Consider the following 63,353-nt stretch of genomic DNA (forward strand, 5'->3'; position numbering starts at 1 on the left):
GAGGGCCCTGGGCGGGCCCACAGGGTCGGGGGGAACGCAGATGGGTACCCAAGGGACAGGGTGTGCTTTCAGAATGCAGGCTGATGCGACGGCTTCTCTGTGGTCAGGAAAGAAACCTCCATGAGGCCGCTGCTGCTAGGGGTGCAGTAACAGCAGAGCCTGAGAGCTGGGGAAACTGAAAACAGGAAACGGCGATCGATCCAGAGCTGCAGCCACAGACCGAAGGTCTCAGCTCCTGCGACGCTGGGCCACTGAGGCCCGGAGCATGGCTGCCTCTCCCCTGGAGCCTGGCACCAGGTTACCCCCACACCCGGGGCTCCCCAACTCCCACCACACCAGGCCCACATGGTGAGGCAGGAAAGCAGTTCACCACGTCAGGAACTATTTTGAAATATCTAACCACCGGCCTCCATGCGATCCGAGGATCAGTTAATGCAGAGCTTCCATCTCCTAAGAGGGGACCAAGCTGCAACCTTCAGAAAGGCAGGCTTTCAGGGACAGTTTGAGCAACCTCAGCTCCCATAGGCCTGACGCTCGAGAACTGCCAACACTAACCAGTTAGCCCAGGCCTGCCTCTTCCTCTCCTCTTCCTCAGTTTCGGGCACCAGGCTCCTGGGCCCTGGTGTCCTGCTGGGAGGAGGGCCGAGACCTTCTGAATGTCCCAGAGCAGCTGAGTCAGAGCAGCTCTCACCACCACGGAGAGACACCCCGTGCGGCCCGCTTTGGGGGGCTTTGGAGAGGACCTGGGGCAGCCTCCACAGTGATCCCCACACTACTATTACTGTTCACCAAGCACTAACTGCACACCAGGCAGTATTTAGGTCTCTATACACTGCCTCGCTTGATGCTCAAACGATACCCTTGACTCCGCTTCACAGATGAAGACCTGACAGCGACAGGCATCCCCCAATCGGGCAGTTAACACTCATTTCGCTCTGTTCTAGGGCTGCCAGATAATATGCAAGAAAGGACCAGGAAGAAAAACTCTCAGACTTTGGAATTGATTATGGGGGTTAAATCCCTGAGTCTTCAGAGAACAGTGTCAGGACAGATAAAAGTAAAGGCAGGTCCCGTGTGTGCAAAGCTGCTCTTCAACAGCAGGGGGCGCCAATGTCTGCGAAAAGCTACTTGCAGAATCCAGACACCATGGGGAAGAACTGGAATCCATCCCTAGGGCCCCACGTGTCCCAGAAAAGAAACTCAGAACAAAACTGGCCGGTGATGCCAACAACGCAGGCCCAGATTTAGTGAGTGTTAGGTCCCGGGTGAGCCTTCTTCTCAGCTTCTCCAGAATGTCATGCAGGGAAAATCAGCCTGGCCTGTGGGGGCTCTTCCGGTTTCTCATGTGTCCCGCCGGCCCTTCGAGGTGGCCACAACCTCTGCGGTCTGTATTTCCCCAGGTCAAGCTCACCTCCGTGCTCAGAAAGGCAAATGCCCCCAGGGGAGAAAACCAACAGGGAGAGGCTGGCCTAGAAAGGATCTTCCTTCTCTAGTTCCCCTCCTACTCACTGTCTCCCCTGCTCTCAATTCTTTCGAGACTTGATTTTCACAATGCACCTAGTTTTCTCCTAGTGACTGTGTTATCACAATAGTAGTGGTGGCCTGTGGCAGCTTTCTCCAGCCTACCCAGGTCACCTCTCTCATCTCCTGCTTCCTCATCTGGGAAATGCTGATGACATTGTAAACAGTAAAATGAAAGGGAGTCTGTCCATCAGCCAACAGGTGCCCAGAGCGTGGCAGGCACTGGGCACAGCATGCTGTTTGCTCAGCCACCTAAGGGGTCTGCAGTGGGGGGGTCTGTGGATCCTGGTGAAAGCACTGGCCATGAGTCAGTGGGCTCACATTTGAATCTCAGCTCCTGGATGTGTAACTGTGGGACCTTGAATAAACTGTTTGACCTCTGCTAATCACAGTTTCCAGTCAGATGAGGAAAATGAATATCTGTCTTACAGATATCAAATGAAATACCATACATGAAGCCCTTCTCTGTGCCTGGCTCTTGGCTGGTACTCAGTGGCAACTAGTAGTACTAGTACATCTTATTTCATGTACTAGAGCAGGTAAATTAAGGCATTCTGGTATTTGGAGAGTGCCTATAAAAGAACAAATATTATAATGGATATGAGAAAGGTATAAAGTAATGACAAATATTCCTTACACTTTATATCCACTCAGTGATTTCCCCAAATGCTTGGACATTCATGATCTCTTCACAGTCTCAGCAACACAGGTGGTATATAGTGGAACAGATATCCCCATTTTAAAGATGAGGAAACTGACCTAGTGAGATTAAATGAATTAGCTACTGTCCACCTAGCTACTCGGCTGCAGAACCAGAATCAGAACTCATCTTCTGCCCCAGCCCCTTCCAGACCTGGTGTTACTCCTCTCGAGACTCCAGTTCCCCAGACACAGACTCTGATGGGCTCAGCTTGGGTCACATGCTCACTTTCTGACCAGAAGACAACACAGCTAGCCCAACGGTCTCTCAACAAGACAGCTTCTCGGGGAAGGGGTGTTCTCCAAAGGAAAACCACAAAGAAATTGGGGTGACGTTTCCAAAGAAGTGGAAAGAGATAATGAACCCCAAAAATCAGATGTCTACTACAGATTCTGAAGAAAGGCTGGAGGATCGTAAGGACAAACTGGATTTGCCTGTGGTCTTGTCTAGGAAACAAACTCAGGCAGCATCATGTCGGGGCGGGGGGAGGGGGGGCCATACAGGAAGTTTGGGAATGGGAAGTTAGAGAAAAGGGCGGCCAGATGGCACCTCCTATCAGGTCACACATCACCTAACCCTCCTGCAGGCCTCGTTCTCTGACTCATCTGTAGTATTCCGAGAGATAAGGTAACCACTAAATAAATAAGCCACCAAGCTCAGTGAGAAATGGCAGAGGAAACTGAGAAGGAATTGGTTCATCCCTCCAATAATTAATTATGTAGCAGCATTCATCCGAGGATGAAGGCGATCTCTGAAGTGTTCCCCTGCTTTGGAAGCGGGACGGAAGGGATCAGTGTTACCTATAGATGAGCTTTGTTTGCGGAACAAAAAGCCAGGGAAGCCCAGCCAGTGTTGCTCAGTGGTTGAGCGTCAATCTATGAGCCAGGAGGTCACAGTTCACATGCTTGGGTTGCGGGCTCAATCCCAAGTAGGGAGCATGCAGGAGGCAGCCGATTGACGATTCTCTCTCATCATTGATGTTTTGATCTCACTCTCCCTCTCCCTTCCTCTCTGAAATAATAAAAATGTATATATTTTTTTAAAGCCCGGGAAATAAGTCCTGGGATTGGCTGACAGAGCTGAGGGCAGGAAGCACCTGAGATGGGCCAGGGCACCTCTGCTCTCGAAGATCTAGCGTTGGAATAACATCTTGGTTTCCTTCCTGGACAGGCAAGCTTTGCTCAAAATATGCTAATTCAATGCATAATTTCTCACAGGAAGAACATTTCAAATGTGGGTCACCGTATCTTAAGAAACCCACAACGCGTCAAAGTCAGTAGACATTGCAAAAGGACTGAAGATAAAAATTGCACAAGAGTTGGACACGGGGTGAAACGGGAAGCCCCGGCTTGCCTCCGTGCTATTCTGTTTCATTGGAAGAGAGCTCAAGGCATCGGGCTGTTCTTTCTCACCACTTACCCAGGGAATTTGCTTTGCAGCCCTCGTTACCACCATTCCTGGATGAAATATCAGGCGGTTCCCTCAGCTGGTCTGGTCCCTTTCAATGAATAAGAACACCAGCCCAGGTTCATTCAAATCTCCTGATTCTCATTCCAGGTGAGACAACTCCCAGTACCTTACCTGGGCCTATCTGAGCCGGAGAAGCCTGAGGGGGGAGGGATCATGGTCAGCTCCTTCCATTTCTTTATTCTATGCTCATACTTGACCTCTCAATGGAGCACATGTCTGTGCTAATTGTTTTCTCTCAGGTATCACTTTGTGAGGTTTCTGGAACCCCCTCTCCATCTTTGTTCTCTTGATTTGGGCCCTTCCAGCCAGGCAATCCCTCAAGCTCCTGGCTTACAACAGTCCACCCCTCTGTTAGGGACACCTTTTGGACAGGGAACCTTTTAGGATCCCCCACATCCAGGTCCCTCCAAAGGACCCATGTCTGGTCCACAGGAAACCTGTGAATCGTTGTCCTGCCATTACCATGGTAGCCCTATCTGTACCTGCTGTAGACAGGGACAATGCCGGGCTTGTGGCCATACTAGTTCCTCTATTGCCCGAACTCCAAGTAACATGTCAAGCCCTCCAAGAATCTTCTTTTTTTTTTAATATATATTTTTATTGATTTCAGAGAGGATGGGAGAAAGAGACAGACAAAAACATCCATGATGAGAGAAAATCATTGAACTGCTGCTGCCTCCTGCAGGCCCCCCCACTGGGGATTGAGCCCACAACCCAGGCATGTGTCCTGACCAGCAATCGAACCGTGACCTCCTCGTTCAGAGGTCGAAATGGACCACTGAGCCTTGCCGGCCAGCCGGGCTATTCTGTAATTTTTAAAAGTCTTTCCTAATTCCGAAGTCTCAAATGGAAATCATCTATGAGACACATTTAATTTTCAGACTTAGAACTTGCACCTGAATGGCTTATGTTCCTCTCCTTCCCCCCAACCCCTGTAAAAGAGAAACCGTAAAGGAGTAGGTTCTTCCCACAGGGTCCTATGGAAACAGATGAGCCTTTGAATGTGCTCCCCTCTCCTGCTTCAGAGTGCCTTCCCTTGCCCCGTACGTGTCTGCACAGGCAGGTGTACACTCCTTCCTCTCGCCAGCAAACACCAGAAGTTGAAAAGTGTTGAAAGGAAGCTACTGCTGCCCAAATGCTGCTGGGAAAACAGTGACTGAAGAGAGCGAGCCCAACGACCTGTGACCATGGAGATGGTTTGTCATCAGCAAACCGAGGCCCTCGCCGAGCTTCCTTCCTCCTCTGGGCATCCAAGAAATGGTTGGTTTAGAGAGCCTGAGCCCACAGACTGTTTTCCAGCAACAACTGCATAGCAACAGGATTAACGTGCTGTACACTCAGCAGTCAACAACTGCCCATGTCCCGCTTATCAAAGCCGGAGTTATGATAGCAGGACACGAGGCTGCTTTTTCCACCACGGGGCAGTCTCGATATCCTGAACTACTTTCCCCACTGAAACTGAAACACTGGATAAAATTTATAAGCATCTTCTTAAAAAAAAAAAAAAAAAACACTGCTCAGCTAACACACAGAGGCCAAGATGAAGTGAACGCAGCAACTGTGGGGCGCAAGCAGGTGCCTAAGAGCCTCTTTGCCTTGAGCTATGGTTTCAACAGCTGCAAGGACTTGGGCCCATTAGGTCAAGCCTGAAATCGCACGAAGGCAGAGCGTCTTGGGAGACTGCAGCCCAGCCTGGCGCCCCTGGCAAGGGCCACGCCCTCCAGGTAAGAGTGGACAGGAAATAAACCCTCATGCGGAAGAGGACAACAAGGAAGTGGGCATGTTTTTGCCCGTGGTGTTTGGGTAACGGGAAATCTTCCCTGGAAACTTGTGGCTACAAGCCAGCCTTAGAATGGGTCTGAATTAATTCTCCGCGGTAGTGCCTCCGAGATGATTTTAAAAAGCCAAGAAAATTCTCTCTGGAGGAATAAAACCTCAACTGAGGACTCAAAGAAATGCCACAATTTTCCAAGGGGTAAAAAAGGAGCTCAGGGGAGAGGGGGAGGGAGAGAGAGAGAGAGAGAGAGAGAGAGAGAGAGAGAGAGAGAGAGAGAGAGAGAGATCACACAATACACAAGTAAACGAGACACTCAAATCAACAGGCAGAAAAGTCCACAGGCAGCCAAACAGGTCACAGCGAGTTCAAATACTGGCATTAGGAGATATAGGGGGGGGGGGATTTTTTTTTCTACAACTTCTGCCCATTTTCTCCTGCCTCCAAACGTAAACCCCCACCGTGTTCTGACTCTGGGCCCCTTTCTATTTCCTCAGAAACTCTGCTCTTGCTTTCCTTCTTTTTCAGCCTCTTTTTCTCCGTGGGCACCTTCCCCAGGACTAGGAACACGTCCAAACCTTTCCCATGAAAGGAAGAAAAGACAGAAAAAAGGGAAAACTTGCTTCCCCCTCGTCTTGCTTCACCACTTGTGCAGCTAAGCTTCTTTAACTTTTTTCCCCAACAAACGTGTAGATTTATTTTAGCTAAGCTTCTTTAAAAACATTTTTTTTATTTTTTTTTTTACTGCGTTTAGACAGGGAGAGGAAGAGAGAGAGAGAAGCATCAATGGTGAGAGGGAACCATTGATGGCGGCCACGTGCCCTGACCGGGCATACCAACCGGGACCTCCTGGTTCACCGGTTGATGCTCAGCCCCTGAGCCAGGCCGCTGGGCTTCCGTGAGCTTCTTTAAAGCCTCTGTCCCCCCCCCCTTTGGCCCCCCATTACCCCTACTCCGCCTCGGCTTCTCACACCCCTCCGCCTCCTGACACTGCCCTGCCCAGGTGGTCGGTGTCGCAAAGCACCACAGAGGCTCACACTCACTGAGCCACCATCTCACCTGTTGCCACCGAGGGATTCGCGCTGTGGCCATCCACTCCCTCCGTTTAGGAACTGACCCCTCCTTCGGCCGCCGTGACACCAGCTTCTGTGAATTTCCCTGGCCTCCCGGTCCTTCCTCCCAGTCTCCCGAGAGTGTATACCTCGTCAGGCCGCTTCTTAAACTGTTGCGGTTCTAACGTTTCTGCGCCCAACCCTCTCACCTTCCCTCTGACGGCAACACAAGTTTGCTGCCACCAATCGCAGGTTGACAGGTGACCCCACTCTCAGGTGCGGGAAAGGAGAAACTTTATTCAGGTGAACAATTTGCAAACCTGAGAAACGTGGGCGGAAACCCAGCGTGCGCTCACGGGAAACAAAGCACCTGCCGCGTTTTTATAAAGTTCCCGCCCTGGTTCCTGATTGGTCCATTTTTATGCAAATAAGAAATCCAAATTTACACTTTCTGATTGGTCCAAAATGCAGTGTCCTGATTGGTTGCCTTTGTGTAATCGTATTGGTCATTATGAGGTGCTCTGATTGGTCAGTAAATATGCAAATTAGGATATTCCTGCACAGTTCCAATTGGGTGGGGCGGGTCTCAGTCCATTGGTGGAAATACAGTGTGTGTGTGTGTGTGTGTGTGTGTGTATGTGTGTGAGTGTGAGTGTGTGTGTGTGTGAAGTTTTCTCACAATTAATATTAAGGGAATTTATTTATTCATTCAGGGATACACAAACTAGAAGGAAAAACCCCAATCTCACCAACCTCATTAAGAGATGCATTTCCAGTAATATTTTAGTTTTCTGTTTAATGAGTATTTATTTAAATTATATTTGTTATTTTAATCAAGTGTGTACTAAGAATAATTTTAATTATAACAGTCTAGAAGAAATTAATTAACACAGAGCCTTATGGTCTCAGGAGGAGAATTTTAATTTATTTTAATAAACATAGTAATATTTGTTCAGACAAGTATAAAAGGACATTCAAGAAAAATCTTTCAAGTGTAAAGATGCATTACTTTAGGATTACATTTCATGGAAAAAGGTTAGTGGAAGTACAAGTCCAAGAAGAAAAGGAAAGATGTGAAAATTTCACCCTGTTAAAAAGAATCTTGTCCAGGTATTTTTTTAAATGGGTGATGGTAGATAACAGATCACGCTGGCACTTCGTTTCTATTTGATACATTAAAATGAGTGATGTGACCATCTTCTTTTAAAATGTCAATATTTAAAAGACATCAGAAATGGCATCTTTTGCAAATACTCAAACTTATAATAAAGAAATTGATATGTCAAGTTAAAATATGTGAAGATAAATACTGTACATTCCATTTATATGACATTTTAGAACAGGCAAAATTAATCTGTAGTGAAAAAAATTAGAACAGTGGTTGCCTTTAGGAGGAGTAGGGGTCTAGATTGACTGGTAAAGGGTACAATGAAACTTTTTGGGTGATAATAATGTTTTAAACCTTAATAGGGTTTGGGATTAGAAAATCAAAGCATTTATTTAAAAAAAATCCTCAAACAGCACACTTAAAATGTGTACATTTTATTGAAGTAAATTTTATCTCGGAAAAAAAAGAAAACCGCCCTAACCGGTTAGGCTCAGCGGATAGAGCGTTGGCCTGCGGACTGAAGGGTCGCAGGTTTGATTCCGGTCCAGGGCATGTACCTTGGCTGTGGGCACATCCCCAGTAGGGGGTGTGCAGGAGGCACCTCATCGATGTTTCTTACTCTCTATCCTTCTCCCTTCCTCTCTGTAAAAAATCAATAAAATTTTTTTTTTTAAAAAAGAAAACCTGTAAACAAATATTTGAACTCTACTTAATTTTATGCATGCTGAAAAGTTTAGGGGTAAAACATATTAATGTCTAAAATTTATTTGGAAATGCATTAAAAATAGATTGACAAATGGACAAATGTAGAGATAAGTAATGTAACTAAAGCAAAATGCTTATAGTAGAATTTGGGTGATGAGTATATGGTGTTCACTGCTTAATTATTTCAGCTTTTCTGTAAGTTTAAAAATATTCACAATAAAATATTGGGCGGGGGGCAAGAGGGGCCTGTTTTTCATAAGGATAATATACTTTTTCAAAACTCTTGTAAGGAATGTGTGGGCAAAAGTTTAAAGACCATTGGTTTCTATTATCTCCATTTGCTAATGAATCTTTAACCTAAACTTACAGTCCAAACCTCTCTCCAGAATCCCAATCATCTTCCCATCTGTCTCCTGGACCCTTCCATCTGGATTTCCCATCAGATCTAAAACTCAACAGATCTAAATATAAATTAAGTGTCTTCCTGTGTCAGTTAGAAATATCATCAGCTACAAGTAAGAATACCAGAGTCGAACAAAACAAGGGTTCTTTTCCTACAGAATAAGAAACCTGGAGGTAGGTGGATCTTGTTATTAGTTCAGCAGTTAGTTCAACAATCTCCTGGCTAGCAGGTCTGCAATTCCCTTGGCCTTTGCCCATAGTCACAAAATGTTCTATAGCTCCAGGCATCGTGTCTGACTTCAAGATGGGGGGAAACAGGGAAGGAGCAAAGCCAGTAACAATTGAACCTTTTATTCAGACACTTCCAGGTTTTCCAGAAGCCTCCCAGCAGAGCTCCACACAATCCCATTAATCCAGTGGTTCTCAACCTTCCTAATGCCCTGACCCTTTAATACAGTTCCTCATGTTGTGGTGACCCCCAACCATAAAATTATTTTCGTTGCTACTTCATAACTGTAATTTTGCTACTGTTATGAATCGTCATGTAAATATCTGATATGCAGGATGTACTTTCATTGTTACAAATTGAACATAATGAAAGCATAGTGATTAATCACAAAAACAATATGCAATTATATATTCAATATGTGTTTTCCGATGGTCTTAGGTGACCCCTGTGAAAGGGTCGTTCGACCCCCAAAGGGGTCGCGACCCACAGGTTGAGCAAACCACTGCATTAATCAATGTCGTGTCATATGGTGACCCCTAGGTGCAAAGGAGATCAGAAAGCACTTAGCTTTCCTATCCTCTACATTGGAGGTAGGATTGGGGGACAGGCGAGCCCATCTACAGTATTTGGAACAGTCTCCCCCAAACCTGCTCCATCTTCTGTATTCCATATCTCTGTTAATGGTTCCATGGTCTGCCTCATTATCCAAGTAAGAAACCCGGGGGACATCCCTTCCTCTCTTTCCCCATCTATTCCTCATCTCCACTCTATCTTGATCTTTCATCAGTCTTTTAGCTTTCACATCTCAGCCTCCTTCCTACACCCACTGCCACTGTCTTGGTTCAGGTTCTCATTTCTACCTAAACTGCTGGAATTAGTCTCAAGACTTAACTTTGAACCACCCGGGGCCCCAGCTTGACCGTTCTAAAAATAGAAATCTAACCATCTTCTCCCCTGCTGAGAGCTTGCCAGTGGCTTTGTATAACATCTAGTTCAAAAGCTAACTTCCTTAGTATGTCATTTAATATAATTCCCTGCTTTCATAATAATGTGCTCTTGGAAATGTGTTATCAGTTAGGATAACTAGTTCTGTCAAGGGTCAGCTCCCCCAAGACACAACTTTGTGCATGGGAGTGGGGTGGGGGAGAAACTGGGGAAGCTCTACTCCAAATCTGTTATGCTGGGCAGGCCACCATCTATCTCTAATGCATGTGTGCTAAAACTGTAGTATGAAAGAACAACAGATTTATATGTTATAATAGGTGTTCTGTTCCCAGAGAGTGTAGAATCTGTAAATGGATTTTGTCCTAGAGACCTAAAATTCAACAATATATTTGAAATATAGTACCATTGTTGTTCATTCAGCTCAGAGATTTATTGAATGCCTACTATGTACTAGACACTACTCTTACATTTCGTTTTTCCCTTTATAATAGAACAGATGACAGATGTAGAACAATACGTATTTGATTGAAGCTAAAGATTTAGCCTCTTTCTGCATACCCAATGCCTTTTATCTCTGTCTCTATTTCACTATTTGAAACCTATGCTTATTACCAGAATCGGCACTTTCATTTTTCTGTCTTCTACTCATTTTTCATAAGTAAAATTCACTTTGGATGCTCAAACAAAATGTCCAAAGACACAGATGTAGGCAAAGATGGCAACATGGTAGAAAGTGATTTGTCGACAGATACAATATAGCAATGGCCAACCCTAATATAGCACTTACTCTGAGCCAGGCCAATATTAACTCATTAATCTCCACAACTCTACCAGGTTTGTACTATTCTCTCCATGTTGCAGATGAGGAAACTGGGGCCTGAAGATAGTTTTGTGCTTTTGCCAATTGGCTGAGAGTTGTGCCCTAGCATCTTCCTGGCTCACCTCCTTCTCTGCTCCACTTGGGCTGTCTACAGCTCTTGGTTCCCCAGGCGGCCGGCCGTGTTTTATCGGCCGGCCCGGTGCCATTTGCACGTGCTGCCCTATCAGCCTGGACTGCTCCTCCCCTCTGCTCAGACTCACTCTTCCGGACCAGAGCAGGCCCGCTCTCCGCAGCTAAACCTTCCCTGCCCGGTGCACTGAGACCAGCGCCTGGCTTGCCCTCCTCGCCCTGCACTAATGATTTGCTTACAGATCTGTCTCCACCACCGGACACGGTGCTACCAGGCCACGCTGTCTCCGCAGCGTCGAGTGCCCGGGCTTGCGGCTAGGCTGCCTGGCCTGTTATAGGCACTTAAAGTTTTGCTGAATTAATGCATAGGCTCCCTGGAGTTTACGCGTTCGCCTCGCCCCCACACTGTCTGGCACCGCATATCGTAGACACTTAGTCAAGCAGGCAGGGTGGGAGCCTCATTTCCCCACCAGCAGCCTAACTTAATAAAACAAAGCAAAACAAACCCTCCCCCCTTAACTCCATCTCCACCTCACAGTTAATCCCCGAGGGTTTGGGCCGGTTTCCAAGCCCTCCCATTGGTTGAATCCGGCCGGACCCGGGGAGTCTGACGCCCCCTCCGCAGGCCAGGCTGAGCAGGGAGGGGAGCAGCCACCCGGGCGGGACAGCCGCATCCCGCGCCTTCCCCGGCTTCTTGCCTATTAAGGTAAGAGTCCTCGGGGGCGCGGGAGGGACCGTGGGAGAGTCCCCAGGAAACGGCCTCCGCGGCCAGTGTGCGCGTCCGGCGCCAGAGAACCGCAGCCCGCAGCCGGGGTGCCCGGGACAGGTCCTGCCAGCGTCAGGGCGGCCTCGGGTCGCACTGATCTCTCTACCCTAGGCCACCCCCCCCCCCCCAGGTTTCCATGGCCACCGGGACGCGTCCTGATCCTCAACCATCACTGCAGCCTCAAATGCGTCTCTGCGCAGGGCGCTGAGGAAGTGGGTCTCGGGTCCCCAGTGGACGCTCCTTCCTGGCAGATGCTCAGAAAACCACATGGCGGGGCGCCCGCGGGGCACGTCGCCCGGCACCGGGAGGGTAGGAGGCGGTCCCTCGTTCCGGGGAGAGCGGGGAGGTGCCCTTACTGGCCGCACGGTGCCCCCTCCCCTCGCCTGCCTCACAGCTGGGGTCCTCCCGGGCCCTCTCGCGCCCCCTGCCGGGCTCCCGCCCCGCCCTCTGCAGGCCCGCCCCCTGTAGACCCGCCCCTCCGCCCCAGGCCCCGCCCCCGCCCCGCGGGCCCCGCCCCCAGCCCCCGTAGCCCCGCCTCCTCCCGCCGGCTCCCGCTGCTCCGGGCGCTCCATCGCCGGCCTGGGGACTTGGGATCCCGCCGCCCGGCCGCAGCATGGGGCGCTTCCGCGGGGGCCTGCGCTGCATCAAGTACCTGCTGCTCGGCTTCAACCTGCTCTTCTGGGTGAGGCCCTGAGCCGAGGGGCCGGGCAGGGGCGGGCCGGGCAGGGGCGCGGGGCCGGGGTCCCTGGAGGATGGATCGCTGCGGGCGTCCGAGCCGGGCTCCGGGGGAAAGCGGGGTGTTCCGCACGGCAGAGATGAGAAAAAGGCAGGCGGCGAGGGAGGGGCGGGATGGAGAAGGACGGAACGGAAAGAGAGAGATTGGGCAACGAGAAATGGTGAGAAGGGGAGACACCGTCGGCTCTTCCCTTTGAGGAACCTCTCCGCCGGGGTGTCCCTCTCGCAGCTGAGGACTCCAGGTGCGGGGACGCTCGCTCTCCTCACCTCCTGGGGGCTCCCTCCCGCCGTGCCCACGCCCCCCTGCTCGCGCTCCTTCCCCCTGCAGACTGGGCTCGGCCAGGGCGTTGGGGGGGGGGGGCTTACATGGGGGGCTGCCGGGGGTGGTACCCCATCTGAGTGTGTGGTCTCACCACCTGGCCTGATGGTTTTGGCAGGAAATTGGGGGTAGGAGAGAAAAGGGTTTGGGGAAGGGGGAGAGGGTGGTCCTTTCCCTGAGCATTAGGGAGGGGTCCGGCTGGATGAGAGGAGGTGGTGATGCTCTTCTGTGCAGGGGAGCAGCGGAAGGGAGGGCCGCAGCATCTCCCCCAACCCCCAACCCGCAGCCTCTGCTACATACTAACGCTCCCAGGGATGATCTCATTCAACTTTGCATTGAATGAGCTACATGCCCGGGATTCGTGGTCCACAGAGAGATCGGGCCATGACCCCTGTCGCCTATATTATTGGAGCAAGACTAGGGCTAGGCCATCCCTAGATCCCTGGCTACCCTATCTCAGGCCCTAAGGGACTGGGGGGCAAGGTCTGAACATTGTCTGCTCCGCACATTCCCTCTCGGGCGTCCTGAAGAGAAGGTCAGCCAGGATAACTGCTCGGATAGACCCAGACGGAAAACACAGATCGTGCTTTGGGTGAAGAAGTTCTTAGGGGCAGGAGGGAGCAGCAGGGCCTGGGTGCTTTGAAACAACGGGGATGGGGGAGGTGAGGGAGGTGGGGGAGGTTCTAACTGCTCTGGGGAGGTTGTCTGCCCGTGCCTGCAGCTAATCAATTATTGAATGATGGGCTCTGCTGGTGTCTGCCAACCCATTAGCCCAGAAGCCTGGGTGACTCCAGCTGCTCAAGCTCTCCGAGGCCATGTAGCCATCCTCAGCACCCTTCATCAGGCAAGGTGTGAAGGAGGTAGCCCCAAGACAGCCCCTGAGCTTTCAAAAGACACATGGCTTTTGTACACCTGGGCGTCTGCACCCAGCGTACGACAGGGGAAGGGGTAGTATTTCTACAGGCCCTTTTGCTGTGCTTTTGAATAGTATGGCTTAATTTCCAAAGCTGTTCATGATCAATGTCGTGCTTCAGTGACATCCTTCACTCTCACTGCTTACAAATCGGAAAGGAGCTGTACGTGAGCCTGAGAAAGAAGGCTTCGGCTGGGTCCGGTGCCGGTTCAGTGCTCGATGTTGTGCCAGCCTTCCCAGCGATGAGAGGAAGCATTCTTGATTTTCTTTTTAGTGTGTCAGGGGCAGTACTGTGCACGTGGCATCATTATTACCTTTAATCCTCACAACAGTCCTCATGTGCTTACTGTTGTGTCCCCAGTTTTACAGATGAGGAAACAGAGGTTCAGATAGGTTGGCTTGCCCGAGGTCACACAGCCAGTGAGTGGTGACTCAAACTCAGCCTACGTGCTGCTCAGCCCTGTGGTGCATTACACTCCTAACCTGTGGTTCTCCCAGTGGTTCCTGCACCAGCCCAGCAGCAGCAGCTCCTGGGAACTTGTCGGAAATGCACATTCTCAACCCAGTCCCGGCTGCTGAATCAGAAACTTTCGGGGAGGGACTCCGCAAGCTCTTTTAACAAGCCCTCCAGATCATTCTGATTCGTGCTCAAGTTTGAGAGCCACTCCGTTAAATAATCCTTAAACAAGCATTATAAAGATAATTTATACATGTATACATAGATATGTAACTTATCTGTAATAATAAAAGCATGATATGCTAATTAGACCGGATGTCCTTCTGGACGTCCTTCCAGACAGCCTTCCAGATGAAGCCAAGGCTGCGAGGGAAGCCGGTGCTGGCAGCCGGGGAAAGGAAGGCCTACTCTTGCACGAATTTCGTGCATCAGACCTCTAGTAAATATATATAATTTATAAATATGAAACACTGTTCTCTAACCTGCCAATCTAGTTGAGGACGTGAGACCGATGCCTATAGAACAACAACGAACAAAACGGACAGGATAAAGCCAAGTGAGTAATGTCCCACTTCTGACGGGAAGGCCATAAGGAGGGGAAGTAGGAAGACAGCGATGACTGAGGGCCTGGTGGGGTCAGATACCACCTTTCACGCCTGTGATCCAGGGGAGGAGATCAGCACAAGGTCCACAGCAATAGTGAGGAGTCAGCACAGTTCCCCCGAAGAAGGGGGATGTCTAAGCTGAACCAAAGGGCTGGAGGGATGGAGGTGGGCAAGGATGAGGGGGTGACACTGCCTCCAGCTGAGGAACGGAGTGAGGGAGGGTGTGACCACCATCTGGCGAGGGGATCAGGCTTGAGTGCCGAGACCCCAGGCACCCCAGGCAGGGTGCGTTTGAGCAGTGCCTTCTGACTTCCAGCCCTGTCTCCTCATCTGCTCCGTTAGGGGAACGGAGTTGCTGAGAGGACTGAAAGGGAATGGGGACCGTATCTGAGCTCACCTTCCTCAGAGTCTGGCACAAAGTAAGAGCTCAAAACTGTGATTACTGAGTGCCTGGCACACAGAAGCGTCAGTGGAAGTTGGCTCTCTTTCCCTCCCCCCTCTGTGTGGGAGAAGAGGGTATGCTTGCCAAGTGACTTGCAGCTCGTCTTCGCTTTAGGATAACCACTCATCTTCAGTCTGTACTCTGGACTTTCCCCACTGGAACTGAGAGCGGAGATTTTTTTTTTTTCTTTCTGTTCTGTTCACGGCTGTATCTCCATGTCTAGAAAAGTCCCCCGCACACAGGAGGCACTCAGTAAATGTCTGCAGCATGCATACATGAGTTGCAGGTTAGAGAGCTTGGTACAAGTGGACTTCCCAGTTGGCGCGGTAATGGATTCTCGGCTTTATCTGAAGGACGGAGGCCCTGTCTCCCTGCTTATTACCTATTGGTTTGTTCTCTGCTTGCACAGATTGAGCCCAGGAGGGGAAAATGGGGCCTTCCTGTCTCCTAATTCCATGGGGCAGAAGGGGTGGGGTGCGGACTGAGGGTCCTGGAACAGCAGCTGCCACAGGCAGCCTTCCCAGGTCACAGGCAGCCTCCTACATCTGTACTTGCACAACCAGAGGCAAACGGGCGAACTGGGACAAGTACGTAATGATTTAGGGAAAGGGATTATTTGGGATAAACTGTCTAGATATCTCCCTCCATGGTCACTGAGGGGACCTGATTCCAGAGAAGCCCCACCCCAGTTTCTGAAGTTGTTTTTTCCTGGTTAGAGGGGTTTGTGGGAGGTTTGGGGAAGGGGCGGAGGGTGGGGGGCGGGCGGACAGCTTTCCTGGAAGGAGAGGCTTCAGCTGGGACTCAGGGTCATGTGTGCACACACCCTTGGATGCTGTGCGCCTGCCCTTCTGAGGCATAAGGTCCCCGGTGACAGCACTCCTTTCCTGCCAGGAACTCACCGGGAGGCGGCACCGAGGCCCGGGGCGGGGTCTGCTTTGCGGATCTGAAATTTAACCAATCCTCTGCACCCTCCTCAGGCAGGTTGGTTGAAGTTTCCTTAGGCAGTGCTCCTGATTTTATAAGCATTCAACTAGACCCGGCCAGGGCTGGCCCAGCACTCCTGGCTCAGGGCCACTGCCTGTAATCACCATTGGATTAAAAAAAGAAAAAAGCCGAAACCGGTTTGGCTCAGTGGATAGAGCATCGGCCTGCGGACTGAAAGGTCCCAGGTTCGATTCCGGTCAAGGGCATGTACCTGGGTTGCGGGCATATCCCCAGTAGGAGATGTGCGGGAGGCAGCTGATCGATGTTTCTCTCTCATCGATGTTTCTAACTCTCTATCTCTCTCCCTTCCTCTCTGTAAAAAATCAATAAAATATATTTAAAAAAAAAATCTCAATGAAAAGAAAAAAGAAAAAAGTAAAGCCTAGCCATGAACCCCACTAAATTAATTTCTGTTATCATGGCTGGTGTCTAACATTAAAGAAACCCTTTGCAATACCTGTCAGGTCGAAATTTGGACACTCTAATCAAATTGCATAGCATAGTTCCATGCCCTTCCCTGAAATCGCCTTTATTTTTTCCCCCGTTGCATAGCAATGTAAGTAACACACCACAGCCCAGCCAGCCACACACGGTGGTTTAGAGAGAAACGTGGGCATGTTTATTCCTTCGTTTGTTGTTGTACGCTTAGCGTCTTCCTATCATTGTGCTTTCGAGCTGCTCAGGGTTACCCACCAACAGGAAGCGGGACTGTTCATTGTTGAAAGGCAGATGCCATATAAGGCTTGTGTGAAGTCGCTTTCTTTCCTTCTTACCATGATGGATGCAGCTCTGGGGTTTCGCTGGGTGATGCCTGACAGGTGCTGTTAGGAGAGACGTGTCACGTGGCCTCGGGAGTGGAAAATGTTTGAATAGACGGCAGCTTACAGGGGTTGCCTCCTCCTCTTCCCCAAACGTCTTTCAAACTATAACTTCAGCGCTCCGGCCTGTTGAGAAAGACTGCTTTAAAAAAAAAAATACCTGGGGAAAGTATTCTTTGGGGTCCACCTAACAGCTAGGCCATCCCAGGAGGCAGACAGGAATTTCCTGGGCCTTGTTGCGGGATAGTCTTTATTTCTGGTTTTTGTCAAGGTGGGAAGAGAGTGGGCTGGTGGCTTTACATTTTGGATATTTAATCCTCACAGTGACCCTCAGCTGTCACCCCCAGTTTACATGTGACAAAACAGGGAGGCTTGCGGACTGAAGGGTCCGGGGTTCGATTCCGGTCAAGGGCATGTACCTTGGTTGCGGGCACATCCCCAGGAGGGGGTGTGTGAGAGGCAGCTGATTGATGTTTCTAACTCTCTATCCCTCTCCTTTCCTCTCTGTCAAAAATCAATAAAATATATTTAAAAAAACAAACAAACAAACAGACAGGGAGGCTTGCTCAGGGACTCGGAACCAGCCAGGACGGAGCTGGGCTTGTGTGTGTGGCCCAGACTCAGTGGTGTGACCACTCCAAGGCTGCCGACTCAGGGGAGAGAAGCTCGAAGCCGTGATGAGCACGCGCATCCAGACCTGCACTGTCCAATGTGGTGACTACGCTCCTAATCACACGAGGCTAGCAAACTCAATTAGTATGCAAAGGCATCTAATATGCAGCTCCTAAGCCGCACTAGCCACATTCCAATGCTCAGTAGCCATCGATGGCTAGTGGCTGCAGTACTGGACAGCACCGAGAGAGAACACGTGCGCCTATATCACTGGAGAAAGTTCTAGCGGATAGCCCTTGCCTACATAGAGTTATTCTTTCTCTCATAAATTATTTTCCCCGTTTTTCTTTTATTGGGTCTTGTAAACACTAAAACCAAAGAGAGAGAGGAAACCGTCCCTGGAGGGGGCACTGGCACAGCGAGGAGGTTTAGAAAACGCAGGGATTTCCGTGTGTCGTGGAAAGAGTGTAGAGCGAACCTCGGAATTAGTAGAGGAAGGCAGCGGAGGGCCAGGTCGTTGGTGCCTTGGGAGTGGCGTTTCGTCTCTTGAGTCAGGTTACGTTTCGGTTTGAATGTAACATTAGCAAGCCTACCAGCATAATAACACCAAGCGCTGGGCGCTCACCGCTCTACGTCTGTAACGTGAACTCATTGAATCTCGTGGGGAGGCACTATTATCACCTGCACTTTGCAGTCGAGGAAGCTGAGGGTGAGAGAGGTTAAGTGACTTGCCCAAGATCACAGACTAGTACATGGCAGAGCCCGATTGGGACGCAGGAGGCCGTGGGGCCCCCGTGTTCATCCCTCCGGCTGCTCAACACCACAGCTCGGTGCACGCGCGTGTTTTTGTTAAGATCCTGTGTAAGGGCGTCGCTATTCAGTGTGAACACTCAGAAGAGGTAACATTTCTAGAAGAGCAGTTGGCAAATGTTCCAAAGAGTGTGCCAAGCCCTCCCCTCCCCATGATGGTGGGGATTGGGAAGGAGTCAGCTGATAAGCTGGAGAGTCGGGCAGGGCTGGCCAAGTCCCGCTGTGGGCAGGGGCAGGGGCCTTGGAAGCTGCTGCCACTCACCCAGGAAGCCCCTTGCTCTCCCTGTGCACCCTCCAATCTGTCCTGTCCCCTGTAAATGCCCGGCCCTCCCTGCCTTCATGCCCACAGTGGTTTCTGGTAAAATTGCTGTTAAGAACAATCTCTTTGGAACACCAAACTAGCCTTTCATGATTTCTACTGGATTCCATCCAAGCTAACATTTTAATAAATAAAGTGGTGTGGCTTCTCCGAGTCTAACCTGAGTTCTGCTGAAACATTTGATTCTCCCATTGTCTCTCTGTAACAACTAAAATTGGGTGATGATCTCTGTCATTGACTGATATTTAAGAATCCTGTTTATCTGCTCAAGAGTAGTTCTTGCAGGCTTTTTCTTTAATCCTTACCCAAGGATATGTTTTACTGCCGAGAGAGAGAGAGAGAGAGAGAGAGAGAGAGAGAGAGAGAGAGAGAAATATCTGTGTCAAAGAGAAACATCAATCAGCTGCCTCCTTTACGCTCCCCAACTGGGGATCGAACCCGCAACCTAGGTATGTGCCCTTATTGGGAATCGAACCAGCAACCTCTTGGTGTACAAGATGACACTCCAAACAACTCAGCCACCTGGCCAGGGCTCTCAAGCTATCATGAAAGATATTAGGCTATTAAGTAAATATTGTCTAACGTCCTGTCTTTGTTGGCATAAAGCTCGATAGAGATGAGATGTCGCAGTAGTCAGTGTAGCCCTCAGGTAACTGTTCACTCAGTGGCTGAGCCTGGGACAAGAGCCAGCTGGACGCTGCAAGGAAGAAGTCCAGAGAACACAGAAGACCATTGTTGTCCCCCGAGAGCTCATCTCCTGGGTGAGGGAAGGCAGACGTCACGTGTAAGCCACTTGGGTGACCTGGCGGGTTAGATTTTAGTTCTCTGTGTATTTGATGTTCACTTGATAAAGCCATCTGCTCCCTGGAACCCCTAGCCAGTGGTTTGTGACATTTATTTTGCTGTTGAAAGGAAACTGTGCAGCTATCATCTTTCTCCCAATCCTTGCTGGCCCCTCCTCCCCTCCTCCTCCCTCTATTTCTCTAGGGAAAGCACATTACTGGTATGTGTAACCATGGAATAAATACAACACACTTTCCCCTGTTTATATTTATCAGCCTCATCATTCACAAGCTTTTCATCAGGTTAGTTTCCTGCCCTGCGCGTGGTATCCCCCCAGCACCTCTCTACTGTCTCCTGGCAATGCCACTTGATCCACGCAGGTTACTTCATAACAACCTAAACAGGAGAAGGTATGTTTAGCACAAACACATAACCCGAAGTTCTCTCCAAGATGCATAAAACTCCCGATGTGGTCGTGGTTTGGAGTGCGGAACCCTTCCATCAGTGCACAGAATTAAGCACGGATTGATTTAAAAATAGATCCTTACCTGAAGGAGGTCTTTCAGGAATTCCTTAGCATGCGCCGTTCCTAGGAAATTATGAGGAGGAAAGTCCTAGGGGAAATCAGAACCACGGGTATCTTACGATTAGCCATCTCCTCACCCCTGCCAGGGTCCTGCCCCCAGTTCCACCTCACCTGGTCCTGACGTTGAGACAAGGGCAGCCAGGGTCCTCGGGGGTGCTTGTGCACGATGTCCTGTGGCATTGGGCTCCTGTGTTTCTTGACAAAATCCTCAATTCTGAGAACGTGCCATCTGAATCCTTGCCTTGGCTTTCACTGGGATGAAAGCGTTGGGAGCTGGCTTTCCTCGTGGAGAAAATTAGCATCGTCTTCCAGAGCACATGCGCCTCTGCCGTCCGCCTGCTGAAGGGCGAGACCACTGCCCTGTGTGTCAGGCTGGTGTGCAGACACGTCGGGAAGCGTGAGTGCTCGTCGCGTGACTCCATCCGGGGTGAGAACTGCCAAGAGCACATATCAGCTTAAAAGCCTTTAATGGCAGCTGTAGGGTTGAAGTGTCGTTTCCAACTCTGTGTGACTTCATCCCAAAGAAGAGAAATGCAAATGGGTTGGGTCATGTATATACATGGTGTTCACCCTGCAGAAGCCAGACTCCGGTATGGCCTTTGTCCACTCTTCCATCTGAGTGGAGTATGCGTGTTGTTATAACCGTGTTAAGTGCTCATACGCTCCTGCCTGTAAAAGGCATGTATAGAGTTACTCTGTGTGTCCATATATGATGCGGAGCACACATCCCCCAGGTTTGGGAAACACAGAACTGACACGCGTGCTCTAGTTTTGTCTTGTTTTTCTATGGAAGGTGTTTGCTGTGTATATTCCAGTGTGTTCACACTGCCTTCCGAGGTGTCTGCACAGTGTTGGTGCAAATGAATTTGAAAACAGTAGTTGGCCAGGTATTCCCTTGAAGGGCTGTGAGGGAGGTCCTGTCAGCCTGCCAGAGCTTTCCCTGCGGCTCCTCACCGCGTCTGGCCTCAGGCGACCCTCCTAATGGTTCCCACAAAGGGAGTGGCTCCCGTCTCCCCTCCAGGCTCAGCCATGGGCTCTCCAAGCTGGCAGCAAGCTAAGCAGAAGCCATGAGCCAAGGTTGCCCCAACTCGCCCCTGAAGTCCCAGGCTCTAACCTCCCCCAGACTCTTCCCTCCCCAACACAGCGTTCCAGGTAAGGAAGCGAAGTCCTTACTCACACTGGCCACTCCTCCCTCCAGCCCTTCCCTGCTCAGGGACTTCTAAGTCTTTCTTCAAAATGTAAATCAAAACGGAATGGCTTGCGCGGAGCACTGGTTGTCCCTGGACGGTGCGAGCTCACTGCCTGCGTGTACTGCATTGGTTAGTTTATGCGGTTACCTTCCCTGTTAGGGTGAGTCCTGTCCTTTTCATCGCTTCCCTAATGCCTAGCACCGTCCCTGGCCAGGACCACAGCTGATCCCCTAAAAGACGGGGAGGAAGTGGGAGGAGATGTGGCTGGGGACAAGAGAAGGAAAGGGACCAAAGGAGGTCGCCCCGTGTTCCTTATTTGTTCTGACAGTGGCTGGGGTGCAGTGTTGTGGCTGAGACTGAAAGGAAAGGAAGTATGGGTGGGGGCTGGGGCTTTGTTCTAGGAAGGTTAAAACGCAGAATTCCAGGGGGGCTGCAGGCTTCTGGCACGTCACTCAGTGAACCTTCTCTTCCAGGATGGGGGACCCACAGAGCGATGGGCCTCCATGACAGTGGCCTCGCTCACTGTGTTCCTGGCTGGGCTAGACTTGGTGTGATTTTTTTTTTTCAAGCAATTTCTAGTAGAGCTACCCAAGCCCAGCGCACACAGTCACTCAAGAGCCTTACAGGAACGGGGAGCTTAAAAGGACCCTTTTGGCGACATGGTCTCTGTCGATGCCGCTTTCCAGAGCAGTGATCGCTGTCCTGAGCAGCCTGGGGCCTGGCCGTCCTCCCCAATGTCCCTGCCGGCGAGCAGTGGCGGGCGGGAGGGAGGATTCCCTCCACACAGTGATGACATTCAGCTAAGCCACAGTTTCCTTGACTCAGGAGGAAACCCGTGTGGTTTGGGGTTTGGGGGGGCGTGGATGAGCAAAGTGCAGATATTTTCTCATTGTCCCGTGGCTTTAAATTGCAACCTCTCTTTTAATTTTCCATTATGCATCAAACACATCTGTGCCAGTCGCGGACAAATGCATTCCATCTGGAGGGATGATCCAGACAGCCATAAATTAGAGTCTGTGTAACGAAGTTGCCAAAAATGTGGCCGCGGGGTAGGGTGTCCCTGGGACCAGTCCCCTCCCCCACAGTCTGCTGGGTGGCTGCAGGCCTTGGCCGGACGCCTCTGTCAATAGATTTCACTTTGTGTTTGGAAACTCTTTCCATCAAGTCGCCACGGAGGCGGGCAGGCAGGGGTGTCTCCGAGGCTCTGCTGGGCACATCCGCCCCTCGGCCTCGGGTGCTCCTGGAGGAGGAGGCTTTCCCAAGGGCATCGCTCTCTCTCCCGCACCTGAAACAGCAATAACCTTGAAGCTGGTTTCCTCCCAAACTAAAGCGCGACCCAAGGGAAACTCTCCCCACTTCGTCTTGATCGAGCAAACTACCATATTATACTTTTAAAAACCACTACATTTTAAAACGTAGAAGCGTACTAGGTGCTTACTGCAGAAGACTTAGAAAATAGAGCGAAAAGAAAAGGTCACCTGCAACCCCACCCCTCAGAGATAGAGATTATTAATGTTTTAGCATGACTTCTTCCAATATTTTTCCGTGCGATGTTACCCTTTTTGAAAATAAAACTAAAATCCTTTCAAGCTGGTGGAGCCCAGTGCCTGGGTCTGCCCTCACATTATCCAATTAGTGCTTAACTCAGCGCTGGAAACTCTTAGAGACTCCAGCTGGCCGAGCCGCCCTCTAACTCCAACTCCTCCTCGCTGAAGTCACGCCACGCTTCTGAGGACCCGGCCACCGAGGGAGCTGGCCCAGAGGGGACAGAGGCCGCAGGAAAGATCCTCAGATTAAACCCAGCCAGCTGGCCCCAAGGGCCGGTGCCGGTCTTACAAATAGCCCCCTGGATAGAAGGAGCCCGTGGACAAAGGGCCCTGCGGGCCCCTGACTTTGATATTTTTCCTTATTAAACCTCGACCTCGCTGACCACGATCTTCTGTCTCCCTGTGGGGAGGGACAGCCTCCAGCAGCCTCTACCCTGTTCCCAGGTGAGAGGCCAGGGCAGCCCAATGCTAACTGGAGGGGTTGGCAGAACCAGGGGCTACTTTTACATCTCAGCACCCTTGCCCCCGGTGCCTTGAGTCCCAAAGGTGCCCAGTGAACGTCTGTGGATGCATTGATCCAATGAAATTCCAGCTGGGTGTGTGTGGACAAGGGGGTGCGGGGCTGGAGCCTGCCGGGGCATTGGGGACCGTCCTGTGGAGGCAAGACAGGACCCCCGGCTTCGGTGGGGAGCCTCACGAGGCCCTCAGAGTGGCCACAGGGAGCAGGCGATGACCCTGCCAGCTGCCAGCCTGCCCGCCGCTGCCCGCGCCAGCCACTCAGCCTCTCCATGAGCCGCAGGACACACAGACCATGCTTTTTCAGAAAATTATTTTTTCCTTTCTCACTTTCCATGGAAACTCAAAATAGCAACCAAAAAAAAAAAAACGGTCAGGCTCCCTCCCCGCCTGCAGGGCAGTGACCGTGACCGAGGAGGCCCCAGGGGAGGGGAGGGGGGTTCAGATGCCTCTGAACCAGCTCTCTCAGTGGGGACTGCGCACCCATGGGGAGGGGGCAGGTCGGAGGTGGTGTGTTTGCTTCCAAATTAGAGAAGCGTGTTTCCCCCGGGTCTTGGAGTGCATCCTGCTCTTGGTGACCCAGGTCTGAAACACGGCCCCCTCTCTGGGTGGCGCTGGTCAGGAGGTCCAGAGTGCCCTTAGGGACAGGGGGGCAGGCACCGGTGCCTTCCAGGGGGCCGGTACTGGAAAGTTCTTGCTGAGCCGCCTCCAGGGGGCCCAGGGCTGGGTATGCCCATGACCCCAGGCAGCCTGCAGAATGGGGGAAACTCCAGTTCCAGAGCCACATCAGGGACCCGGGGGCTCTAAGCACTTCATGTCACCTCCTCTGTGAAATGTGAAGGATGTGGCCTTCCAGCCCCCAGCACCCTGGGCCACCGCTCGCTCCTGGGTGCACGCGCTTCCCTCGCCTTCTTTATAAAGCTCTCCTGCTTGCTTTCCAGCTGGCGGGGTCGGCCGTCATCGCCTTTGGACTCTGGTTTCGGTTCGGAGGCACCATGAAGGATTTCTCGTCAGGGGACAAGTCCCCAGAGTACTTCTACGTGGGTGAGTGACGTGCTTCCCTAAGCTTTAGCCAGGGCAGCCCCAGAGGCCGAGGGAGACCGTCCTGGACTCCTGGGGAGGGGAAGGGACAGAGGGAAAGAGAAAGGAGAAGCCACGCCCTGAAGACTGCACCTGGGCCTGCGGTGGGCAGTGCGGTCACAGGGTTCACCCCTCTGCTCTCCAAGACCCAGGAAGACCAGTGGGAGGACTGGCCCAGGGTACTTCTCTCAGCCACTTCAGGAAAAGAAGCCCAGAATGAAACTACACTTCATTTCCAAAGAATTTGGAACTCCCTCCTGCCCAGTGAAGTGGGTATCCGCGCTCCATTCCTCACTCAGCCATCTGCAGGGATGGGCCCTGCAGGGTCAGGGTTCTACTTCGTGGTCTTGTATTCTAAATGGTCTATGAGGAAAACAGAACTCAGCATGAAGAGACAGCTTTGGACAGGGTTTGGAGGTGCTAATGTCAGTCCCTCTGTGACTAGGGACTGCAGAGAATGGGGGTGGGGGGGGTAGGCAGGAGAGAGGATAGGAGAGGGAGGGTAGGGGAGAGAGGGCAGGGCTGTCCTGGGAAGGAGGCCTCAGTGGGAGAGGAGCAACCGCTCAGCTCCCTGCAGCTGTAGGAACAGGGTCAGGGGCATGGGGTAGGGTGTGCCTCCCATTCAGAAGCAACGTGCTAAGTGGGCTGAGCTGAGCCTTCCCCTGGGTTTAGAGTCTCTCTCTCTCTCTCTCTCTCTCTCTCTCTCTCTCTCTCTCTCTCTCTCTCTCTCTCTCTCCTTCCTGGACTCTAGGTTTCACACACCGAGACCATTGTCGGTGCAGGTGATGGCCCTATGCCGCCGCCCCTTTAAGCTCCACGCCAGCGCGGAGTGCACTCGATGGCACGTGGTGCCCCTGTGCTTGGGTGAGGCCGGTTTCTGCAGAGACCGTGTGCCCCAAACCCCAAGAAGAGCAGGGCTGCTTCCAGGGAGGGACCACGTCCAGGCCCCTCGCAGAGCCAGGGACGTCCTCACGAAGGGCCACTCCCAACTGTGTTCCCCCCTCTTCCGTTGCCCTTCTCACCCCACCCCTCCTCTGAGGAGAGCAGCCAGGCTCATGAGGGCACGCCTAAGGGAAAGTAACAGCAAACCTACTAAAAGATGGGCAGCGATAAGGAATCCCACGCCTCATCAAGTCTTAGATGCAGCCTTTTTGTAAACACCCAATTATTTTCAGTTCCACTAAGAAAAGAAGAAACGCTGCCATTGTGACTAACAGGCCATGAAACATGCATCCTAATTTCAGAAAGGTTAAAATGTAAAATGGATGGAATGTGGGGAAAGAAACGGGGGTGGGGGAGGACATTCCAGATTTAGCTCAGCGTTCAACACAGTCATCAAGGACACAGGTATTTCTCATGTCTCTACTCGCCACCCTCGGGACCTCACAGGTCCCCTCGGATTGTAAGACAGCTGCCGTGGCGCCAAGCATCGGATCCTCATACAGCAGCATCCAAAGGAGAGAAAAGGAAGTTTCACCTCATGCGGCCCTTCTCAGGAATGAATCAAACCTTTGTCAGGCGTCCCCAGCAGGCTTCTCCCTGCAGCCTGGGCCAGAACGGCACGGTGTGTTCATGCCTAAACCGTCATGGCCAAGAAGAGAATGAATGACGAATCAGAGTCCCCCTGGGCCTGGAAAGGGGCCCGGGCTCCCCAGAGGGCCTCTGACACTTACACTAAATCCGAGTTCTGTTACAAGGAAGAAGCGGAGGAATCTGCCATCTGGCTTAACACGGAAACGCTCCTCTTTTCCACCCACACGGTTTCCAGGTGGTACCCACGCTTCCATCCGAAAGCTAGCCTGCACCTTTAGCATACTCTCTCTCCCCGGAGGAAGTCCTGGCTCTGAAGCCCTCAGAAGCGTCCCCTCGCCCAGAGCAGACCCCAACCCCCAGATGAAGCTCCACCTGCACCACCTCCAGGGACACACGGGCAGGCAGGGGAGGGGAGAAGGGATGCAGTTCCCTCATTTTCTGATATTCCAGGACCCGCTCATTTCATAACTTGTCCTGCGATTTCTAACTCCATTTTAGCATAAACGTAACTCAGTGCCCGCTGGATTGACCACAGCGAGGTGCAGTCCACTTTTCAGGGGATTCCTGCCTCTCCAGACGTATGTGACATATACAGTGACCAGACAAGACTCTCTAACAGGTGTGAAGTGCCAGTGGGCGATTCAGAGGCTACCACTGAATTAAGCCCGAGAGAGAACGCTGCAGCTGGCGGGATGAGCCTCGGGGTAGAGGGGCGCTTGACCCGGGCCCTGGAGGACGAATAGGCTCCAGGGAGCCTGAGTTCGGGAGAGCCCGATTCAGGACGCTGAGTCAGCATCACAAATAAATGGCAGGCAGCCGCCACCCTTTCCCTCCTGGCTGGCAGTTCTGGCTGATCGTTCAGGATACACTTATAGGGGAGTCTTCTTAACCTAGCTCCTCCCAACCGTTCACAATAGTTGCTTAGGGGGACATCATTTTCCCTCCCTGCTCTGAATTCAGTTACTTGATGTTCTAACATGAGGTCAGTCCCAATAAAACAGTGGGAGTCCTTTGCTCCTAAAATCCAGGCATGTTGGCATTCGGGGTATTAGCATTCAGCCTGTCTGCTCTTCACGTGCTATTGGGTTTGCACCGCAGCCCTGTTCATCTCAGAGTCCTCAGGTGTGACTGCCAGGACTTTCCATCCAGGTAGATGGGGAGGAGTCCCCTCAGTCAGAACCCACACCTGGGTAGCATCTACCAGTTCAGCTGCAGTCATACACTCTCCTTCGGGTTGTTTGAATAACTAACCACCTAACACCAGTCACCACACCACCATGTTGGAGGTTGAAAGATGTCATCACTGTTAGGTGATTTCTGAGCTTGACCTGGAAATTTCAGCCACAGTAAAGAAAACGCTATTTTTGTTATTATTTTTTTTTTTTATTTTTTTATTTTTTTTTTTTTTTATTTTTGTTATTATTATGTTTTGTTAATCCTCACCCAATGAAAAAATATCCATTGATTTTTAGAGTGGGAGAGAGGGGGGGGGAGAGAGAGAGAGAGAGAGAGAGAGAGAGAGAAACGTCAATGTGGAGAGAGACACATCAATTGGTTGCCTTCCACACCTGCCCAGGACAGGACTGGGGATCGAGCCCACAACCCAGGTACATGCCCTTGACTGGGAATAGAGCCCTCGACCCCTCAGTGTGAAGGCCGATGCTCTAACCACTGAGTCACTGGCTAGGGCAAGAACAGCCTTTTTAAAAGGCCACAAAGACCTAAGTGATTTGAAAAAATGTAAAAGAATTCATCTCTCTTTCAACGATGATAAAATCTGGCTGTTAAAATGTCTCCGTGGTTATTTTAAATTTGGGATTTCATATGGTATTTGGTTTTAGGCAAACATGGTTATGCATTCAAGCAGGGGTGCCTCTATTCTTTCTGTCTTCTGTAGGCTCCTCTGTTTGGAAAAAATGGAACCTATCCATGGGGACACCAGCCAGCATCTAGAATCCTGGGCTCTGTGGTCACACAAAAAAGTGTGAGGACACTGGACTTGCCCCATGTAACTTGCATCTATTTGAAAAGACTCTCAGATGTGACAGTTTAACTATAATAGGAACTACTGTGTGACGGAATGCCAGCGAAGTTGTGTTTGCAGAGGGTACACCAGGTCACTCCAGGCTGGCGAGGCAGGAAGGAACGGAATTATGTTTAAAAAAACAGGCTGTCATCAAGGGAGAGGATGAAGCATGAGGACTGCAGAGGTATTGAGGCAAGAGGACAAGACATGTCTGCGGGACAGCGATTAGCCAGCCCTGCTGGGCAGGGGAGTCTCAGTGGAGTGTAGAGGGCCGGGCATGGTGGGAGGTAAAATTACAGATGTTGGGGAGGCACAGAGGGCAAGTATAGAGGGCTGTGAGTGTTTGGGTTAGTTAATCTGGTAGGGAGTAGAAGACTAATTTAGGGCTCGGGGGAGGTCTGACCACACTGCAATTTTAAAGAGATTCTTTGGGCAGCAATGGAATGAGGAGAGTCACAGGACTGAAAAGAACAAGCTAGATTGAGTAGAAAGGGTATGGGGGGCATAAATGGTGATGGAAGGAGACTTGACTTGAGGTGGTGAACACACAATACAATATACAGATGATGTGTTATAGAATTGTATACCTGAAACCTATAAAGTTTATGAACCAGTGTCACCCCAATAAACTCAATAAAGAACATACTAGATTATTGATACAGTCAGACATAAGGGCATAACCCATGATGCTTGCAGTAGGAACTGTGAAGAAAGGAACAGAAAACAATAAACATTATCAAACATTACTAAGCATTATTAAACAACTAGAGGCCTGGTGCACGACATTTGTGCACTGGGGGTGGGGGGAGGGGTTCCTAAGCCCAGCCTGAGCCCTCTCACAGTCGGGGACCCCTTGGGGGATGTCCGCCTGCTGGCTTAGGCCCACTCCCTGTGGCAGTAGGACATCCCCTGAGGGGTCCTTAGCGCTGCCGTGGAGGCGGGAGATGCTACCACCACTGCTGCTACACTCGCCAGCCGTGAGCCTGGCTTCTGGCTGAGTGGTGTTCCCCCTGAGGGAGCACACTGACCACCAGGGGGCAGCTCCTGCATTGAGCGTCTGCCCCCTGGTGTCAGTGCGCATCACAGTGACCAGTCATTCGGTCGATTTACATATTATTGCATAGGCTATTATCAAGCATCATTAAATTCAGGGACAGAAGGAATCAAAAGAACAAATGATACCAGTAATGGAAACAAGACCAGGAGTAATAGTCATGATTTTTACGTGGGAACCTGGATTACAGAACTAAGGGGTCCTACTTAGTCAGAGAGGGTGGGTGTGTGAAGGGGGGGAGGGAGAATCTACCTCAGTCCAGGGAGCAGCCTTGGTCTCTCTGCTCCAGAAACAAAGAGCCAGTAGCTCCCAGGTGTAGATGTGGGGCCAACACAAGAAAACCTTTCTCATGCAGCCGAGCAGACTTCCTCAGGTGAGAGTGAACTCACCTCCACAGTGGTATTTAATACACACTCCCGTGGCTAAATCGGAATGGGGTGTGTATTCATTCAACGAGCTCTATGCAAACATTCTCATCGTTTTTTCTAACCTAAAGCAATGCGGCTGTTCGAGATGCAAGACACGGCATATCTTTAGGGACATATCTTTAAGGACTCTTTTCATTGCAAATCCCAGAAACAACGCAAACCATCTTGAGCAAAGCAGAAATGTCTTGGCTCACATAACAGAAGTCCGGGATTAGCATGGTCTCGGGGCCACGAGTGATGTAACTGAATCCAGTCTGTAGCCAGCTCTTAGCCATGCTTTCCTTCGGCGCCATCTGGGCAGATTTCCTCCCACAGGCAACAAAGGGGCTGCCCGCAGCTCCAGGTACATCTTCCAAGCAACTCTGGCAATGGAAAGCCAACCAAAGTCCTGAGCCCCCCTCTCCTTGGCAGTCTTGGGCCCTGAGCCCCTTCCCAAGCCAGACGTTGTGGCCAGCTGGTCGGGATGGGCTGTTGGCGGAAGCCTGGGCTTCTCACCTGCCTGGGAGCTGAGGCATCCGCCCTCTCCGACCTCAGAGTCAAGGAGGTTGGGTTCTCTGATGGAGAAGATGAGGAAGTGAATTCTGGGGGGAAACAGCAGTCCACACTGCAGGGCCAGAATCCCTCTTGCTTATTGTTGGTGGCTGGGGCAGGCAGTGGGTTTGCCTACCCCCGGTTCTCCCTCGTCAGCCATACCTCCTCTCCGCACGTCAGCCCCTGAGTGGCTGGTGGTGGTGAAGACACCTGTGGTCAGTGCTCGGGGCTCAGGGAGCTGGGTTATCGTAGAATCCTAGCACCAGCAGAACCAGGAAACGAAGGACCAGCCGGGGAAGCAGCAGGGGCTGGCAGTAGCCATGGTTCTCCAGCTCTTCCTAGGGGGCTCAGCCCACAGCCAGGTCTGCTGACACCCAGGCCTGCACTCATTCCTGTGAAATCAGGGACCTTTTCTCCGCTTCAAATACTCCTTATAATGTAAAGCCACTGAGCAATATACATGTTCATAGAAATCATTATGTCTTTCCTCAATAAATAATTTCCAAACAGGAAAGATTCCTGTTCTCTAACAATAAAACGAGAAGAAAAATATGCCAGGATACCATTTAAGGACTTGCAGAGCCAAGCGTGTGAGGTTATCGGGCTTTTAAAAGACGCAGGCCCAGTTTTTGGAAAACCGCTTCATGTCACAGGGTACTGGTCTGTGTATTTTCTTTTCAGAAGAGGTTCCAGAACAACCAACCCACTGAGCTCTTATCCCCCCTCTGTTGAGGAGTGTTTGGGACGGGCTTGGCACAGTCAAGTGGCTCTTAAAGAAATAGGGCCTCACAGCCTCGAGTCCCTCTAGAGAAACCTCGAGAAGACACGTGGCCTGGCTCCCTGCTTCTGGGCGGGTGACTGCCACACATTGTAGGAGAAACCCTCCCATCTTTGGGGGGATGCTTTTCTTCCTGGGATCCTTGGTCCTTCCTCCCTAGTGATGGAGAGAAGGTCCTTTCTTGGGATAAAGATCTGGACAAGCTCTCGCTGCCAGGATCCAGCCTGAGGGGAGTGCACCAGGGCCATGAGGGAGTGAGGTAGACTGCCGCCTGCTGCCTCTTCTCAAGGACCTGTGAGTCCAGGCCCAGGCCTGGCAGCCAATCCCCGGTGCCTGTATCCACCAGTGCCAACGTGGAGAAGGAACCTGGCAAACGTGGAGTTGGCGGCAGGAACGGTTGGAATGACCTGGTGTTTCCTAGACCCTCTCCATTTCTTCTTTTTTGTCTCTCAGTGAACTCGCCTTCCAAATCCCACCAGCTGCCCTCTGGCTTGCTGTTAGTTTGTGTCTGGGGCGGCCTCTTGGGGGGACAGACCCCTCAGGCCCCAGGATTCTCCTGGGAGCAGTCCCCGCGGCCTGAAGGCTGCAGAGACTGTGGGCTCGAGCACATGCAGTCATGTCTGAGCCGAGGACGCTCGCAGGTTGGCTGCACGGAGGGGTTGCCCACAGACAGCAGCCGCTGGGCTCTCCAGGATCCTGGCCGACTGGGGCTGCGCTCCCTGTCGAATTCCGTCGTGGAGCCCGGCTGGGATTGCGGCAGGTTGTGTACAGACTGTGTTCCAGGCTGCCTGCTGAGGGGCTGGCTTGCCTTTTAAACACTGACTCACACTGGTCGGGTTTTTTTTCACTTCTGGGTTCTCAGTTGTACCCGAGAGTCATGGTAGCTGCATAACAGAGATGGCTGTAGCTGGCGTGGCTGAGACAATTTCTCCAAAGCATCTTTAGAAGATAGAGTGGATCGTTATGGCCATATCGCAGATAACAAAACTGAGGAACAAGAGGCTTTACCGAAAGCCAGTTGGCAGCCCTGGATCTCTGGCTCCCAGCTCTGTACTTTTCCAGGAAAACCCACAAGTAATCTAGAACAGCTCTCCGCCCCTCCTCCCCACTGCTTTCCCAAGCAAGAAGAAAAAGAACCCTCCTGCACTTACACATTGCAAAATTAATGGATTTCGAGCTAAGAGAGCCCCGTTCTGAGTTCCTATTGGAAGGAGTTCGGGTGTGCACTTTGGAGCTGAGCCCTGGCTCAGGCCAGGTTTGCCCCTCACTAGCTGTGCACTCTGAGGAACATCACTTACCTTCTCTGAGTCTCAGATTCCTCAGCTGTGCAATATAAATCCTTCATAGGGCCGTGTGAGTAGATGATTTAACAGATTTAATACCTGATGTGTCATAGCCCTGAATAAATATTTGCTGTGGTTATTTGTGGAATGAGGGCAGGCTGCAGAGAGAGCCAGCCTGCGGACGCATAAGAGAACACGAGACGAAAGGATGAAGGAGGGGTGAGACACCAGGTAGTCAGAACAGGAGAGTGGCTGATGTCACTGCTTGTCTTCTCAAGCAGCGGCTCCTGTTGGCTGCACTGTCCAGGCCCAGGCTCTGGGAAGTGGGTTGAATGAGTCTGTGACTGATACGTTAGAACAGTGCTCAGTAACTGACGGCTGCTGTTCCTTAGAGAGAACCCAAGACCTCACCTTCCCCATGAACTAAGTCCCATCCAATATTCCAGACACACCTATAATTATGTGCGTCCAGGGCAAGCTGGGAGAGAGGGAGGGAGAGTTGCAGAGGCATAGAAAAATATTTTTAGATGAAAAATAGTCATTAGCCGGCTATGAAAACCATCTGCTGCCACAAAGCCACCCTAATTAATGACCGTGCCACGCACCATCCAGTCCCTGAAGGGGGCATTGTAAAGCCAGCGGACGGACGCAGACAGGGCTTTGAGGAGGGCGCTGTGTCTCCTCTCCGTGTTAACTGAAGAGTCTGAGACCTAAGAAACAAGTGAGGGTGTGGTCAGGGCATTTCTGGCAGCCTGTCACCTGGGGATCATGCATCTGGAGGCCCAGCTGTGATAAAAATGCAATTTCAAAGTGGTTTCCCTTCTTTCCAAGTCCAGGGGAATAGGCCTCGGGAAGCCTGGGGAATTGGGAAATAGGTCAGACACTTGTCACACAGGCTGCTGCGGGAGGGAGAGGGCTCTGCAGAAACCATCTTGGAATTAAAATGTGACAATTAATGTATTCATTCAACAGCTATTTTTGGAGCCAGATCAGAAGAGAAGAAGGTAGCCTGGGAAGCCACAGTGGTGTGCTGAGTATTAACAACTAGATCAGCAGGCCCAAGGGACCTTGCCACTTGTTGAGTTTCTCCTGATCTTCCCTTCAGCTCCAACAACCAGGGCTCATTGGCGCTGGGCTGAGTCAGGGGCCAATACACACAGAGGTTTGCTAAGGAGAGGCCTCAGGGGCTGGGGCTGCTGGGGCAGCATCAGGGCGTTTTGCTGTGAGCTCTGGGACTCTGACAGCCTAACATATGAGTCCAAATAATATTGTACAAATAAGCACATTTTCTCAGGGAGCTCATGATTTCAGAAGGGCAAGGACTCTGCCCGAGGGACCAGCGAGCTTGTTGCCAGTGGGGGCAGCTCTGTCCTCCTCAGGCCCTGGGGCCTCTGTCTGCTGCACTGGGGCCTTTTCTCAGGGAATGCAGCCATGTCCTCAGCCACTTGACCTTGGGAGAGCCCAGCCCTGTGTGGCTGCTTGGACATCTGCTGGGATGTTTTTCCAGCGTGTGTCTCTAAAGTCACGATGAGCGAAGGCAGACAGCCAGTACAGGACTCCAGATCTGGTTTGCTCTCTCTTACTCTTCACACCCAACAACACGGACTGAGATTTCTGCCATGTACTAGGCATAGTCTAGGTCAGATGAATAAGGTTTAACATCTACAGAGAAAGACACATATGAGAATCTGCAAATGCACAAAATGGAAAAGAGCAGGTGGGGTTAGAGCCCAGTGAATTCCCATGTGGCTGGAGTGCAAGATGGATAAGGATCAGGGGGTGGGGGGCCCAGGCTGTGGCCCCAAGCAGAACCTGTGGACTGTGTCTTGCAGTGGGGAGGCAATGAACGGTTGTAAGCAGGAAACGGATACAATGAGGTGGTCCGCCCATGAGACACTCTGTGAGGAAACTGACTTGGCGGTGTGGTGGCTGCCCTGCGCCTGTGTGGGTGGGGTAGGAACCTCCTCCAGCCTGCGTGTCCTGCCTGGAGCCCTCTTGCTCCCCTGACCCCCATGAGTAAAAGAGAAATGTAACACTTGCCTTACCTATGGGGGTGTTTTGAGGAGTCAATGAGATGATAGGAACAAAAACACTTTGAAACTTAAATTTTTAAAAACAATAAGGTGTTTAGGCAGTGGGACCAACAATAGTATTACTAGTATTTAAATATGGAATCAGTTCTCTCGTTAGCACATCCATTCCCCATGCAATCACTCCTTTAGAGGGAAGGAGAGAGGAGGAAGTGGCAGAGCTCCTAGGACTGCAGAGCAAAGGGCTTCCCTGGCCCAGAAAAGGGCCCGAGAACAGTGCGGGCCTGGCAGGAAGCAGAGCAGCCATCGCGTCGGGGAACAGATCGGTCAGTGCCCACAAACACCGTCAGCACCCAGAGGGGCCCCCGGAGGGACCCTGCAGGCCAGGCTCAGGGTTTCCCCATGGGTGTGGCACCCAGCTCCCCACCCTTGCTATGAATAGGAGTGGTTTCCAGGTGACTCATATGAGTAAAATGCAAAAAAATAACATAGTGGTGATCGGCATTTTTCTAAGCGAGTCAAGTGCCAGGCCTGGTATTGTGTTCTAACTTATCTCAGGATCAGAGGAGGAAATAAGAAAAGACTTGGCTTCGTTTCTCTCAGAACAAGAACATCTCTGCCCTTTTCTTCCCCTGTGAGAACAACTGTTCCTGTGGCCCGACTTCGGTAGTAAGTGGAATTCCCGCCGAATTAAGGCTGCTATTATGCTGCAGAGGCAGGGTAGGAAAATGGCCATGAGATGGATATTTTTATCCCGGCTCGATGATCTCAGGCAAATTGCTTAACCTTTTGGAGCCCAGTTCCTCTGTCTAAAAAAAAAAAAAAAAAATGGAGATAATAATGGTATCTGCTTCGTGAAGATTAAATGAATAAATCAGTGCCTGGAGAAAATGAGCCCTGAATAAAGGTAGCTGGTGTTATATTAATAGCAGCATTATTTGCTGTACTGGTATGTTACCTTCTCACCTCCTCAGTGGTTGTTCTTGTAACACAACCTCCCATAGGTCCAGTGGATATGGTGTTGCCCTCCAAAGTTTAAAATTCACACAAAACCTATTGCCTGATCGCTGTGTCCTCCCTCCTCTCCTTAACCAAAGCCCCCTCTTGTGTCCCATCCTCTGCCTGCTTCCCCATCTGTGCCTGGGCAGATCTCAGCCCCCTTTCCCTCCCAGACACCGTGTCCTCATGGCCTCTCAGGAGATGGAGACAGCCATTAATTCCAGAGTCCCGTGAGCAGCAAAGGGCTCCTAGGGTGCTGTGGGTGAGGTCCCCGCTCTGGTACTGACTCCTGACGGCTTCTGACTCAACGTCATCAATTTCACACCAATGGTAGCAACACCCACTCCCCAGGGCTGATGGGAATCTGGAAGATGAGGTGCCTGGCATATAGGAGGCCTGTGGGATGACTGAGAGCAGGGGGAGTGGAGATGGGACAGACCAGCCAGCTTCCACTCCTTGCTGAGCGGGTCCCCTCACTTTGGTAAGCTCGGCTGTCTTTGCTCATGGGGGACAATAGGAGCCCTACCTCTCAAGATCCTTGTGCCGCTTAAATCAGGTGAGTGAAGACTCAGCAAGCTTTCCACAAGTGTCACCCACTGTATTATTAACAACCAGTGTCCTGCCCTGCAGCCACTGGAGCAGTGGTGGCAGGACCGTGCAGGGAGCACGTGCTAGGATCAGCGTCCTGTCCACCCTCTTTCCACAGGGCTCTACGTGCTGGTGGGAGCAGGGGCCCTGATGATGGCCGTGGGCTTCTTCGGGTGCTGTGGAGCCATGCGAGAGTCACAGTGTGTGCTCGGATCTGTAAGTGGGCGCCAGGGGGGGGAGGGAAGGGAATTGATCTGCAGGGACCCCCACGTCTGGCCTCCAAGCCAGCTCTTTCCCTGACCCACTGAGACCTTGGCAATCACCCCTCTCCCTGAGTCTCGTTCCTCTATCGCTTGCATAAGAACAATATTATCTTTGTCCTGTCCTCAAGTGGAAAGTCTGGGGCGGGGTGGGGGGGGGGGGGTGGGGAGGATGAGGTCATTAGTGTAAAGATGTTTGGGGAGGAAAAGTGTCTAGTAATTAAAAGGGGCAATTATGATTGTTCTTTAAAAAAATACTGTTTCATAGCAAGTGAGGCAGCTAACAGGTTCCAATAGCCAGGGAAGGGCTGTTATCTACAGGAAAAGCATTGCCATTTGAGAGCAATACCTTCACCAGACACCCCTCTTGTGGCTCATTTTAACAAGCAGCCTGTGTCTTTTAAAACATGGAGTAATTGCTGTTAACTGCTACACAGCCAATGCCAGCGTGACCTAAGAGAAGCAGGGAGAAGGGAGAAGCCGGGCAGGAAGAGAAGTGTTTCTATTTCTCCACAAGGCGTCAGACACAGCAGGTGTATTAGGCTGCTTGTCCTTGCTCATTGCAGTCGTTGATTTTTGCGATGTAAAATGTCTAACTCATTTCCTTAACCTCCATTCTCTCTCTTTCCCCTGCCAAGCATCTCTCTCTCTTGTTCATCACTGAGCTTAGTTAGGTCCAAGCAGACCCAATAGGCTGGAACAGAAATCTGCCCAGGGCACCTCCACCTCCACCACCACCCCCTCAAAAAAGCTTCCAGACTGCAGTCTCAGGTCACACCTTCCCCAAAGCCAGGCCCCACCAGTCCCTCTCTACTGCCTCTCTTATGTTTTTACAGAACCTCTTTTGTCAACCGAGTGCTCACTGAACACAGGTGGTGGGATTTCTATATCGCTATCTGAAATTATCTTACTCAACTTTTATTGCTTTACTCATTTATCATCTCTTCTCCTTCCTAATATGAGGTCCATGACAGCAGAGGCATGAGGATCTTAGTTATGCACCACTGCACACCCAGCACCAAGGACAGTGCCTGGACAGAATAAATGCTCAATAAACAATTGCTACATGAATGAAAGAATGAATGAATGAACAAATGAATGAACTACAAGGGCACTGCGGAGCAAATGCTTCTTGCTATATCAATTCAAAGTAATAACTTTGCCTAATGGTTTTCAAGTGGAACTAGAATCAAAGAGGCTAGATACATTGAAAAGTTACTGAATTAGTGAAGTTAGTATCTTCTCTTTGCAGTTTTTCACCTGCCTGCTGGTGATATTTGCTGCTGAAGTAACCACTGGAGTGTTTGCTTTCATAGGCAAGGATATAGTAAGTAAAACCGACTTACAGTTTCTTTTCATAATGGTTAAAGTGTTCTTGTTATGGAAAAGGAAATGAGGACAGTGATACCCACAGTGATATTACAAAACCAAATAATCCCCACAAATACTGTTTACGCAGAACTCTTTAACCTGGAAGTATTGTTTGGAACTGAGCATATGAGTATGCGACACATATGTGCACACATTTTTGGGGGGAGATAGGTCATAACTTTCATTAGATTTATAAAGGGGTCTATGATTTTTTTAAAGGATCCATAGTATAAGATTATCCTGTTTGAAATGGAATAGTGGTCGGATTGCAGACATGAGGGAGAGGGTTCGGCGAGAATGTGCATTCTCATCCCTTGTGACCATCTTTGTCCTTAGGGCTTGGCCTGGACAGGGGCCAGGACACCCTCAAAAACTAACGCTGACCTGTGTGAGCCAGTGAAGCCAGTTTATTTAGATTTGTGCTCAGACTGTAGGTGTCCAGAATGGCCATCGGGAGAACCCACAGAGGAAGTGGCCTTTTAGGAGATTAAAACACACTGTGGTAAAGAGAGGAGTGAAAAGGGACAGGAACAAGAATGGAATCTTAAGTTTACTATATTTCACATAAACTCACAGGCTGTCACTATGGTGTTTATGAAATTATTTTAGATTTTAAAAAATGGTAAACATGTATAATAAATAAAATCACCTTGTTTGGCATTTTCCTAAGGTAGCTGGTTATGTTAATAGGTAAAGGAATTGGTCTTACGATTCTTTGAGATTTCTGTGGATTTGGGATCCCAGGCCTTCATACTAGAAAAATTGTTCTCTGAATTTTGTGTGATATTTGAATGCTGACAGGTTTCCCTGGTCATAAACCTTTGAAACCGTGTCATGAAAAGATTTGAGTACTTTTACCAGTGGGGTACCAAGCAGCATAGGTCCTGACCTGGCCATGCATCACAATCACCTGGGCGGCCTGGAAGGCTGGCATCCAGTTGATGCTGATGTCCATTCAGGTTCGAGACCCTCCACTGTAAGAAATCTTTCTAGTCTATGAAAATTATTCTTGATTAGTCTATCCTTCCATCTTCAAAAGTTGCTTAGAAACTCCAGAACCTATCATCTGTTCCATATATGCAGAATTATCTTAAAAATACAGGTAAACATATGGAAAGGTCGTATTTTTGAAGGGCAAGGAAGAGGGGGTATTCCTTGATGAAAGGAGAACGTTTGAAACTTCCCACTCACCATCCCCTCGGTTTTCCTGGCATTTTTCAGGCTATCCGACATGTTCAGACCATGTATGAAGAGGCTTATAACGATTACCTTAAAGACAGGGGAAGGGGAAACGGGACTCTCATTACCTTCCACTCAGCAGTAAGTAACTTTACTTCTTCCTTAAAATCGCATCTTCTAAAGATGACGCACAAGCCAGGTTCTCTCTGATCATCTGGATTAAAAATAAGATGCATGTGATATTGCATATGTTTTATAAATTACATGTTATAATATATATGTATATATATGTGTACATGTATTTCTATGTGCAAATATATATACATATACTAATAGTGTAAGTTTACTGTTGGAAAACATCCATAAAGAATTTTCCTATATCTAGAGTTTCTTACTAAATATTTCCTCATGCTATTTTCCCAACCTAAAGAGATGTTCAGGAATTCATATCATAGTATATATATTATTTGCATATTTATTCATTATTTGCCATGATACTTAAGCAAGCAGCTTTAATTCACAAAGAATGGCAAATATAATAGCAAAAAATTATATTTTTTATGTTTTCCAGAGTTGTAAATTTTATTTGGCTTTTATATAGTGGGTTCTACTATATAATTAGGTTGTATAGGCCTAATTTTTAAAACACTTAGAAAGAAATAAAACTTTATTTTTGGTAAATTTCAATCAATAAATAAACAAGAGTAAATCCAATGAGGCCAAGTGCAGTAGCAACACTGTATTTCTGCCCTCATGGGAGCCAAGTTCACATGCATAGAATCCAGTAGAGCAGCGGTTCTCAACCTGTGGGTCGTGACCCCTTTGGCGATCAAATGACCCTTTCACAGGGGTCACCTAAGACCATCCTGCATATCAGATATTTACATTACGATTCATAACAGTAGCAACATGACAGTTATGAAGTAGCAACGAAAATAATTTTATGGTTGGGTCACAACATGAGGAACTGTATTTAAAGGGCCAGATGGTTGAGAACCACTGCAGTAGAGGAAGAGGCCCAACACAGAGTTCATGAGAGGAAGTCAGGACATGTGCCCCAAAGAGACAAAAGAGCACAAATAAGAATGCCCAGAAAGCAGCCCAAATACACATCAGCTTCTCTCCAAGGGTGGCATTGTGGTGTAACAGAGACAACCATGACCTTCAGGTCAGAAAAGGTCATTCTTAGCTGCAGCTCTGCTTTTGGACAGCTCTGTGACCTGGAGCAAGTTCCTTGCCTCCCTGATGCTCGGCTCCCTCGTTTGTAAACTAAAGGGGCACCTGACACAGAAGGCTCCTTTTCTTTTGGGAAGACCTGCCTCCATGCCCAGCTCGGGGCTACATGCCGTCATGAGGGGAGGCTCACAGGGTCCTGTGGACCTAACCACTGTGACACAGAGACGGAGCGATGCCTCTGAGCCAGGTGTTTTCAGGTAGCCCAGTTCTTGTCTGTCACGGCAATGACCTGGAAGGTGCCCAGATTTATCCTGTTCAGCCTCCCCTCCCCCAGGACCTGCCTGCACACAGGTTCCTTTGTCTTTGAAGGGCCAGCCCCAGGGCAGGACACCTGTGTGCTGGCCAGTCCAAGCCCTGATCTTTTAGCCCCTGGAGTTTACTGTGGCCACTCTTCTGCTCCATCCCAGACTGTCCCCAGTGAAGGAGCCCTTCCCGAAGCTCATAAAACTTCAGCTACCCGGCAGGTTAAATTACCCCCAAGCTGAGAGAAAAAAATCTGAAGGCCCACCTCCTGTCTAAAAAACAGCAGTTCACACAGACACTGAAATTAACTTCGTGCCCTGTTTGGGTTGTCTTGAGTCACTTCCCATCATAAAACTCAGCCACCTTTAGAGAAGTCACTTTCTTGTCCTGCCTGCACAATTATGGGGCTCCACTCTTTCCAGGGTGCGGTGACGGGGCCTCGTCGCTGCTGTGCTGCTGCCGCACCCGGTCCAATGGCGCCCAGAGTGCAGCTGCTGCTCCCTGTCCCGGTCCTAAAGCTCTTTTCTGACTCTAGTTTCAGTGCTGCGGAAAAGAAAGTTCTGAACAGGTCCAACCCACATGCCCAAAGGAGCTTCTGGGACACAAGGTAAGCGTGTCCAGCAGGGTCCTCTCCTGCCTGGAGTGTAAGATGGCCCCTGCCTCTGGGTGGAGACTCATTCTCGGAGGCCCTCTCCCTGTGCCTTCCGGGCTTGGCTTTATTCTTTGTAATGTAAGGGGAGCAGTGCTGAGTCCCCGTCTCCCGGGACCCTGGGGAATGATGCAGATTCTCTGGCATTAATTAAGCTCACCAGGGCCCTAGCCAGTTTGGCTCAGTGGATGGAGTGTTGGCCCGTGGACTGAAGGGTCCCAAGTTTGATTCCTGTCAAGGGCACGTACCTCGGTTGTAGCCTCAATCCCCAGCCCTGAGCATGTGCAGGAGGCAACCAAATTGATGTGTCTCTCACATCGATGTTTCTCTCTCTGTGTCTCTCTCCCTCCTTCCCACTCTCTCTAAAAATCAATGGAAAAATATCCTCGGGTGAAGATTAACAACAACAAAAAATTCAGCTCACCAGGGCCAGAGGTACACACCCAAGGTGCTACCCTCGCCTCTCCATGGGAGGCCCAGCGCTGATATATGCTTCACTGTTAAGTGCTGTGTGTCAGAACTATGCCAGGTTCTGAAAACTCTTTGAAAAACACGTGGTCCCTTTCACGCCGTACATGCTACCTGCCCTTCAATCACTTAGTAGCCCTCTCAGTTATCAGATCGACCGTCACAGTGTCACAGTGCTTGTGTTCCAGTCACCCTTATTTTACTCAATACTGGCCCCAAATGGCAAGAGTAGTGATGCTGGCAATTCAGATATGCCAAAGAGAAACTGTAAAGTGCTTCCTCTCAGTGCAAAGGAATGTATGTGTAGGGAAAACATAGTATATACAGGGTTTGGTACTGTCTGTGGTTTCGGGCTTCCACTGGGGTCTTGGGATGTATCCCCCATGGGTAAGGGGGGACTACTGTACCATCAGTTGTTATTCCTGACTCTTTTTTTCCACAACAGAACTGCATTGATGAAATTGAGACCATAATCAGTGTTAAGCTCCAGCTCATCGGAATTGTCGGTATTGGAATTGCAGGTCTCACGGTGAGAAAGTGCCAGAACATACCTTCTTGCCCTCTAAGAAGCCTTGTACCTTTGCATCTTATTTCTCTTCAAGTGTGATGGCAGTATCTTAGGAGAGATGTCTTCTAAAAGACAAAGACATTTGTTGACAGGATATCTATGAACAAAGCTAATTAAATACATTAAAACTAAGTTCTCTAAAATATGATACAAATACCATAACCTAATGTTGACCTTGAGTTTATCATTGTAATAACTTCCAATTTTAAAGCCACCATGCCTAAATTAGACAAGTGATTTTTAATTCTGGGTCTTTTCCTACTATTAGAAATTTACAATAGCATCAGGTCAACTGCTCTCATCTGTGATTCACAGAGTCAGCCCAGTGTAATGATCAACAGTGTGAGCTTTGGCATCACATTGTCTGGCTTCAGCTCCTAGATTCACTACCTATAAGCCCTTGGGAATCACGGGAAAGTTGCTTAATTTCTCTAGGCCTCAATTCCCTCACCTGAAAAGGAGGATTTTAATTTTCTGATCTCATAAGATTGTTGTGAGGTTTAAGTGGGATAATACATATAGAGTGTTATGAGAAATTAATTCATATAGTGTCTGGAACATAGCACTCAATAATTGTTGGCTCTTTATACAGCCTGTGTGTTCCCAAACCCAGAATCCAGGCGAAGGAACAGCATTATGTGCAAGTGTGGGGCACAGTGCCTCCAGGCACCTGCAGTGGCTCGGTACTTCTAAAGCACAAAAGAGGAGTGTGCAAGGATCGATAGGGACAGAAGGGTATTGTAGGAGTAGCAAGCAAGAGATGATAAGGAGAGGGTCTGAGGGTCTACATAATTGAAGTCTTTGTGTGTCATTTTCAGAGATTGGGTAGAAGGAGGGGAGACACCAGGGTTAGAAGGACCTGTGATGATAAAGTTGAAGGGAAGCAAGACTGGAGTCAGGTGGGGCCAGTAAAGAGGTGATTTCCATTGTCCAGGGGTCTCGTGCTAATAGCTAATGCTAAGGTAGTACTCACCCTCTAACCCTCTATTACAAAGAAATCAATGAATTGACAGTTCTCAGGGGACACACAAGCATCTTTCCTCTTTTCTGCATTTAGAGTGGGGCAGTGGGTGGATATACTATGCTGAGGACTATCAGTCCAGGAACACCTCTTCAGCCTCTCCCACCTGCTCTGGGGCTAGCCTGATTACCATTCTGAGGCGGAATATTTGAAAACATTCTGTATAATAGAAGTATCAGGTAGACCCTCCTCACAATTCTACAATCTCGATGAATCAGCATCTATGAGTCACCCCTGACTCATGACAGTGGCAGGATGAGGCTGGTAAAGTTTCTTTCTAGGGGTATCTCTTTAGAGTACAGCCCACGTGAGGTAGGGGTTGCGTCCAACCTTACAACCATATTCCAGGGGGAATGCCCTCTGTTGGCCATCTTGAATCAATACCCTGAGTCTCCTTTAATATTTTCTTCCTAAGGTAAGAGTTGCACAGTGTAGTCAGTTAACCAAATGTCCATTAGGTGTCTCCCCTGCCACACACTGGAACCGAGTTCTGTCAGCCAGAAGCTTGGAGCCCTGCCTGAGCTTGGAGGCCATTCCCTTACTTAAGTCTACTCCCGCCCTTCTGAAATAACTGATAAACACGTCTTCTTTAACTTAACATTTACAGATCCTAGTCTGATGTAGGTCAGGATTGAGGAGAGAACCAGAGAGTTGTGGTACTGGTTTCTTTAAACAAACACTGACAGTAGTTTATAAACATTGTACACACGGAGCACATTCCTCAGGCTCTGCAGAATTGTAGGCGAAATGATTGAGAACAAGGGGATCTTTTGGCATCCTTCTATTCAAACTGTATACGTGGCTACTGGTCTTGCCAAGTAATTGGCTTCTCCAAGAAGTATCCAAGATGTAGAAGACATCAGTAATACCATACTGAAACACCTCAAACCATAGCTCAAACAACTTAGTTTATGATTTGGTAAAACAATTGGGTTAAATAGTGAAGCATCATTTATACTTAAAAATGAATTGGAAATGAAGAGACGGTCCACTTTTTAATATGCTGTCACTGGTACAAAAATGTGAAGCATTTTCAACAATAGAAAACTATTTAGACCACAAGCATATTTAAACATCGAGTGATTATAAACACTTCTCAAAGTAAATATATAAGAGATTAACCTGAAATATAAAATTCCCAAACCAGTAGTGTATTATTAGTCTTTTACAATTAAAAACTGTCCTAGAGGCTAGAAATAGAGCCCTTTTCTTAAAGCAGAGTCTTGCTATATTTTTAACAACAATAAAATAGGAATGCATTTTAAGCATAGTTAATATGGACGTCTTTAACCAGTAGTCATAATTAAGTAAATACCATTTATAACCAGTAATTATTGGTTATATTATGTTAACTTGAGTTGGACGCACAGTTTGCTGACCTTTGCATCAATCTGTATCATTTGAAAGTCACTAATAAGTGCTTTCTCCTGTTTTAGATCTTCGGCATGATATTCAGCATGGTCCTTTGTTGCGCGATACGAAACTCACGAGATGTGATATGAAGCTACTTCTACGTGAAAATTTCAATCTAGAGCTTTCATATAGATGTCACAGGAGCTGTCTCCTGGCTCGTTTTTAATATTCAAAGGACATTAGGATCTAAAATAATTTGCTGTCGATTGTACATTTGCACATGTATGTATGCTTGGCTCGTACTGATTTACCCCTCGAGTGAATGCCTATGTATGTTGACTGAGAGCATGTTCGTGTGTGACCTATGTGCTTCCGGTATATGCATTATACAGAATGAAGTCAGTTTGCTGGGAATTCCTGATTCTTGTTATATAGTGAAAGGAATAACCTGTTTATTTCTCAGAAAAAGGTCAAAAGCTTTGAGAAACTTAAACACTTGGCTATGCATAAAAAAGTAATAATGGATCGGTTTCTCAGAGTCTAGCCACAGAAAGTTAGGTACAGAGAATCCAGGGATTTCTAGTTAACAGAAGCAATAAGCTATGGGAATGGAGAGATCACAGTGTCGTGCTAAAATTGACTATGTCTGGGGAGAGTGTAAGGGTTCCTGGGATTTTTTTACATACATTCTCTCCCCTGAATACAGTAAACCACAGTTTTAGAACTAAATACATCTGTAAAACTAAATATAGCATGGAAAATCTAATTTGAATAAGTCATACTTTCCTAGTATTTAAAAACCTCCCTCTGGAAAGAGTGGTCACACAGACAATCATGTGTCCTATAAAAGCAAGTGTTTTAAGGACTAAAAAAAAAACAAAAAACTTTTAACTACTTTTTAAGAAAATATTTTTGTCCTCCTATAAAGATGTTTAAATATCGCTTTATTACTTTTTTTCTGACGCTGCTTTGAACTACTGCAACCCTCACATCCACAAAAAAGCTTTTATCTCCAGCTTGTATTTCTCCATATGCAAGGCTAGGAAGACTAAAGTAAGAGACCTGGCAATTGGACATTGTGGGAAAGAGAACTTTTACTGGCACTGTATCTTTAAAATACCTCATAACTTGAGTTTACATATTTTCCTATTTTTCTTATTTATTCATCTAGAGAATTCTTCATAGATTAAGAACTACAGTTTTCACCATTTAAAATGAATAAAACAAAATCCTAAGTCACATATTATATCATGAGTGTCCTTGGCCAATCCAACATAAACAAAGAAAAGAATCTTCTCCCGGTTGTGTGCACACAACAGAGACAACCTAAGGAAACAAAAACATGTCCACACACAGCAGAAATCTGGTTAGTCCAATGCACATCCCCCATAAAAATAAAATTCTCATGTTCTTCTATGGTCTTGATGCTTCATTTTAAGAACATAAACCCAAATTTAGGATCTAAATTGATATATTTGTCCATTTTTAATAACTTGGTACATTTAGTAAATAAATCCTAGAGTTGTTGTTTTTTAATTTTTGCATTTTTCAAAGCCACCCAAAAGTGAAAGTACTGGGGACTTTGGAAATGCCTGAGTAAGGTTGTGCTCGTGTGAGAAAGCAAGTCTTTGGGTGTGCTCTTCCAGGAAACTTTTACAAATCATTTTAATGAGAAGGCTTAACCGTCTGAAATCATCTCACTCCCATAGAGAACCACATTTCCTCTCTTCCATACTTAGCACTGCTACTAGGCTTTTCTAGAAAAGAGTCAGATTGGAAACGAGCTAAAAATTGAATTGCGCATAGTTACTTTATTGTTTCCCGCTACCAAAATATTATTTAAGAAAATCAATTCATGAAATAACGGTTTGAATCCCAGTCACTGAGAAATACAACTTTCTTGGTGGAGAACAAACAGTCCATCTCTCTTAGTGGCTTCAGTTCATCCATCTGCTTGAACAGGCCCAAGTGCACACTCAGGTTTCTTCCAGCTCAGACTCAGCTTGGATTCAACAAAAGGAAGTTTCATTGTATATCTGAATAACCAACCTTCAAAAAGACCACACCGGATAAGAGTAATGTGCCATATATGATTAATGTGCCATAAATGATTAATATGTATCTCTTGAATATATATATATGTAACTTGAATATAAGTATGCATGTGTATATATGTGCATGCATATACACATATGTGTACATATATGGGCACACACGCATACATATATAAAAGTTTGGTTATGTCTGTTTACCTGAACTAATCTGAGGTCAGGCCCAAACATATTCTTAAGCGCCTGGTGCCAAAGCACTGAATTAAAACTTCTTGAAATATTTTAAGTTGTCTCAAATTAAATTTTCTATGTACTAGAATTGCTTGTTTGGTTTATCTTAAAATCCTATTATATCTCTATACACACCTTCACACAACTTATCCAAAGGTCCAACTACCAATCCACTCAAACAATATGATGAACAAAGGAAATAGTGGTAACCCTCAAAAATGGTATCTATTGGGAGCTGGACTTAAAAGCAACACCCCAAGGACTTTCGTTGCATATAGTTATATTTCAATTAATATTGTTTCACCCAATTTATACCTTTTCCCCAGAATAGCTCCTTTGTTGTCCATGGTTTAATCTGCAAAATTGCACACTTGTTACAGGGTCCAACGTGGTCCCCCATGCAGTCATCAATGGTAGTTGCTCTCCTTTCCCTGCGAAGAACACTAATAGGTTTGCTTGGTGAGAATGAGGCTTGTGGGAAGATGGCAGTGAAGGAGACAACATATTTTCTTTTTTTTCTTTTTTTTTTCTTTTTTTAAATATATTTTATTGATTTTTTTTACAGAGAGGAAGGGAGAGAGATAGAAAGTTAGAAACATCGATGAGAGAGAAACATCGATCAGCCGCCTCCCGCACATCTCCCACCGGGGATGTGCCCGCAACCAAGGTACATGCCCTTGACCGGAATTGAACCCGGGACCCTTCAGTCCACAGGCCTACGCTCTATCCACTGAGCCAAACCAGTTTCGGCAAGACAACATATTTTCCCTTCTGAAGTAGATTTAGCAAAGATTAAAAGAGGCATCCTCTGTATTGTGGGTAAAACGTGGTTTCCATGGCTCCAAGGACAGCAATTGGAAATTCAGGAGGTACACCCCAACTTTCCTGATTCACGGCTCCTTTGACATCTGCTTTGATCACCAGCCCCTCATTTTCAGCAACCCCATTTTCCCCCTCCCTAGGAGGAAGCACTTATGGGCCCTGGAAGCTAGCCAATTAATGACATCATCTTAGTTTAGACTCATCAAAAGCGAATTTGTGTTAATGTATATTTTAAGAAAGACAAAGGTTTTCTATTTTCTTTCAACATGACTCATTATCTTTTCCTATAAAATATAGCTGTAAGGTATCATATGTAGGTATCCTTTCAGAGGTAAAAAGACTACACCAATGCAAAATGCATCATTTTATTGATGTCCTCATTCTAACAATGAAAGCTAAATGCATTCTAAGAATCCACTATTCAGATGACTATGTCCTTGGTACATGGAAGCATGAAGATTAGAAGTAATATACCCAGAATGTTGCAAAGCATGCCCAGTCAGTGTGGCTCAGTGGTTGAGCATTGACCTATGAACAAGGAGGTCATGGTTTGATTCCCAGTCAGGGCATATGCCCAAGGTATGGGCTTGATCCCCAGTAGGGGGTGTGCAGGAGGCAGCTGATCAATGATTCTCTCTCATCATTGATGTTTCTCTCCCTCTTCCTTCCTTGCTCTGAAATCAATAAAAACATTTTCTAAAATCAAACAAAATGTGGCAAAGCAAAATCAGTGCTGATTTCATAATGTTTTTAGCTAATGCGCCAGAAACCCTTCCAAAGCTTTGGTAGTTTTTTCCTATATAATTTCTGTTGGCTTTACTTATATTAAATAAAAGATTTAAATTGAAATAAGTAGCCAACAAAGTGCTTCGTATACCTGGCAATTAATGAATATTACTTATTATTTTAATTTAATTATGTTGTCAGGGAGAGTTTTGTTAAATATAAATCAAACATACATAATCATGTGTAACTGAAGATACTTCTACAAATACATATTTGAACACATTCATTTGCTTAATTAATGAATAGCTTTCGATATATTTCTCAATTCTATTTTAATTCAAAGGTTTGGTATTAATAGCCCCACCCCAAGTTCCTGGGCCTGCTCTGCCTTCTAAGATGCAACCCACTCTAATGTTAGAATTCTTTTCCTTTACTTTGTTTTTGGGCTACTATTTTGTACATTTGGAAAAAAAACTATAGCAACACTGATATGCTGAGATGAACAAGACAATCTCTACCCTCAAGAAGCTGAGAGTGGGAAAGAGCTGGCAAGTTTCCTTCTCATAAGGTAAGTGCTTTGATGATCATTAACCCAAAGTCGACCCACTCAACCTTGGGGAGGATGGTCATGGGAGAGAGGTTTCCTAAATTTTGAGGTCTCTAAACTGAGCCCGGAAGAACTCAAAGAGACATGGATGCTAAGGAAGGCAAACATGTCAGGAGGGAGGAAAGCAACAGAAGAAGTGACACAGGGTCGTTTTCAAAGATAAATACGAATTAACTGGATACAAGAGTAGGTAAGAACCAACATTGAACAATAGGGCTAGAGAAGAAGCTACCTCAATAAAAGAAATGTTATTGCACTTAGACTTGCTGCTCAAAAAAGAGAGAGAGGCAATTTCTATGTAAAAGAGAACTTTTATTACTTGAATTTCCTGTTATCAAGAAGCATATGCTGTTACCTGTCAGTATGTCCATCCTGGTACATTCTCTTACTCCTGAAGAGGTTGGCCATTAGAAAAGCAGATTGCTGTTGCACTCATCCCAAATCCATTTAGTTGTGAAAGAACTCTTTATATTTCATAGTCCAATGAGGAATAAGAGGGATTTTTTTTAAAGCACTGATCTCAAAGTTCCTCTGCCAAGAATTGATTCCTTTAAACTTTAGGTTGAATTTTAAGACCACTTCAAAAGATATTCCAGAGTTTCCATCTTTCTCTCATTACATAAGCAATGATCCTTCACTTTCCCATTTCTAAGCTCTCTCTTCATTCTGTCTCTTAAACCCAAAGAACACCAATACCCTCCCAAACAGCATTTCCATATGTCCAAGTTTCTGGATCCAGTTGAAGCAAATTGTTGGTCATTCCAAACCCTAAGCTCTCTCCTAAGGATTCTTTATCTTGGACAACTCCGCTTTCAAGTACAGTTTAACATAATTTGTATGTGCATCTATCACAGATGGATTGTGCCTTTCATGGAAGGGAATAAGGTGTCTCTGATGTGCCTCGAGGTCTGTGGCCCATAATGGCACAGGCCCATCATAGAAACCCGCTATGATGTCTAGCCTCCTCCCTTTGGATTGAGGAAGCCCATTTAAGTAGAGTCTTCTGAGCTGGACTATTTACAAGCAGCCTCCCTACACCTCCCAGTCTTTCCACAGTTAAGTTCTTGGAAAATATTTTTCAGATTCCATGAAAATCATATGTGATTAGTGCCAATTGGGTTTGAACATTGGGTTTTTTACTCATTAATCAAATATCTGTATTTGATAGACAGTTTCCAGAGGGAATGTTATATAATTCTGCAGCTTTAAGTGTCTATGCTATCAAGTGACACAAGAACCCAAAGCTCTGAAATCTTATTTGGAGACCATGCTAATATCAACTTCAGATATTAAGGTAAAAATAATTCATAAATTCCTGACTCTGTATATAAGTGTACACGCATTCCCTCCTCCATTGGAAGAGCATGGGCTTGGTACTAATCCACCTACACCACCACACCGCCTCCACGGGCACTGTCAGCATGTAGGTATTTGCAAGATACCCAGCTGAATGCAACCAGTGACTGTGGAATATAGCAAAGCCAACTGGCCCTGCTAACAACTGATTTTCACCCTGATGTAGTAGCAGTTTGGATGGAGAGAAATTGGCAGGTACGGGATAAATCATCTTTTTGAGGTCAAGTCTGCAGGGCACTAGATCTGCCTCACTTCATGCATCTAATTAAAATCAAACCCTCACGAAATAGTACCTACAGAAGGAAAAGAAAAATAAGCAGCCCCTTACCAAGTACATTTGCCAGAAAACAGTGTTTCAATCGTGATCAATATTTAGGTTAAAATTTAGGATGATTCTACTCTATTAAAATCTCTTAGCAATTTCCCCCAGTCCCTAAAATCTTTCATAATCATAATAGGTTTTCATGACATCAAAAGCCAAAACAGTACAAGTTGCTTTTGGTATAAATGTTAGAAACTGTCTCTTATTACTTGAAAGACTACAAAGGATTTAGATGTTCACATGTAAAATGATCGTGGCCTCTTTTCCAGGCTTTCGGGGTGTAACTTTCATAAGTCAGTTAGGCCACAGAGAAATTAAATTAAATTACAGAGAAGAGTTCTGCAAATAGAATGCACTGTTAATGCGTTTTGGTGACGTTTTATCCTGTGCATTTGAATGAGTAGGATAAAGTACCATATTGCAGATTTCACATATTCCTCACGCTCCACCTCCATTCCAGTCCTTTGGAAGTTGATATTAGCATGGTCTCCAAATATTAATCTGGGGCTTTCGGTTCTCATGTCACTTGATAACGTGGACACTTAAAGCTGCAGGATTATAACATCCCCTCTGATAACTGTATATCAAATACAGGTACTTGATTAATGAGTAAAGAATCTAATGTTCAAACCTAACTAGCACCTAATGCCATGTGTTCCTTCAGCTTCCCACATTACCCATTCCTTATAACTGTAGCATTCCCACATTCATTTTCTGTGTCAAGACAAAATTCATGGCCCTCTGTTAAAAGAGCTTGCTCAAGGTTGGCTTTCATTAGTATTTCATGTCCCTGTTCTCCATTTACCCTGCACTCCACCCTTCCATGTGGAAATCATCCTTCAGTCACCTTTTCTTCTAACGCCCCTCAGGTCTCTCATGCATGCATAAGTACAGGTATGGACAAACCAGCACTCAACATATACACAATGTATTGTGAAATATATTGATATAGCTTTATTACAGGAAAACACATTTAACTGCATTGCAAGTTACAGTCTATTGAAGTTAGATAGAAACTCCCACCAAATAGGACTGCTGAGGTTTGGTACAGTAGTTTGTCTTGATGATCTCATGTACACAGTCACTATAGTCAGTATTGCACTTGCCACACTTACAGCTTACAGCTATAGGGAAGGAGAAATAAGGACTAACATGGCGTGGGCATCCTGGTATCTCTACAGTCTTGTATATGAAGTCTCCATATGTGCAAACATCCTGGGACAGAGCATATTTGGGAAGAAACTGCTTGCCATTGATATCCTGAGGAGAGAACAGAAAAAGGAGCATAGTATAATAGCACTTTAAGATGCATATAGTCAATGGCAACAAATAAAAATCAACTCACTTATGTTTCTTTGTCACTAATAGGACTGGGGGAGGATTCCTCAGTCCCATTCCCCAAACCCCACTCAACACATCCTCACTGAATCCCAAAGAGACAAATGTGGCACACACACCCTTTTATCCTTAATCATGGAAACAAGATAAGGCTTAAACAAAGTTTGGAAGTAAAGTGGTATAAAATTATCTATACTCACTGTGTTGAGTATAAACATATGGTAACCTATGCCCTCAACCTCTAAGGAGCCAATTACCATTAGATTTGGGAAATGAGGTTGTGATTTATCTCATTTCCTTTCTGCATAGATATGGACAAAGTCTAGGTTTACCTAATGTACAGCTAAAAGAAGTAAGATGAACTACATACCCGTGTCATACAATATCCGGCACAGATGGTGGTGTTGATGGTTAGGCAATAATCACACTCTTTCCTTTCAACATGCATCATATACTCAGTTGGAATACAAAAAGACGTTGCTTGCCCACACAGAAGGCCAAAAAGCATGGATATCAGGAAGATAGCAGTCATGCTAAATTGAAAATAAAATTAAAGAATCTATTAGGTGTATCCTTTAGGATATTCAGAAGAGACATTTGGAAAGAGCCAAAAATATGTATATTTTAATACTATGCCTATATTGTCCTAGGATCTATATTAGGTGTTTTTACATAATAAATACCCACAGTAATTTTTCTTTATACACTGAAATGTGGCTCTGATTCACATACCCCACAGTGAATGGCAAGCCTGAAGAACCACAGCAGGAAAGTGGCAGAGACACATGTGCCAACTAAGTGTACAACAATTCATTCAATGAAAACAATCCAAATACCTGCCTCTATGACTGGAATAAGTGAATGAACAGTTAGGTTTCAGTAAGGGCTTTCCCAGAACTCTAGTTTTCAAAAAAACTTTGGTTAAAAGGCCAACAAATGGGTCATAATTAGAAAGGGCAAAGAAACCAAGAAAATGCATAATCAAACATTAGTACCATCTCAATACAAATAATATTGCATATAATTTTACCCATTGCCTGCCAAGGAAGACAAGATGAAGCGGAAGACAAGATGAAGCTACAGAAAATCCAGAAAACTTTAACATAAAATTAGGAGCTAACCCAGAAATCTAGATACTCTCTTTCTCCATCCTTAGGATATTCCTCTAATGTTGAAAAAAGTAGACTTGGACATGTAAAAAATTATGTTACCCAGAAGATGTATGAAATTCATCATCTTAAAAAGAGTTCAGATGCAGCCCTGGCCGGATGGCTCAGTTGGTTGGAGCATCATCCCATTCACCAAAAGGTTACTGGTTTGATTGCCGGTCAGGCCTCATGCGCAGGTTGTCGTCTCAGTCCTCAGTAGGAGACACGCAGGAGACAGCCAATCAATGTTTCATTCTCACATTGGTGCTTCTCTCTCTCCCTCTCCCTTCCTCTTTTTCTAAAAATCAAGAAAAATATATTTTGGGGGAAAAAATTCAGATGCAAAAATTATAGGTTGATACAGTAGTGAGAATAACAATCAAGGTGGCAGATACATTGTGGGCTAGCCGGGAGAGTCAAATATGTTTGGCTGCATAGAAGATACCAGAGGGTCCATGTGCCTCAGTCAGAAGAAGAACAAGTATCTCAAGAGAACCTGTCCGCTGAAAGAATTTGTTCAATATCAATTGGCATCATAATGAGCTGGATAATGTTGGCATAATTATTTTAGTTCTGCTACTGAGAGCAGGTAATCCAGACTTTTGAATGTAAATTGATCACTTCAGAGATTAAGAAGATTGTTTTACCTTACAAATATAGTACAGTTAGCTAGGTATATTTGCAGTTTTTCCTTCTTAAGTATTACTGTGAGAAAAGAAAATATTCATCTTAGTGAAGCAGTTATCTTTAAACACAAACTTGTTTGCTTTTTCTATTAAATATGGTATAATTCAGTAAACATTTTATTCTATCAAAAATGTGTCAAGATTTTCTCATATCTTTCCATTATATCCCAATACTATCTGTAAGCTGTATATACTAAAATTTCCATCAATTGAAATCTTAGAGATTCAGCCACAGTTAACCAGAATTCATCTTTAATTAACTTTTTAAGAGAAAACTAAAACCCCCTTCAACAAACTACCAGGGATAAACATTTCTGCACTCCTACTCCCAGAATGAGAATTGCAGAAAAATTAGATAAGCATATATTGAGCATGTGAACCAGGCACTGAGAGATACAAAATGCGTAATCTACCTATGGTCCTTGACCTCAGGGTTGACAGTCTAATAATGGAGGAGATAAGTATGAACAAACACTAATAATAAAAATACATATTGTTCTAAGTGCTCTGAAAGAGTCCAAATTATGACTCTGAAACCCCCAAATGATATAGACAAGGAAGTAAGCTAACCCATTAAGAAGGGTTTTCTAGTGAATCCTTTTATTTATTTTTTTCAATCTTTAATTTCTTTATTGATTAAGGTATTACATATGTGTCTAGTGAACTCTTTTAAATAAAATGCTGCATATTCAAGCTTTCCTTGGAGGTTTGTTGGTATTTCAATTAGGGACAGAAAATATAAGAACTCGTTGCTCATGGAATCTGGTTTTCTCAAATGCTTCACAAATGTGAGCTCCCTCGATGGTAGAATTGGTTCCCTTATTTTAGAGCCACAGACTTGGAGGATCCTCTGCAGAATCTTAAAAATATCAACTGAGAACATTATATAAAATACTCACCTGTCCTGATCATATGGTTCTTGCCTGACTAGCCAGCCAGCCAGCTACTGGATTTTTGCCATAGGAAATCATTAACTTCACGTTTTAACTTTTAGCTCTCTGATGCTATGTAAAATAGATGTGTGGCAACCTAGTGGTGAGAATATTGGTCCTGGATTAAGGAACACAATTGTATTTTAAGAATTCCCATGAATCTATGAGAAATTGACTTAAATATTTAGTTGATCTGGGCCTTATTTCCCCAACTGCAAAACAGAAAGAAAAAAAAAGTACACCTGACCTTTTTTAAAATTGTAGAATAAACAAAAACTATTTTGGAACTTTTACCCATTGTCATTCATTCTGAACACTAGACATTTTTTCAAAGTTACTCTTATAAATATAAAACCCTAAACTAACAAAAGGAAATGTTAAAAGCACTGAATTATCAGCAAAGTATCTGTGTAACTTTGTGGATGTAAAGAAAGTAAAAATTATCCTTTTTCCTTAACTGCAAATAAAATTCTACCTAAATAAAACCTTTCTAAGCCTCAGTTTCTTTATCTAGAAAAGCAAAGCTTACAACCAGAAGATGATCAGGAAGTTCTTTTCAGCACAAAGAGTGTGTGATTCTATGTGATAAATTAGTGTCAGACTCCTGGTCTAAGAGTTAGTGACCTAGAATTCTGCTTCCAAATTTCATTGTAATGTGTGTCACCGAGCAATTTAATAACTTTGTGCCCCTCATTTCTCCATATGCTTTATCCTAATCTCAGAAAAAAATAACAATACATATGATGAATTTGGAATGCTACAGAAGACTATATAAATATATACATAAATATACATATATATATACATATATGCCACAATTTCTCTTTTATCACCAGATTCTTATCCTGGCAACTTAATTGCCTCTTTTAACATTATCACAAATTATTTATTGGGCAGCTAAACATAAGGCATGATTTTAAGCCCTAACTAATAAGATATGCTTTTTCAGTGGCATACCCATATATGTTTATACTTCCAATGTTTTCCTTATTCTAATGTATCTTCTTTCTTTTGCCCCTTATTCCACTTTTTCTTTCCCTCACTACCTTCATTCTCAATAAGTACATTTCTCTCTGCTCTGCTAATTTCCTCCACCAATTTTTTTCTCTCCAAATCCCTTACTACATTATGAAAAGAATCAATTGCCCACCCTATAAACAATCCAGGAACTTTACTAAAGCAACGTATTAGTCTAGAGAGTAAAATGTACTATAAGGCAGGTGTGTGCACGGGACACTATCCAAGGTGGTGTAGCTATTAAATAACTGAAATAAGACACAGTAAATTACACCTACAGATATTCAAAATTGAATTCACTCTTAAGTTTTCCCAGAAGTATATCATCAAAGATAACCATTACTAATTGACATAATTTAATAACATGCTATACAATTGATAAAATTATTTCAATTGAAATGTAAATAGGAAGAGAAAGCCATGAACATCAATCAGGGAATTAACCTCTTCGAGTTAATAGAATTTTTTCCTCATTTTTATATATGTAGCTCACTCAACATTAAACTATTTTGGAGCAATAATTAAAATTCTTAGAGCCAATCCAAAATTATCACTCAACATTTGCCATTTTTTAGTAAGTGCTAAAATGGTGAAAGTGGAAAAAGAACATTTCATTTTGCAAAGCCTTCTCAGTGTAGACACCTACCTTACTTTGTTTTGCATTGGTGAGCTGATGATGCTGTAGTGACTCAGACCAAAACCTCTTGGTTCATTTTATACCCTTTGGGATAAGTCCTCTCTGATCTTCTTGTTTATATAATTGCGTTTGAATTACTGCTTCCTTATCTGAAAAACATCTATTGAAAATTCATACTGAACCCCAAATAAAATGTGTTTAGATAAACAGGGCTTCCTCTGGAAACTGACATTATTGCTGCATAAATTTCCCTTTCTCCTATTTCAAAATAAAATTACCCTTTAAAATACATCCTTTATTAATATTTACTAATATAACAAAGGATACACACAGAAGGAGAAAAAAACCTTAACATCATCTAAGTAAGATATGGAAATGAAAATTTATTTAGGGCTTGAGTGCCCCAAATTTCACGTAAGTGTTCATTTAGATGTAAATAAAATTACTGCTTATCTACAAAGCAAAGACAACTTTTTATAGAAATCCAGGACAATTGGCACACGTTTCTGAGTAAAACAAAAATAATAAGTTTACGTGTGACACAAACTGAAAGTAAAAAGATGGAAAAAGATATTTCATGCAAATGTTAACAAAAAAGAGTTGGGGTGGCAATACTTATAGCAGACAAAATAGACTTTAAAACAAAGACTTACAAGAAACAAAGGACATTATCCTATATAATAAAACCCTAATATGCAAATAGACTGATTGGTGGAATAACCAGTCGCTATGATGTGCACTGACCACCAGGGGGCAGACGATCAATGCAGGAGCTGCCCCCTAGTGGTCAGTGCATTCCCACAGGGGGAGCACCACTCAGCCAGAAGCCAGGCTGATGGCTGGCAAGTGCAACCACAGTGGCGGGAGCCTCTCCCACCTTTGCTGCAGGCTGGAAGTAAGGAGCCAAGGGTCCCAGACTGCAAGAGGGTGCACGCTGGGCTGAGGGAACATTCCCCCCCTCCCCTGCAACCCAGTGCTCAAAATTTCATGCACCAGGCCTCTAGTATAATGATAAAGGGATCAATCCAAGAGGATATAGCCCTTGTAAATATTTCTGCACTCAGCATAAATATATAAAGCAAATCTTGATGGACATAAAGGGAGAGATTGAGAGTAACACAGTCAGAGTAGGGAATTTTAACATCCCATTGACATCAATGGATAGATCTTCCAAACAGAAAATCAACAAGGAAACAGCAGCCTTAAATGACACACTAGATCTGATTAATTTCACTGATGTCTTCAGAGCAAATATACATTCTTCCCAAGTACACATGGAACATTTTCCAGGATGGACCACATGTTAGGACACAAAACAAGTCTCAACAAATTTAAGAAGATTAAAATCAGATCAAGCATGCCTGGCTGGTGTGGCTCAGTGGTGGAGCATCCACCTATGAACCAGGAGGTCATGATTTGATTCCCGGTCCAGGCTGCAGGCTCGATCCCCAGTGTGGGGCGTACAGAAGGCAGCCCATCAATGATTTTCTCTTATCTATGTTTCTATCTTTCTCTCCCTCTCCCTTCCTCCCTGAAATCAATAAAAATATTTTTTAAAAGAAATCACATCAAGCATATTCTCTGACCACGGCAGAAATAATCAATTACAAAAAAAACTAAAAAATACACACACATGGAAGTTAAATAACATGATACTAAAGAAGAATGGGTTAACAGTGTTATAAAGGAATAAATGAAAAGATACTTTGAGACAAATAAAAATGAAAACACAACAACCCAAAATCTTTGGGACACAGCAAAAGCAGTCCTAAAAAGGAAATTCATAAAATTTACATGTGAAATAACAATCATTTAAGTAAAGACCAAATATGATAGGATATAAAACTGGTCTGAGGTCAAATCCTGGCTCTTGCATTTAATAGCTATATGACATTGGCATGCTTGAGCTCTCTTTACTTCAGTTTCTTCATTTATTTATTGTTTATGTAGAGCACTTAACACCATGTCTGGCATATAGTAAGTCTTCAATAACTGATAGCTAATTTATAATAATTCAACATTTATTTACTTAGCAAATATTTAGTCACAGTGCCTCGTACATAGTGGACAGTCACTATATTTGTTGAATGTATAAATGGCTAAGGAAGTGCATGAATAATTATTAAATTTTTAAAACCACATTTTTCCATCTCCATAGCTATAATTCAAGTTTACCTCCTCAATCCATTTGCCTCACTGTAATAAAAATAAACCTAAAGTTCAACAAGAATTTCCCATTATACTCAGAAAAAAAGTCAAAACTTCTTAGTATCATTTATAGTCCTTTATATCCCTAATTTCATCTTTCCCCAGCTCCCACCCCTCCCCTTAACTTCTCCATCCTTTCTCCACTTTTTATGTTCTTCAGCCTAACTGAACTGAGTTCCTCAAATTAGTCAGACACTCTCTTCCCTCTAAGTCTTTTCATATGCCAATCCCTGTGTAACATCTGCCTGCCCGCCCCCCACTCCATGCTTCATCTCCCCTAACTCCTACTCATCCTTCATGACTTAACTGAGAAAGCACCCTTTCTGCAAAGCCTTCTCCAAGTCGCCCAGGCCTCACTCGTGGTTAGTTGTTTAATAGAATTAGGGAAAATATATAGAACATCTAGCACATGGCAGATGATCAATAAATCATAGATGTTATTATAGATTATTGACAACCCCATAAGTCTTCACTTGTCCTCATCTTTATAACTAATGAAAGTTAATGAAAAACATGAGGCCTGGTATAGGCAAGTCTACCTAGAGGGGGAATGAAGAGGTTAGGGCAGAATCTGGAAGACATACCAGGAGTAGCCACTTCAGGGGCCCCCAAATCTTGGGAATGTGAGCTAATATGTAGTAAGAGAAGAAATCTAAAAAGAGTAAAGTGAAAATGAGGATGCCAAACTTAACCTGTTTCATGTGATTTCACACAAGATGATAAAAGTACAGAAACTGTGGGAATGTTAGATGCTTGTTTCTAATGGAAGTAGTGCCTCTGCTGTATAAAGTATTGATTCATGTACTCAGTTTCTTGCAGATTTATGTACATATCCCTGGGAAATATATATACACATAATAGGTAACTGACATACTCTTGGCTTACTACTAAAAGAATTATAAAAAATATCATGCATTTGGGTAATAATTTTCTTTTCAAAGGGGCTCTAATATATATGATCTCATACTGTTAAGAGAATCCAGGCAGATTGAACTTTCATTTCCAGACTGGATTTACTCTCCCATCTCAAATAACTATAAACAGGACAAAATACATGAAACAATGGTTCTACACACATGAAAGGTTAGGCAAGATAGGAAAGTGATCCCAAAGAGACAGAAAACAGGCAAAGGAACTACAGCTTTCTGCTGGAAGAAAGTTTGTCGTGCAAGGATGGGTATCAAAGGCAGAGGCAAGAAGTGTTCCCCAAACTGAGGAGATGGGCTTGGGAGTCCATGGAGTTCAAGGCACTTGGGGTTCACAGGGAAACATATTACAGAGGAGAGAAACCCAGAGAGAGAGAATTCTGGAGATCTGCAGATAATCTCTCTTTGAATATTCAGCTGAAAACTGGTAAACTCATGTATGTGAAGAAACTAGATGAGGCTGGGGAAAGAAGGTGCTATTTCCAGAGTTTATAATTAGATACAAAGAGACATTATTAACTGCTCTAATATTCTATAGATAGTTACAATGAAGCCATACTAAAATCAAAGTTTCCCGATGGCCTTTTTATTGCATTAAAACTGTAACTCATTTTCTTTTAAAATATATTTTATTGATTTTTTTACAGAGAGGAAGGGAGAAGGATAGAGAGTTAGAAACATCGATGAGAGAGAAACATCAATCAGCTGCCTCCTGCACACCCCCTACTGGGGATGTGCCCGCAACCAAGGTACATGCCCTTGACCAGAATCGAACCTGGGACCCTTCAGTCCGCAGGCCGACGCTCTATCCACCGAGCCAAACCGGCTAGGGCGGTGACACTTTTTTAAAAGGAAAATAAAGCTTCAATATTCAATTAGCTACACAGAGGAATGGCATTGGCTATGAATGAGATTTATTAATATTTACCCTCCTTCAAAGAGTGAGTGTGGTAACTTGCAAGATGCTCTACTTCTATGAAATTCTAAAATCTCGTGCAACAGACACTTTTTTAAAAAAATCAGTTTACCCATCTGAAGTCTAAATTATCTGTAGGAGTCACATTAGAATAATCTGCCACTTGAAACAAAATCTATTTATTTAAACTCCTTTCAATTTTTTTCTTAAACAATACAGATAATTGATAGAGTTTTACCTAATGTGCATATTAATCATTGTATTATCTTGAAGCTCTCAAGTGGAGAGACAAAACTAATTTAATATGTATAAAATTATGTCAATTTACTTCTCCCTTTGATAAGTTAAAGCCCCCAATACGCCACATTCATATGAATTTACAAAAGCTTTCTCCATTTCAAAACGTTTTTAAGTTGGGATCATATATAAACGTTAATAGGAATTGCTAACATATTCTGTAATAAAACTCATAGTGTTACAAAAGATCAGTATCAAGTATTCTTTCCTGTATATCAAAACTTACTTCTCTATCCCTTAGTATATTATTCACTCTATTTTTCTTACTTTATATAACCTCTTGGTAATTAGATATTATTTCTCTGGCTGAATAATATGAGCAGTATTAACTGTACTCACAATAACACGTGTAACCACTTCTCAGCAACTAATCAACGTTATTAATCTCACCAAAAATTATTTTAACTTTTCTCATCTTTGTTTAGTACACCTTTTACTTTAAAAGAATCACAGTATTGTTATATGTAAAAATCAATAAAGAATTCTGTTAGTAAATTAATCTGTGGAAGCCAAGAAATAAACTAATACTAGCAATGCAGTGAACTTCCTTCGCTATGTGTGTTAAAAAAACAAATGAAGTGAAAGAAGCTAGACTCAAAAGATGACGTATAGCCCTAGCTGGTTTGCTCAGTGGATAGAGCGTTGGCCCGTGGACTGAAGGGTCCGGGTTCAATTCCCAATCAAGAATATGTACTTCGGTTGCAGAAGCCTCCCTGGTGCAAGCCCTGGTTGGGGCTCATGCAGGAGGCAAGCAATGGATGTGTTTCTCTCACATGGATATTTCTGTCTTTCCCTCTCTCTTCTACTTTCTCTAAAAAAATCAATGGAAAAATATCCTTGGGTGAGGATTAAAAAACAAAAAAGATCACGTATAGTCTGATTCCACTAATTTGAAATATACAGAATAGGTAAGGCCATGGAGTCAGAAAGCAAACTAGTAGTTTATCAGGGACTGGGGGAAGTAGGAAATAAGGGAAAATAACTTAATGAGTACAGGGATTCCCTTGGGGATGAGGAAAATTATTTTAAACTAGATAAAGGTAGTGTTTGCACAACATTGTGGACATATTAAATACCAGAAAAATGTTCGCTTTAAAGTGCTTAATTTTATTATATGAATTTCACCTAACTTTAAAACAATGACAATTGACAACTTAAAGCAAAAATAACAATGTATTGTGGGATTTATAACATACGTATAGAAGTAAACTGTATGTCAAGAAATAAACTGTATGTCAAGAAAAGACAGAAATGGGAAATAGAAATATATTTCTGTATGGTTCTTATACTATATGTGAAGTGCCATAGTAGTATTTGAGGTAAACTATGATAAGTTAAAGATGTATATGGCAAATCCTAGAACAACCACTAAAAATGAAAATATAGCTAAAAAGCCCATAGTGTCAAAAGAATGAGAAGACACAGACTGGAGAAAATGTTTGTAAAAGACGTACCAGATAAGGATTGTTATCCAAAATATAAAAAGAACTCTTAAAACTTAACAACCTGATTTAAGAATAGACAAAAGGCTGAAGAGATACCTCACCGAAGAAGACATACAGATGGCAAATAAGCTTATGAAAAGATATTCCACATCATATGTCAGCAGAGAAATGAAAATTAAAACAATAAGGTCCCACTATATGCCTACTATAATAAACTCATACCTGCATATGTAAAAATACAACTAACTAAATACATTACATTTATTATCAATCTATCATGGAGGGGGAAAAAGGATACCCTCTATGTTCTTCTTAAAGGTTACTAGGAGAGGGGAACTCTGATGTGTATGGAGAAAAGAGAGTAGGTAAGGGAGAAAGCAAAAGGGGGAAAAAGAGGGCATTAAGATTTTAAATGGTTACATTTATGTATTGATGTAAATTTTGTATATGCATACAGAATTTAAGTCATTTTTAAAACTATCTTTTTTTCCCCTTTTTTATTGCTTTTATAGGCCTCAAATTACTGATGTTTAAGTGATCTTTTCAGTTACCTCCAACTCTAAACTCTGATTTCATAACTTAAATAATGTTAAATCTTATCTGTCTCCTGTTTGTCATTTCCTATTTCTAACCCACAGTTGACCTGCCCTGATTAAAGTTCTTGATGTACTATTAAAGCCTGTGGACTATTAATTATACTCAATTCAGGTTGCCTGAATTATGAATAATTTATTTCTAACCTTTATATCAACCAAAGCAACTTGCTCTTTGACATCATTAATTTTTACATTTACATGAAGGAGACATTTTAGGAGTAGAATGATAAAGTTATGGATATTTTTCTTAGGACAGGTGTTAGATCTAATCTAAAAGTTTGGAACTTAAACTTACACTCTAAGAAACTTTCCCTTCTCTCACCTGGACTACTTCACTAACTAAAAACATGCTATTGGCTCCCAAATGTATACCATTACCCTGGAATTGTCTCTAAGCCAACTTACCATCTCTATTTGGATGTCCAATAAGCATTTCAAACCTAACATGTCCAAAACTACAGCTCAAGCAAAAATATTGAAGCTATCCTTGGTCCTTTCTCTTTCTTATCACATCTCACATCTAATTTTCAAAATGAATCCAGAAGTTGACCACTTTATTCCCCTGCTGCTGTCACCCTTGTTCAAGTCACTTACCATCTCTCATATGCATTATTAAACCTGTTTTCTGTTTGTCTTTTGTCCCCTTTTCATAATGTTTTCAACATAGTGGTCAAAAAGTAAGATCCATATGCTAAAACGTGAGTCAGATCATGGCTCTTCTTTGCTCAAAAAAATCTACTGATTTCACATCTTATTCAGAGTAAAGCCAAAGCTCTTAAAGCAGCTTACAAGCACTACATAATCTGCACACCCATCCTGTTCATTATCAAGCCTTTTCTCCTTCTATTCTCCCTTTTGCACATTATCCTCCAGCCATGGTGGCCTCCTTGCTGCTTCCCAGATATATCAGGCACACCCCCATCTCTGGGCCTTTGTATTTCCTGTTTCTTTTGCCAAAAATATTTACCCCAGATAGCCACAGACATGTTATTCAACTGTCATTTTAGTGAGGGCCACCCTACATAAAATTTCAACCCCTTTCATGCTCCCTAATACTCTGCCCTGTATCACTCCTCCTTAGCAATTACCATTAACTAATATACTAAATGTTTCATTTATTTATTCTGTTTATTGTCTATTTCCCTCACTAAAATGTA

At 45.6% G+C, this 63,353-nt stretch overlaps 2 protein-coding genes across 2 annotated transcripts; one reads left to right on the forward strand and one right to left on the reverse strand.

The window, feature by feature from the left end:
- The first annotated feature begins 12,165 nt into the window (after positions 1 to 12,165).
- TSPAN2 (tetraspanin 2) lies at positions 12,166 to 45,349 on the forward strand. The gene is made up of 8 exons (XM_036344168.1): positions 12,166 to 12,303; positions 24,199 to 24,301; positions 35,706 to 35,803; positions 37,100 to 37,174; positions 38,440 to 38,538; positions 40,412 to 40,483; positions 41,439 to 41,522; positions 44,019 to 45,349. The coding sequence occupies exons 1-8, from the start codon at positions 12,235 to 12,237 to the stop codon at positions 44,082 to 44,084; spliced, it is 666 nt and encodes a 221-aa protein (XP_036200061.1). The 5' UTR covers positions 12,166 to 12,234; the 3' UTR covers positions 44,085 to 45,349.
- A 5,706-nt stretch (positions 45,350 to 51,055) lies between these two features.
- Positions 51,056 to 52,113, reverse strand: TSHB (thyroid stimulating hormone subunit beta). The gene is made up of 2 exons (XM_036344918.1): positions 51,759 to 52,113; positions 51,056 to 51,310 (listed from the first exon to the last, which is right to left on the reverse strand). Exons 1-2 carry the CDS (start codon positions 51,918 to 51,920, stop codon positions 51,056 to 51,058), a joined length of 417 nt encoding a protein of 138 aa, XP_036200811.1. The 5' UTR covers positions 51,921 to 52,113.
- Positions 52,114 to 63,353: the final 11,240 nt, after the last annotated feature.

The sequence above is a fragment of the Myotis myotis genome, unplaced genomic scaffold, assembly GCF_014108235.1.
Source record: "Myotis myotis isolate mMyoMyo1 unplaced genomic scaffold, mMyoMyo1.p scaffold_m19_p_18, whole genome shotgun sequence".
Lineage (NCBI taxonomy): Eukaryota > Metazoa > Chordata > Mammalia > Chiroptera > Vespertilionidae > Myotis > Myotis myotis.

Bases quoted from the DNA above. Each gene is read 5' to 3' on its own strand.
- TSPAN2 (XM_036344168.1), top strand. From the start codon at position 12,235: ATGGGGCGCTTCCGCGGGGGCCTGCGCTGCATCAAGTACCTGCTGCTC. The intron at 24,302-35,705 runs GTGAGTGACGTG...CTCTTTCCACAG, and splicing joins CCCAGAGTACTTCTACGTGG to GGCTCTACGTGCTGGTGGGA. The intron at 38,539-40,411 runs GTAAGTAACTTT...TTCTGACTCTAG, and splicing joins TCATTACCTTCCACTCAGCA to TTTCAGTGCTGCGGAAAAGA.
- TSHB (XM_036344918.1), bottom strand. From the start codon at position 51,920: ATGACTGCTATCTTCCTGATATCCATGCTTTTTGGCCTTCTGTGTGGG. The intron at 51,311-51,758 runs GTATGTAGTTCA...TTCTCTCCTCAG, and splicing joins CCGGATATTGTATGACACGG to GATATCAATGGCAAGCAGTT.